At 34.3% G+C, this 72,089-nt stretch overlaps 4 protein-coding genes, 1 long non-coding RNA gene and 2 pseudogenes across 5 annotated transcripts; 3 read left to right on the top strand and 4 right to left on the bottom strand.

The window, feature by feature from the left end:
* Positions 1 to 23,521: 23,521 nt before the first annotated feature.
* LOC119639018 (pre-mRNA-splicing factor Slu7-like) lies at positions 23,522 to 24,412 on the bottom strand. The gene is made up of 4 exons (XM_038036192.1): positions 24,383 to 24,412; positions 24,043 to 24,288; positions 23,758 to 23,978; positions 23,522 to 23,672 (listed from the first exon to the last, which is right to left on the bottom strand). The coding sequence occupies exons 2-4, from the start codon at positions 24,043 to 24,045 to the stop codon at positions 23,522 to 23,524; spliced, it is 375 nt and encodes a 124-aa protein (XP_037892120.1). The 5' UTR covers positions 24,046 to 24,288; positions 24,383 to 24,412.
* A 5,154-nt stretch (positions 24,413 to 29,566) lies between these two features.
* Positions 29,567 to 30,326, top strand: LOC119639084. The gene is made up of 3 exons (XR_005247524.1): positions 29,567 to 29,800; positions 30,058 to 30,186; positions 30,265 to 30,326. It is a non-coding gene; the product is annotated as an uncharacterized LOC119639084 (long non-coding RNA).
* Positions 30,327 to 31,222: 896 nt separating this feature from the next.
* Positions 31,223 to 35,689, bottom strand: LOC119639065. Its single transcript, XM_038036249.1, has 9 exons — positions 35,578 to 35,689; positions 34,932 to 35,508; positions 33,859 to 34,860; positions 33,739 to 33,789; positions 32,884 to 33,685; positions 32,101 to 32,814; positions 31,876 to 32,018; positions 31,715 to 31,805; positions 31,223 to 31,353 (listed from the first exon to the last, which is right to left on the bottom strand). Coding segments are annotated over exons 1-9 (3,447 nt in total). The 5' UTR covers positions 35,580 to 35,689; the 3' UTR covers positions 31,223 to 31,288.
* A 2,233-nt stretch (positions 35,690 to 37,922) lies between these two features.
* Positions 37,923 to 39,615, top strand: LOC119639078. Its single transcript, XM_038036269.1, has 3 exons — positions 37,923 to 37,946; positions 38,007 to 38,738; positions 38,803 to 39,615. The coding sequence occupies exons 2-3, from the start codon at positions 38,431 to 38,433 to the stop codon at positions 38,870 to 38,872; spliced, it is 378 nt and encodes a 125-aa protein (XP_037892197.1). The 5' UTR covers positions 37,923 to 37,946; positions 38,007 to 38,430; the 3' UTR covers positions 38,873 to 39,615.
* Positions 39,616 to 39,816: 201 nt separating this feature from the next.
* On the top strand, positions 39,817 to 41,119 carry LOC119639076 (annotated as a pseudogene).
* A 9,378-nt stretch (positions 41,120 to 50,497) lies between these two features.
* On the bottom strand, positions 50,498 to 51,978 carry LOC119639017. The gene is made up of 4 exons (XM_038036191.1): positions 51,851 to 51,978; positions 51,181 to 51,574; positions 50,754 to 51,119; positions 50,498 to 50,691 (listed from the first exon to the last, which is right to left on the bottom strand). Exons 2-4 carry the CDS (start codon positions 51,383 to 51,385, stop codon positions 50,498 to 50,500), a joined length of 765 nt encoding a protein of 254 aa, XP_037892119.1. The 5' UTR covers positions 51,386 to 51,574; positions 51,851 to 51,978.
* Positions 51,979 to 51,985: 7 nt separating this feature from the next.
* Positions 51,986 to 52,667, bottom strand: LOC119639080 (annotated as a pseudogene).
* Positions 52,668 to 72,089: the final 19,422 nt, after the last annotated feature.

The following is a 72,089-nucleotide window of genomic DNA, read 5'->3' as shown; positions in this document are numbered from 1 at the left end:
AAAAAGTATTTACGAAATTAAAAGAACCGAATCTAAAAGTCTTAACGGATAAGTCAGAATTTCTGCACAAAGAATGCACATTTTTAGATCACTTTATCTCCACTGACAGAATAGTACCAAATCCGGAAAAAATTCACGCTATTAAATATTTCCTATTCCAATGACTCAAAAGAAATAATTTCATTTTGGGATTCTTAAGTTAGTACAGAAAAGTCATTAGAGGCTTTTCTAAAATATCGAAACTCACACGGAATATTTAAAAAACAGTACAAAAATAATTTTAAACGCCAGATGGTTAAAAACTTTTGAAAATTGTAAGAATTAATAATCTCACTATCCCGATTTCTCGAAATCATTCAATTTAGCCACAGATGCTACCGATTTCGCCGTAGGCGCTGCGCTATCATAAGGTCCAATTGGCGCCGATAAACCAGTATGCTATGCTAGCAGAACGCCAACAGAAACTGAGACTAGTTATTTAACCATTGAAAAAGAACTCTAAGCCATTATCTAGACGACAAAATATTTCAGTCCCTATCTTTTTGGCCACAAATTTAAAATCATAACCAATCCAATTGCCTCTCTTCCCCCCTATGAAAATAGATTGCTTTTGTTGTCCTTACCGTCTCTCGAAAAACGTAGATTTGTTCTTGGCGTTTACTTCGTAATCAAAATAATAAATGGTGCTATTGACTCGCCTGCATTACTTGGTGAAATAAGCTTTAAATTTCCCAACCACTTCTCTAGGCACTTTACCTTGGTTAAGCTTAGTCAATGTAAATATAATTATGAGCTGTTTAACCCGCTCAGAGTTGTTTGCAAGAACCTAAATGATGTCTTTTACTTATTTTCATTATCGGACTATTTAAAGTCCATTAAAGCAACATTGCTTAATGCACGTAATTTACCTGTGTCGTACTTAAACTAGCTCTTAACCGTAAAATGTCACGATGAGTCGAATATGAATTGTTGTTAACTATTATCGGTTGCCAAGCTTATGCAAGTTTGCGATGGCTTTGGGGGTTCATTTGCAATTTGGTCCTGTACTGGTTGTGGGTGTGGCTCTATGCTAGTAGTGTACATGCTTTTTTTCTTTTTTTTCCTTCTTATTTGTTTTATTGTACTTATACTAAGTTTTAATATTGATTAATTTAAGATTTACTTTAAGAGCAAATTAAACTCGACTGTCAAAATTGTTAGTTGAGTTTCTTGTATATAAATAAATAAGTTTCTTGTATTGTAAATAAATATATAACTGACCACAAACCACGCAATTGAATAATGAGTTTAAAAGAATCAAATTCAAAATTAAGCAGATGGAAACTCAAGTTGGGACAGTTCGATTACCAAATCTTTTGCAAAAAGGGGAAAGCTCAAGACCAATGCAGGTACGTTGGACAGAATAAAGATAAATGTCAACACAAATGACAGTCCTTCAACCCATGGAACAGCAGGGACCACAATCCTCTCTGCTGAAGAAAACAGCGACTATGAAATCCCAATTTCGGAAAGACCTGTTAACGGATTCAATCTTCATATCGTAGTGGAAAAAAGCAGCGAAGGCTCCCCAACGATTGTAGAAATCATATTCAGGAACAGACAAAGAACATAAAGAGGAATATAACGAAGTTGTAATGACCTACATTTTCAAAAAATATCTTAGCCCTAATAAATTATCCGATACCTTCAAAATAGTACAAAATACATATTCCAAACATTCCGCACAAAATAAACTATTCAAACTCATACGCTGCAAACCTTACTGCAAGATATCCAAAGCAACGATAACCAGGATGAATTTATCAGCAATTAGCACACCAAGCCTAATCACAAATGCATACAATAAACTTTGGAACATCTAAAACGCGAGTATTACTTCCCTAACGTAAAAAGTAAAATTACGCGATGCATAAATCGCTGCAATAGCTGTCAAACTCTAAAATACGACAGAAGACCACCCAAATCAATATTCGCGGAACCTGAGACACCGACACAACCATTTATATTGTGCACATACATGTACATTGAATTAACGAACGTAATATCATTACCCTAATTGATAAATTCTCAAAATTTCCAGTAATTTTTCTATTTGAATCAAGGAACAGGCTTCCCATTTTGAAAAACATCGAACATGGTATCGATACGGACAATTCATTTGAGGTAGGCGCAAGCAGAATCACTTTTCGAAAATTTTTTGAAAAGCTTGTTTTTCCTATTGTTGCAGTGTTTTGTTGTCTTATTAGACCGCAGGGGACACCTGCTTCGAGGACGGTACTGCTTGACCTGAACGGATGCAGCAATAAGTAGGTTTAATATATTGTAGAACGATGACAGTAAGCTATCAATGCTTCCAACTGAGAAATCAAGCTTAATATGTGAAAGATCTGATTTTAGCATTAAAATATTGATTCTATGAAAATCATAATATTTATTTGGAAAAATTGGATTTCTAGCATTAAAACAGTTCAACGAACCGTCATGCTTGTGACGAAAAGCATTGCTGGATGATAAGGATCCTCAGGTAAACTAAAAGATGGACAACAATTTGGTTGTATTGAACTAAATTATAATCAAATAATTCATTAAAGAACACAACAGCTCTATCAGATGTTGAAGTAGGAATCAAGCAGCCAGAATTATCACTGTTACAGCAAGTAAGATCAGACAAATTGAAGTCACCCAACACAATGACTAAATCGGTGGGTTTACATTGCTTGGCCACTTGACAAATGAGGTCAGTCTGTTTCTTATATATGGAGATATCCGAATTTGAGGGAATATGGTGCTTTTTAGGAAATTTCGCTCGAATGGCGATAAATTTAACGTCGGGAGTAGTGGAAAATTCAATTGAATAGGAGAGGACAGCCGCAATGAAAACACCACCACCATTGCGATACAATCGATCATATCTGAAAACCTGAAACTAATTATGGAAAAGTTCCCACGAATGTAGATAAGGCTTTAACTATGTTTCAGTGAAGGCCAGAAAGCAAAACTCCGTGCTCACTGAATTTAGGAAACTAGAACGAATTTTTTAATTTAGGCCCCTAACATTTTGATAAATGAGAGATAATGAGCCTGAAGAAACATTTAGTTTTTTGAAGGGGAAAGGGCTATTTCATTAGTATTACGGGATCGATCACGAGGGATAAATTCCTTAATTAAGCATCTAACTGGCCACGATGGTTTATTTAAGAACATATATATGTTTTCTGTCGGAACTAGCATTTTAAAAAACGAGATTGCTCTATTTGTGCCAACTTAAAAATGCTAACAAGCTTTGAATTGACTGATGGCACTTTCGCCGCCAGATAACTTTTTATGTTATCCACAGATGTATCAGGTGCCAGTCTTGACACAAATATTGCGTTTCTGGGGGAAACTGCCGTCAAGCAAATGTCATCTCTACTGGGAACGGGTGGGATCACAGATGAGGAGTTTTGAGTTGGGGAGCATATAGAAGCGGTAACCAAGCAGCTTGTGTGAGCTGCCCAGAATGATGACGATCACTCACACTCAAACAATCAGGGAGAGAGGTGGATTTATTATTTTCTTTATTAGTTTTAGGCGATGACCTGAGTAGTGTGAGCGGCGCCATGGGGAAGAGATACCCTTGCCTTTTCAGTATAGCTTAAACTAGAACGACTTCCCAGCATATTCGTAACTTTTTTATTAAACACTAAGACTCAACAATGGCAGAAACGCTAACGTTCATTGTAAACATTGTGGGAGCGCTAAATTGAATTAACGAAGCAAACTTCGGAGAGCTCGGAGGTGACGTACCACATGCCACGCTACGAATTTTAACTTTATCATGTGGGGAAGAAGATGAGTGCTCAATATAACGACACTCATCAAACTTATCACACAAGGATCCAAGATTTTTGCTCAAAACTGAGAAACTAATTCTCGTGTCCGTGAAGGGTTTATAGAAATCAATTTCCCGCTTCCTACAATCAGGACATGACCATCGTAATCCTTTAGAGGGATCCATGACTGCATCAGCAGCACGGACGATACTACCAGCACATTTTGGATGGCAAAAACGATCGCAGAGCCAACGCGGGATAAATCGTTCAGATTCTGGGCCTGTTTTCGCACGTCTTGCTGTAAATAAACAATCCTTGTCTAGTAAAACCCGACAGAAGGAGATTATGAAGAAAAAAAGAACAGAGAACTAAAAGATTCCACGACACAAACGTTGTTAGCAAATTAAACGAAACTTCTCACTTTCTTTGACACTGTAAATATAAAGCGAAAACAAACTCTAAACACAGATTAACAGAAAAAAGAGCGACTTTTATCAAGAGTTCTAATTGTTATTCCTTTAGAGATTTTTACGCTTTAGACCCGAATAAAGCAAAAAATGTAAGAGATACAATAAGAAATTAAAATATTTCCTGCAAGAAGTAAAACACGACTAATACGCGCGCAAAGTTGCCAAACTTGCCAATTTAATTATAAGAAACACACAAACAATGCAGTTAAATTGCCTACCTGCGTACCTACTTACCTACGTAATCGTCACATTTTCATACCTTAGCAAGGATATTCCAGTGCAGCCCCTTTTTTATACAATGCATTGAAACGTATATGTCATGCGAATGAACATGTTTGATAAAAATAGCAGAGGCTACTGTGCCCGTCTGTAAAAATGTAATTCGCATGACCGATTCCTAGCAATACCATAGATAAATGATCTATAGAGCAAATTTAAAAAAGTTAGGTATTTATTTGTTAACATTAACATACTTGGGGCGGCAAACAACAGAAATGCGTTTACCATCAATTATACCAGTCTAATGAACTAAATCACACATGTTATGGAAATCCTGAGCTAATTCCTTTCATCCAAGTTTCTTTGGGCAGGACATGCATGCAGCTGCTAAATTTTCCTAAAGAACTCGCAATTGAGAGAACTCGAATCGATTTGAATGTATTCTTCAAACAGCATTACAGAAGTACTTATAGGAGTGCAAAAGAAAGCTTACGTTTAGCTAAAATGGGCGAAAAAATTAAATTTTTATAAATCTGACCTTCAAGAAATTCATATAAAAAATCCAAACTGCGGTTTGCTCAAACGATGTCAACTTCAAATGTTTCATAAAGTGATCTTAGCCAACATCTTTCCGTTTGTTTAATTTTTTTTATCTACTTACTTACTACTCAGAGACTTTTGATTGCAAAAAAACCAAAACCAAATTGAATTCCACATAACAGATTAATATGTTTCATATAATATAAATTACACACTTTATTCTTTTCAAAATTTTTATACTATAGACTGGAATAAAGCCAAAACGCTAAGAGACACACTAAGAAATTGAAATATTTCTTGCAAAGAATTAAAATGCGACTACGGCACGCGCAGAGTTGCCGAACGACAAGGGACTCTATATTTCGCCTGACTTCTCAATGGAGGCGAATAAGTGAGGAAATATAAGCCGGCATATCTTCTGCACTTTCCAATTTAATTGTAGTGAAATAATAGATATAAAGACTAAACCCGTTTTAAGATAATTTGTGAAAATTAAAAAGACGGCATAAGTCTGGCAACTCTGTCGCGCGGTATAGTCGTATATATTTTGTTTCGGCAATTAATATTTTCATTTTTTTTGAATTTCGTGGCTATTCTGCCTTATAGTGTGTGAATTTATAATATACTTTGAGAAGAAAGTGAGTGAATTCAAAGTAAACGAAATATTTTTCCTTTACGCTTTGAATCATTTGATTTTTGCAAACAAAAATTTTGAGCTTTGATATAAATCTCTCTTTTTTTTCTTGTTTTCTCTCTTTTTCTCTGTTATTTTTTTGCTGTCTGGAGTTTGTGTTGCTATTGATCTCTCGTTACAGTGTCAACCTAACAGAGAAGTTTTGCACAAATTGGTTGATAAATTTTTATGTTCAGGATTTTTTTTAGTGATTTGTGTGTCTGTTCTTCATAATCCACAACTGTCTTTTTGACAGGACATGGAGTGTTTATATACACCTTGTCGGTCGAAATCAGGCCCGGATTCTGATAGATTCGTTTCTTGTTGGCTCTGCGAGCGCTTTGGTCATGCAAAGTGTGCCGGTGTTCTCGGCCGTGCTGCTGACGCAGTCGCTGATCCGTCTAAAGGCTTGAGATGGTTATGTCCTGACTGTAGGCAGCGGGACATTGACTTTTATAAACTTTTCACGGAGACCCGTTATGGTTTCTCAGAATTGAGTAGAAATCTCGGCTCCTTGTGGGAAAAATTTGAGCTTATTAAGTCTAGGTTTGATGAGCGTCGCTTTATTGGACACTCATCTTCTACTCGTAGTGTAGCGTGTGGGACGTCACCTCTGGCTTTCTCCAAATCTAATTCGTTGGTACAAGTTACCGCTCCCTCTAACTCTAAAATTAACAGTAATGTTTCCGATATTGCTGAGTCGGTTGGTAGCAAAACAGTTACAAACAAACCAGCAAGTCCATCGGTTTTAAGCTACGCTGAAGTGGCAAGGGTATCTCCGCCCAGAGCCGCCACTCACTCTAATCAAGCGCCATCCCCTAAAAGTAATGAAGAGAAAAATAAATCATCCTCTCCTCCTGGCTGTTCGCGTGTGAATGCTGGTCACCAGACTGGGCAAGTCTCACAAGCTGCCGGCACAAGGGCGATAACCCCATCTATATTTTCCCCAACTCGAAACTCTCCTACCGTGAACCCCCCTCCTGTTCCAAATAATGGCATTTGCTTGACGGCAGTTCCTCCTAGAAAAGCAATATTTGTATCAAGACTGCCACCTGAAACATCGGTGGATAACATAAAAGGTTACCTGGCGACGAAACTCCCATCAGTCACTTTAAAGCGTGTTAGCATCTTCAAAATGGCTCCTTCTCAAGCTAGAGCAAACTCCTCTTTTAAAATATTACTTCCGACTGAAAACAGTGACATGTTGTTAAACAAATCACTGTGGCTAGTAGGATCCTTAATTAAGGAATTTATCCCTCGAGATCGTCCCCGTAATACCAAGGCAATAGTTTTGTCGCCTTCAAAAAACTAACTGCTTCTTCAGGCCCACTATCTCTCATTTATCAAAATGTTAGGGGCCTAAATTCGAAAATTCGTTCCACTTTTCTAAATTCAGCGAGCACGGAATTTTTCTGTTTGGCCTTTACTGAAACTTGGCTAAACCCGATCTTCATTCGTCGGAACTTTTTCATAATTCTTTCCAAGTGTTTAGAAATGATCGAGTGAATCGCATTGGTGATGGTGTATTAATTGCCATATCTGCGTCAGTCCCGTCCAATTTAATTGAATTTCCCACTTCTCCTGACGTTGAATTTATCGCTATTCGTGCGAATATGCCTGATAATAACCTGCTCCTATATTCCCCTAAATTCCGATATCTCCATTTACAGGAAACACGCTTCCCTCATTTGTGAAGTGGCCAAGCGATCTAGAGCCACTGATTTGGTCGTTGCATTGGGTGACTTCAATTTGCCTCAAGTCACTTGGGGTAGCACTGATAATTCTGGCTGTTTGGTTCCTACTTCAACGTCTGATAGGGCTGTTGTGTTCTTTAGTGAATTGTTTGATCATAATTTGGGTCAATATAATCGTACCCCTACTTGTAATGGTAGACTGCTTGATCTCTGCTTTGCCAATTTTCCCGAGATTTACGTAAATCGTTGTCCACCTTTTAGTTTACCTGAGGATCCTTATCATCCATCAATATGCATTTCCTTTCATCATATTAATAATGGTTTGTTGAAATGCCTTAATGTGCCAAATAAAACTTTTTTAAATAATTATTATGATTTTCATAAAATCAATATTGTATTACTAAAACATCGTCTTTCACATCTGACGCTTGATTTTTCAACCGGTAGTATTGAAAGCTTATTGCCATCGTTCTACAATACATTAAATCTAGCTATTGCTGCATCTGTTCCGATCAAGCATTGTCGACCTCGAAGCAGGTGTCCCCCGTGGTTTAATAAGACAATTAAATATCACAAGAATAGAAAAAACCCGCTATCCAAAAAATATTCGAAAAGTGGCTCTGCGCTCGACTATGTCGCTTACTCGGTGGCGAGGCATAGATTTAACTCCCTCAACCATCATTATTACTGCAGATACCTTCAGTTCATTAAATCCTCTCTGTTTGCTAATCCTAAATACTTTTTTAAATATTTTAACTCTAAAAGAAAAATTTCCACATATCCCTCTCATGTTTCTTTTAATGGCTCTGATTCCTCGGATGATTTTGAAATCTCAAATCTATTTGCTGAGTATTTCCGACGAAACTTTTCGATTGCTAATTTCGATTTATCAGCAAACTACCCATGTCCTATAACTAACTCGGTTTCAATACCTAACTTGGTTATTTCGGAAGATGACGTTTTTAAAGGGTTGAGTTCTCTAAAATACAGTTGTCCGCCTGGACCTGATGGAATTCCATCATGTGTACTTAAATCTTGCGCTGTCGAGTTATGTGGTGTGATCTCAAAGATTTTTAACATGTCCTTGTATTTAGGTGTTTTCCCTTTGTGTTGGAAGAGTAGTTTCCTTATTCCTATCCACAAGAGTGGAAGTAGACAATTTGTTGAGAACTACAGAGGCATAGCCAAGTTGAGTGTCTTGCCCAAGTTGTTCGAGCGTATTGTAACTCAGCATTTGGCCTTTGGCATTAATTCGTATATTTCTCCGCACCAGCGCGGCTTTCGGAAAGGGCGATCTACAGTCACCAACTTGTTAGAGTTTACCTGTCATGTTTTCAAGGCTTTTTCTAGTGGCTCTCGCACAGATGTTATTTACACTGATTTAAGCAAAGCATTTGATATGGTTAACCATAGACTAAATATCTTTAAACTCCAAGTCTCTGGTTTCCCACCCTACTTAGTGAAATGGATAAGCTCTTATCTGCACAATAGATCCTTCAGGGTTTTTTTTAACTCCATCACCTCGGATGAATTCCCCGTTACGTCTGGCGTACCTCAAGGAAGTCACTTAGATCCTATTTTATTTAGTTTATACATTAATGATCTCCCATCTGTGGTTAATTCCAGCCAGATCTTAACGTATGCTGATGATGTGAAACTGTTTTCTTCCTTCTCTGTTGAATCGCAATCACATCAGCTTCAAGGTGATTTGGATAATTTTGTTGCATGGTGCTCCTTGAATCTTCTGAAACTAAGTCTGAGTAAATGTAAGAAGCTTCCGTTCTCAAGAAGAAAGTAATTCATTACTCAGTATTTCATAGATTCGCATAAGTTGGAGGACGTCGATTCGATTACAGATTTAGGCGTTCTATTTGACCATAGGTTACATTTCAACTTGCATATTGAGCTCTCGATTAGCAAAGCTAGGTCCGCGCTTGGTTTTATAAAAGGGTGGTCCAAAGAGCTTGATGATCCCTACATTGCGAAAAGGCTGTACATGTGTTTGGTTAGACCCATACTCGAGTATGCCTCAGTTGTGTGGTCTTCCCCATATAGGTGCTATGTAGATTCCATTGAATCTGTTCAAAAGCAATTCTTGCTGTTTGCCCTTAGAAATTTGGGTTGGGATCCGATTGCCACTCTTCTTCCGTATGAAAATAGGTTGCTTCTGCTGTCCCTACCGTCTCTTGAGAAACGTAGATTTGTTCTTGGCGTTTCCTTTCTAAGTAAAGTAATAAATGGTGCTATTGACTCGCCTTCATTACTTGGTGAAATAAGCTTTAATGTCCCTAACCGCTTCTCTAGGCACTTTATATTGGTTAAGCTTAATCAGTGTAAATTTAATTATGAGCTGTCAATCAGCTCAGAATCGTTTGCAAGAACCTAAATGACGTCTACCACTTATTCTCGTTATCGGACTCTTTAAAGTCCATTAAAGCAACATTGCTTAATACCCGCGATTTACCTATATTTAAACTAGCTTTTATCCTTAAAAAGTCGTTACGTTTCGAAAGTGAATTATTGTCAATTTATTATCGGTTGCCAGGCTTATGCATGTTTGCGATAGCTTAGGGGTTCATTTGCAATTTTATCCTGTACCGTGTGCTCCTATGCTGATAGTGTACATGCTTTTTTTTCTTTTTCTTTTTCTTCTTATTTGTTTTATTATGCTTATACTCAATTTTATTGTTAATTAATATAAGTTTTGCATTAAGAGCCAATTGAACTCGACTGTTATTTTTTTAGTTGAGTTTCTAGTATAAGTGGAATAAATAAAATAAATAAATAAATAAAAATAAATAAATTATATAAAAGAAAACTAAGATTGATCTGCAGTTTGTTTTAAAATATTATACAGTAAAAGCTCCTTATTCGCGCTTCCTTTATACGCGGTTTCACTGTTCGCGGATTGAAGAAATGCGACCCAGTTCCCATATTCGCGGTTACAAATTTCTTTATTCGCGAATTTTTTGTGACTGTTTGAAAAAAACAGAATTTAGACTTTGAAGCACTTCTAGTTTTGGACAATGCACCAGGTCATCCTCGCGAACTTGAAACTATGCGTCCTCTGTACTAGTTTAATTTTTTCAAGGGACATGGTTTGGCCACAGTAGCTCCGCAAACTTTCGCTTTATCAACCTAATTTATGGCATAGTGTAAAAGAGTTTTGGTTTCGAATATTAGTTAATTTACATAAAGTCATGTTTTGTTTATAATGTAGTGTGATCGCATACGGTCGTATGCATCCACTTTGAAGTGCGACAAAAAAAAGTAAAACAAAAACTTTGTCGCACTCTGGCTGGGTATTGCATTACGAAATGCAATACGATGCCAGGCGCCCTAGTTAAAATAATTGATAACGTAGCATAAAATCACGTATAGATTTAAGTATAAATAATGCACCTGGCAAATAAAGAATTTTAATTGCTATCAAACAATTCAATCAAAGCGTATCAACTCACTGTTTTAATAAAGGCGTTCTATCCGCCTCGTAACTTTAATTAGGGACCGTCTCTTGCCGTGTTCTTTTGGCACTACTTGAGACGGATAGACTTGGCGTTCTGCAGCCGAGCAGTTTAGGGCTCTAGCAGTAAAACTACCTAAACTTAGGGAAGGATTCATAGGGAATCCTCCCAAATACTGCAACGCATTTTTCTATCTCCACTACACATCGGCTGAGTATTAGCATTTATCTTTACATGGCGATCCTGCGACAGATCCTGCCGTCACAATAAATATCACCAAATTTTTATTACCTGCAATCGTCCCCGCAATCGTACCCGCCTATATTGTTGAGCCAAACAACCGTTTACAGTATGCCGTCGGAAGGTCCACAAAAAATTACAATAGAAAAAGACCTAAAAAGACAGCATTCTCGAAAAGAAGCACAATTAACTGAGATACCGCCCCAAAAAAAAGAGCGACAAAAATCAGTAGAATAATTCAAAAAGTTTATTACAAAAAATTTTTTTTCTCCTCTCAGCACACAAAAGGAAATTTTACATTAACACAATCCTACCAAGCTAAATTCAAAAACAATTTTATAAAAAAAATGTTAGAATAAGTAAGCATACATAAAATATAAGAAATCCAGAAAACGAAATGTAAAAAATAACAAAAATACATTGAAGTACAAATTAATACATACATTCAAATATAAATATATTTTAATGGAAAGAATAGATGAGATTGATATCTCTATAGATAGAATAATTTCCAACCTCAGAAAGTTAGGAAGTAAAACATATAAAAAGGAAACAATCGAAAGCAAACTAGAAGAGTTAGAGAATTATAGAACTAGGGTCCGTAACATATTAGAAGCTAACACTAAACCTGAGCAACCAAACCTATTGAGTAAAATAGAAACATTTAAAAAAATATATAACACAGCAAAAGAACTGTTAGAAATCGAAGCTACCAAAGAATCACAAGAAGACATAAACCCCAGCAAAACAGACAATATAATAGAGTCAAAAATGGATTTTAATTCAGAAATAGCCTCCAAATCCATACCCACTTTCACTGGCAATTACAAAGATATCAACTGCTTCTTAAAAGTTGTTGAAATAATAAACAGAACCCTATAAGAAGAAGCCAAACCACAATTAATAGAGTACACCTTTTATTGCAAACTATCCTCAAACGTCCAAACCGCTCTTGCAAATGATATCCCAACAACACTACAGCAACTAAAAAGTGTACTTGAAAATAAATTTAAAGCAAATCAAACAATACCACAACTACACTCACTTTTAAACCAAACAACACAAAAAGTCACTATCACAGGTTTCAAAGACAAAATTCTGAACATAATAGCAGCTCTAAATAACCTCCAAATTAAAGAACTAGGCCCCAACCCCACTAACGAACAAAAATCCACCATTACCAGTATCAACGATACATATGCATTAAACATATTCAAAAACGGTCTCGATGACTATAGTAAACCCAATATTTTTGCGGCCCAACCAAAAACCTTTTCGGAAGCAATTAATATCGCGCTACAATACGAGAGTGCGACCCAAATAAATTCACAGGTAATTAGAATAAATTACCAAAAGAAAAATTTACACAATCGCTACACCAACAACAGAAACTCATACATTACAACAACAGAAATCAATATCATAACAACAATCCTAATAGAAACAACCAAGGATATAATAACCAAAACAGGAATTATAATAATAACAACAATTCTAATATAACTAATAATAATAATCCCAATACCAATTACAATAACAACAATTTTAATAGAAACAATAACAACAATAGGAATTTCAACTAACGAAATCAAAATAATACCAGATTTCAAAGAAGCAAGAACCAAAACAACCGCGTACACGCAATAGAAGACCAGGGAAACGGATTTCACCCGGATTCCTTGACGATGCCCCTGAATTCGGGACAGAACACTTAAACCAGGCATCCACCGAGTACACAAAACAAACCAACTCCCATATCTTCTCCTTCTCAAAACTATCAAACTACATATTACTAGATATTAAAAATGCAACAACAACAGAACTATCATTTCTATTAGACACAGGCGCAGACATCAGCCTCTGCAAAGCACACCTTCTGGAAAATTACCCACTAAACAACGCAGAAAGTATCAACTTAACAGGAATAACCAGCGAACATATAGAAACATTGGGAACCACACACCTGAATATAAATCTAGGAAACGGAATCACTCAACATAAAATACAATTAGTAGACCAGAACTTCCCGATAAAAACCGATGGAATCATAAATTATGAAAATTTCTCTCTTACAGCTAATACACACGACGACCAAATTCAACTCCCCATATACGATGAAATACTTAATAAAAACAACATACTTCTTCCCCCAAGATGCGAAATTATAGTCCCCATAGATATCAAAATAGACAGCGATGCTTTAGTATTAAATAGAGAAATAGAAAAAGGAATATTTTTAGCCAATTCAATAATACCAAAAAACGGACAAAAACACATTAAAATATTAAATACACTAGATGAAGAAATCACAACACAACATCTACATATCAACACCGAACCACTCCATACCTACCAAATTATACAAAACACCAATATACACACTCAATATGATGAACAGCGATTCCAAAAAATATTACAATCCATAAAATTAGACACCGTCAACAACTCTCAAAAACAAGAACTCATAAAAATTTTCAAAAAATTTCAAACAGTATTCCACCTATTATTATTATTATTTTAATTTTAGACTAATGAATTGAATTCTTAGACTAAAAAAAGAGACATTGAGCACTAGCAACACAGGCTATCGGCTCTAATTTAAAAAAATGGATATTAGATAATAAGCTTAGTAGTATTAATAAAGTAAAACATTGAATTGATATTCTGTTCTGAAGTTGATTGTAGAATGTACAAAGGGTTAATCGTTCCAAATGCAATACTTCTAGCCAAGAAAAAGTTGAGGCAGTCGCAGAGAATGTGCTTTATAGTAAGAGTTTGTCCACAACAGCAGATTGGGGGAGAAGACTTCTCAGGATCCATTGGTGAGTTGCAATTGTATGACCAAGGCGAATTCTCGAAAATGTTTGGATCTTGGTTTTCTCAACATTTGTTGGATATAGAGGTGGAGTTAATTGAGGGTTAATGCAAGAGTAGTGTTGATGATGGTATTGTAAATTTCCTTCTGCAATTTTCTCTTTAACTTTTCTTCCAATGTATCTTTGAAGATCCAACTTTTCCATGACATCATCCATAATTAGAGGAGCAGAAGCAGCATACTTTGCCGCTCGATCAGCCTGCTCATTTCCCAGTAAACCGATGTGACTTGGTACCCATAACATTTTAATTTTTCCGTCGGGTGTAGTAATTATATTCCTTAATTTGTTGATGGTGCTCCATCTCGAAGTCGAAGGGTTCCGGGTAGCTTGTAATACACACAAACTGTCAGTAACAATGACGGTGTTGAGTTTGTTTTTATGAGCAAGGTTGGCAGCGTGAAGGATAGCTCTGGCTTCGGTTGTGAAAGTTGAAGTGCTTTCGTGAAATATGTGGTTGAGAAGAACCTGTCCTGTAGCATCTACCACCGCACAAGCAGGAGGCAGACCAGGAGATTTTGAGCCGTCTGTGTACAAAAGATTCCAACCAGTATTGTCCAATACTTGGGTTTTCTCAGCTATTAGATTCCTGAAGACGTAATTTGGAGTATCTTCTTTCTTGTGCATAGACAGTGAGATGTCAAAAGAGCAGTCTTTCAAAATCCAGGGAGGTTTAACACCAAAAGAGCGGGAAGTTTTTAAGGGAATGTTCAATTCCTTTGCGATGCACAAACAATGGTCAATTGCAGATGGTGACTTTGGAATTTTCTTCGCAATAATAATCTTTCTTACGTCATCAGCGAGAATGGATTTGTTTGAATTAAGAAGCTTAGGGACTATTTTAGCTTTTAACTCATACAGTCTATTTTCTAAGGTTGGGAGACCAGTTTCAATTATAATATTATTTATGGGCGTCGTCTGAAAAGCATAACAACTTGCTCTAACGGCTTGGTGATAGGCCGGTTTAAGGATGTTGATATTAGATTTCCAGCTATTGCCATAAATTATCAAAGCATTGTCAATCTTGCTTAACACAAGCATTTTGGTAAGATAAGCGATAGTGTTAATATGCGCATGGCTTCTCCAAGCAACGTACTGTATGAAATTTACCCTTGTTAAAAGGGAGTTTTTTAAAAGAAGGCAGTGTGCTTTCCAACGATAATTGTTTGAAAACGTGAGCCCGAGAACATGGAGCGTCTGCACATTTAGTACTGGTAAGCCGTTAATATGCATTAGTAGGTTTCCTGCATCGCACATTTGTTTTCGACAAATGTGCATTTTTTTTGATTTTTGTATAGAGATTATAGCTCCTGACGAGTTTGCCCATGTGGAGATCTCACATGCAATAGATTCGAGGATGTTGATTGCTTTCGTGTTGTCTTTTTCTTTTGTAAAAATGTATACATCGTCCGCGTAGAGACAATGTTCCACTCTTGGTACACGGCAAAGAATTTCGCTAATTTCGTTGAAAGCGAGAGGAGATCCTTGCGGAATGCCATTCTTTAGCGGAAAGGAATCAGAAAGATGATTGTTGATTCTAACTTTGAACCGCCGATGCGACATGAATGATTTGATGTAGTTGAAGAATTTGGGTCCAACATTCCATGATTTCAAGAGTCTTAAGATAACATGAAGACCAACTCTGTCAAATGCTTTTTCGAAATCAATTGAGAGAATTGTTACGTGATTTCGTTCGGAAATTGCTTTGCTTGTGAAATAATCAATATGTAACAGAGCGTCGATGCATCCTCTACCCCGCTTGAAACCAACTTGTTGCTTTGTTATCAGGTTCTTGGATTCAAGAAACCAAGATAATCTAGATGCCATAATCTTCTCTAAAACCTTAGAGAGGCAAGATAAAAGAGAAATTGGGCGATAATAAGATGCGATGGAGACATTTTTTGACTTTGGAATTGGAACAACTGTTGCCATTTTCCACATGTAGGGTATATGGCCAGTCATAAATACCGTATTATATAGGTCCAGTAATTTCCTTTTACTAGACTTAGACATAGCACTGATCATTTGGTATGAGATGCGGTCTAGACCAGGTGTCTTCCCCTTCAAATTGGAGAGACAACTTCCAAGTTCTGAGGTAGATACGCTATTTTCCAGGAACATGGCACATCTATCGATATTATTTGAAGAAGATATTGGAGTTCTTTTATTTTCAATGAAAGCACTGGAGAAGTTGCTGTCAGAGGAGTATTCGCACCACACTTTTCCAAAGTAATTAGAAATCTCATCTGCGTCAGTTAAAGTTCCATTGGAAGTGCAGATGGCAGAAATTTGATTCAGGTTTGAAGTCCCATTAAGTCTGTTGATTTTGTTCCAGACAACTTTCATTGATGTATTTCTGTGAATTCGTCTCGAGAAAAGTTCGAAACTAAGTGCCTTTGATCTCCGTAATTCCTTCCTGAATAGAGCATTGGCCTTTTTGTATAATAACAAGTGATTCTGATTAGGACATCTCTTAAAGCGGTGCCATAGATCCATTTTATTTTTCCTCAAAAACGAAAGCGTGTTGTTCCACCATGGAACCCTAGCTCGTTTAAAAGAGGTGTTGGATTGAGGAATAGAAAGATGAGCAGCCGTGCGAATCGATTTAGACATAATAGCACCATCATGGTTGCAGTTTCCGTTAAATGGCTTTGAGTTCAAAAATGACTCCACCTGTTTGGAGTAATTGATCCAATCCGCTTTATCTAGGAGGAATTTGGCCTGTTTTGCTGGAGTAGCAGAGGACGTTGAAAGTTTAAGATCGATTATGATTGGAAAGTGATCACTATTATGTAGATCATCAGAAATAGACCAGGGCACCAAAGGAAGAAGTGATGGAGAGCAACATAATAAATCAATATGTGAAAAAGTATGATGAGTTGAGAAGTGCGTTGGTTTTCCATCATTTAAAACGCAAAGGTTGCTTTGAAAAAAGGCCTTTTCTAAAACAGTACCGCGAGTGTTGTTCACTGTTGAGCCCCAGATGGTATTCCAGCTGTTGAAATCGCCGCATATAATTAATGGGGGGGAAAGTACGGAGAATAAACTGTAGAGTTCTTGCTGAGAAAACGATTGCGAAGGTGGAATATAGAGCGAAAGCACTGTAAATTTTATATTTAACATTATTTGTATCGCTACGGCTTGTGTATTTGAGCTTAAATTTATGCGTTTGTGAGGTATACTTGATTTTATAAAAACACCTACTCCTTGTTTGGAATATGAATTTTGATCAGCATTCGTGAAGTATCCAGTATATGATTTGGGTGGAATAGGATTAAAAGAGCTTCTACAATGGGTTTCTTGAAGCGATAAAAAGGTTGGATTAAAATCACTTATGAGTGTACGGAGTTCATCAAAACTATTAATAAGTCCCTTAATGTTCCATTGTAGAATTTTAAAAACTTTATTTAATTTTAATGACATGTAAGCAGAGTGGAGGGAGGGTTAAGTTGACATGTCAGCATCTCCGTCGAGAAGGTCACTGTAGGAATTTTTCGTGAATGATTTATTCTTACCAGCAGAATAATCTGTATTTAGGTGATTTGGTACATTTGAAGCGCAACGGGTTGGCGCACGTGAATAATTTGAAATTGAAGGTTGATTGAGGGATGAAAGAATGGATTCATTAACACTTGTGATTTGTTCAGTAAAGTTGAGAGCTGGAGATTCTGGAGAATTTGGTATATTAGATTTTAGCAAATGTGTTGTTGTTTTAATATTTTCAATATTTGCAGTTGCTTTGGTTTTCGAAGGTTGATTAATGGATGAAAGAATGGATTCATTACCACTTGTGATATGTTGAGTAAAGTTGAGAGCTGGAGATTCTGGAGAATTTGGTATATTAGATTTTAGCATATATGTTGTTGTTTAGATTTTTTCAATATTTGCAGTTGCTTTGGTTTTTTCAATATTATCTTTGGCAAGTGATGTAACTGGTTTCGCAATATAATTTTTGGTTAATGGTGGAACAGGTCTTTCATTGGAAGCAGTTGCAGTTAAAGTCTTACTAGGCTCGATTTGCGAGGCAACAGCAGCATAGGTATTACTTTTGCCAATTCCATGGGCTACAGATGGATTTCTTTCCCGGTATGTGCGTCGCGCTTCGCCCATGCTACAGTAATTTTCTGTTTTGATTTTTAATATTTCACGCATCTGTACAAAACGTGGGCATTGTTTGTCTAACGCTGAGTGTTGATCATTGCAATTTACGCAGAAACTACGGGTACAGCTTTCAGTTTGTGGAGGATGACCACAGTTAGCACAAGATGCAGCATTAGTGCATCTTTTTGCCGTATGACCCATACGTTGGCAATTTTTACACCTCATAGGATTTGGGATGTATAGTTCTACTTTACATTTATACCACGCCACATCAACTGTTCGCGGTAATCGATAGCGATCAAAGGTTAAAAAAATCCTTCCTGTAGGAGAGCGTGTTTTTCCGGCATCATTCAGTTTGGTTAATTTATATGCTTCAGTCACTCCTTGAATGCCCATTTCGCGAACAATTTCATCTTCCGGCACATGCTTTAAGCAAGGGACATAAATTACGCCTCGAACCGAGTTAAGTTTCTCATGTAGTTTAGCTGAAATAGCACATAGATTAGCTAAAGAATTGGCCTTTATTAGTTTTTCGGTTGCGCGCGGGTTCCCAGCGAGGACCAGTAAATTCCCATCGCGTAGAATCGAGATCGAGTCGATGTATGTTGTAATGCTATCTAGAGCTTTTTTTATAGCAAAAGGGCTAATTTGGGAAATTGTTATTCGAGCATCGGTTGAAGAAATAACAATGTATTTTTTATCAATAGGGATTATATCGCTGATCGGCAACACCGGAAAATCTGATTTTTTACTTTTTTTTCTTTGGGGGGATGTATCACTTAATAGATAAAATCTATTCGGGTTTTTGTCTGGCGGCCCCGGGGCCATTATGCCTTATTGTTGTCTATTTATTATTATTTTTGAAATAACCACTCACTTGAAAAGGTTTGGGAACTGTGCAAGAAGGTTGGGAACTACTAAAGAAAAGTGTCAAATGTTTTCAATTTTTTTTTTTTTTATTTTGTTTTCTATTTTTTATTATATATAGACGAAACAAAAGCACATACGCGATATCCGCGTTAACCAGTTTTAGCAATAACTCTGAAAAGACACAAGTTAAATACACAAAAACACCGAAAACACCGAAACAATTGAAAAAACGCAGACGAATAGAAAACACGCACTACACTGAACACAAGTCGACTCGTCTTTGAGTACTCCACCTAGAAAATGAACCACTCACAGCAAACAATTTTTATACACAAAATATAGAAACAAACGACAATACACCAGTATACATAAAAAACTACAAATTACCCCACACACAAACTGACACCATACATACTCAGGTAAAAGAACTATTACATCAAAACATTATAGAACCCTCAATTAGCCCCTACAACTCACCACTCTTACTGATACCCAAAAAAAATCAGACAGACATAAAAAAATGGCGACTAGTAGTTGACTACAGAAAATTAAACGAAAAAATAGTAAACGACAAATTCCCCCTTACAAGATTAGAAGACATCTTAGATAGACTAGGACGAGCAAAATATTTCTCCACTTTGGACATGAGAAACTCATTTCACCAAATAAAACTTAACAAAAACTCGCGACCTTTAACCGCCTTTTCAACACCAAACGGACATAATCAATACACGAGACTTCCATTTGGATTAAAAATTTCGTCCAACAGTTTCCAAAGAATGTTAACTATAGCTTTATCAGGACTAGACACCGAAGCATTTTTATTCGTAGACGACATAATAATACACGGATGTAGTTTCGAACATCACAACAGAAATTTAACAAAAGTACTAGAACGACTAGACAAATACAACCTAAAACTAAATCCATCCAAATCCATCCAATTACAACCATAAGTAACCTATTTAGGACACCTAATAACACCCGAAGGCATAAAACCAGATCCCGCTAAATACGAAACAATAAAAAGCTACCCCCAACCCAAAAATACAGACGAAGTAAGAAGATTTGTAGCATTTTGTAACTATTACAGGAAATTCATAAAAGACTTTGCTAACATAGCACAACCACTAAACGATCTTCTCAAAAAAGGAAAAGACTTCGACTGGACAAACCAATGTAATCAGGCATTCCTAGAAGTCAAAAATAAACTAATATCCCCACCCATATTACAATATCCAAATTTCGATAAACCCTTCATTTTAACAACTGATGCATCAAATTACGCCTTAGGAGCAGTACTATCACAAGGAGAAACAGGTCAAGACTTACCCATCGCATACGCAAGCAAATCCCTAAACAAACACGAAAAAAACAAACCAATAATAGAAAAAGAATTACTCACAATCCACTTTGGAATAACGCATTTCAGACCCTACTGATCACAGACCATTAGTAGCACTATTCTCTCACAAAAACCCCACCTCAAAATTAACCAGAATAAGAATAGAATTATCGGACTACGATTTCAACATAATTTACAAAAAAGGTTCAAACAACACCAACGCTGACGCCTTATCAAGGATAAATATAAACTCTGAGATATTAAAAGAAATGATTCCAACATCGAAAGAAGAAGACCAAGAACGGATAAAAAGGACACTAGTAATAACCAGAAACAAATCGGCAAAAGAAAACTCAAATGAACAACTAAACATGTGGGAATGCGCGTCAATAAATGATATCAAGAACACAAGAAAATTAGAATTCAAATTTGAAAGCGGTATAAAAGATATGATAATTGAAAATGTAAAAGAAATAAACTGCACACGTGTGAGATGCAATGAATATCCAGACCATTTCGATGCGCTCCTTGGAAAAATTGACATCAAAACTGAACAAGTTAAATTTCTTAGACTATGCATTAAGTCTACATGATGATATATTTAAATACATATCCAAAGAGATATTAAAAGAAAAATTCAACAATATTAAAAGAAACCGCATAAATATACTATTATACAAAGAGAGAAAGAATATATGATGATGAAGAAAAGTGCAAATTAATAGTAGAATACCACACTTGCCCACACTCAGGACATTTCAGAGTAAGAAAAACATTCCAAAAATTAAGCCAAAAATACATCTGGCGCAATATGTTCAAGATGATAAAAAATTATATAAAACAATGCCACATTTGCCAAACAAGCAAACAAACCAAACATACAAAAGAACCTCTCACAGTAACAGATACATCGTCCACATCTTTTGAAACACTAAGTATAGACACAGTAGGACCAATAAAACCTTCAAATAACTTCCGATATATATTAACAATCCAATGCGAATTAACAAAGTATATAATCGCACATACTATTATAGATAAAAGCGCAAAATCAATTGCCAAAATTCTAATAGAAGAGGTAATACTTAAATACGGCCAATTTAAAACATTAAAATTTGACAGAGGAACAGAGTTCAATCACGAACTAGTAAAAGAAATTTGTCTCTTACTTAATATCGAACAAAAGTTCTCAACCCCCTACCACCACGAAACCTTAGGTACAGTTGAAAGAAACCACAGAGTTCTTAACGAATACTTTTTAGCCTTTACAACAAAAAATGATTGGGATAAATGGATACCATACTACACTTTCGCATATAACACTACCCCCCACGTACAAATACAATATACACCTTTCGAACTAATATATGGAAAATTGCCATACATGCCCAACGAAAAAATACTAAATTCAAATCCTACATACAACCCAGAAAACTACATAAATGAGCTAAAAACAAAATTAAAATATTCTTTAGAAAAGGCTAAAAAATTTAAAAAAAAAGTAAAAGCAGCAAGAACACAACTATCAAAAGAACATTACACTAATCCAATCGATATAAACATAGGAGATCAAATCTTATTAAAGAAACACAACAGGAAAAGATTAGATAAACCCTATGAAGGACCCTATGAAGTAATAGATATCAAAGAACCCAATGTCACAATACAAATAAAAGATAAGCCAAAAACTATACATAAAAATTTAATTAAGAGATACAATACAGTAGATGTAAACTAAATTTATTAAAGAAAAATTATAGCCCAAATCTAATTAAAACTAGAAATACAAAAATTATAAAAATTCAACCAAACATAATTAAAACTAAGCATACAAAGTTGTAAATAAACCCTATATACTTAAGAATTTACTTATATTAAATGAAAAAACAAAAATTACCGTTTAAAAATTCTCTTCCATAACAGAAAATTGTTAACGTCTATAAAAATATTAACAATTTTCTCTCTAAAACGGTAAGGGTGTAGTGTGATCGCATATCGTCGTATCCATCCACTTTGAAGTGCGACAGAATTATGCCGAATTTGCATAATTCTGTAGCAAAAAAAAGTAAAACAAGAACTTTGTCGCACTTCAACTGGCTGGGTATTGCATTACAAAATGCAATACGATGCCAGGCGCCCCAATTAAAATAATTGACAACGTATCATAAAATCACCTATAGATTTAAGTATAAATAATGCACCTGGCAAATAAAGAATTTTAATTGCTATCAAACAATTCAATCAAAGCGTATCAACTCACTGTTTTAATAAAGGCGTTCTATCCGCCTCGTAACTTTAATTAGGGACCGTCTCTTGCCGAGTTCTTTTGGCACTACTTGAGACGGATAGACTTGGCGTTCTGCAGCCGAGCAGTTTAGGGCTCTAAAGCAGTAAAACTACCTACACTTAGGGAAGGAGTCATAGGGAATCCTCCCAAATACTGCAACGCATTTTTCTATCTCCACTACACATCGGCCGAGTATTAGCATTTATCTTTACAATAATAATTTGCAAAAAAATTCTCGAAAAGTTTTATTTTACTTACATTTTGAGTTAAATTCCTCCGAGACTTCATTTAACAGAATTCTGTTAACGGCTTTAGAGAGCTTTGTAAAAAATTTTAGTTGGTGTCTTTGCTAGTTATATTTAAATATAACTTCACACCCTTTTTTATGTGAACTTTTATATATACAAGATTATATATTATATTTCAAGCACTTGTATGAATATATGGAAAGAATTAATATCAAATTTTCATTTTTCCCAGATAATCCCAGTTTATATATTACTAAAATAAATATCCTCCTCATATATACTACGAGCTTTGGGTTTTTCCATTCCTTTAATGACTTTGCCGCTACGCGAATACTCTATATAATCTTCGGTTTGGGCCAATAGTAGCGATTTAGGTGGTGCTTGGTTCTTCCCCGCCATAATTTTCCACAATATGTTCCTTCGTCTGAAAAAAAATAATTGCATGGTAAAACAAAGCTGTACAACGATACAAACTTTTAAGATAAAAAGAATAAAGTCATATAGCACTAGTAGAGGCACTGTTTTTGAGAGAACATCCCAATGGCTAATATGTTCGTTATTATATTTTTTGGATCTCATAAGGTTAGTAGGAGATTTTCCAAAACAATCTCCAAAAGCCGCTACGCTGTGAATGAATAAACTAAATTGACCTTCGATTCTTACACTTGATTTGAATTGTTCCTTCTTATTCTCCTAACAGCTCCAGCTTAGTAGGCTCAGCCAATAAATGAACATCGACCCCCTTACCATGAGCCTCCCATGGGAACAATTGAGCACCAGCGTGTTTTGCGGTGTCTCCGGTAAAGCGAACAAAATTTTCACCGTCAAACTCTGACCTGGAATTGCGTTATATGCGTGTTTAAAGGCCATACTGCATTTATAATCATAATCATAATAATACTTTAATACTTTAATACTTACTCTTCTGCTGGTACTTGTGGATTTGGATTGCCCCGCATGGATCTGGTTTTGGGGTCATAATAGGCCGAATTAGGATCCAAGTTACTTGGCGGTATCTTCACGTATACGTAAGTTACGTACTGTAATACGTTGTTTTGAATCCACTTTAGTTCCTGGCATGTCCACTTCGTCAACATATTTATCATCGTTCCCATCATCATCAGATATTTCCGCACCAGGGTCTAATTTAATAAACAGTTTCTGGCAATGTATATAGGAATAAAATTTTCGGTGGTTTCTACTAACCATTCTTTAATTTTTCGGCTTTTAATTGCCGTTTAGCTTCTTCCACCTTCTCATATTCTTCTATAATTTCGCGATGATTGGCGGGATCGTAACTACTCCAACGATCTCTTTTCTCATCGCAATTTGCGGCTTCATCTTGCACAATATGTTCATCGTGAACGACTAAAGAATTCGCATATCTTGCAAGAACTTTACGTGGTCTCTCCAAGCAATCCTTACGTTTACGATATTTGCCACTGCATTGCTCTAATAGGTGACAATAAAAAGTAATCAAACGAAGGTAAACGTTTTGTCTTGTACTCTATAAAGACATTTCCCTTTCTTGGCAAATATTACTTACCGTATTATAGCGTAAAAGGAAAGTATTGTATACATAAGTCATATTTGACTGCATTTTAAAAAATATATATCTGGGCTTGGTTTATAGAAGGTTCGGCCATACCCGGACATAATGTTTATAATTGTAGATTAAAGGCAGCTTCAACGGACTTCGCATATTTAAAAATCTTGCAATGAGTCTACCTTCTACCTTGTCTAAATCTAGCTTATCCACTTATGTCTACACCGCTTTGTTTACCCATTTACAACAGAACTATAATTTACTGAAAAATCATCGTCCTAACATATTTATTAAAACGTCAGTTACGATTTATATAAAGTCTATAAAAAAAAGAGTAAAAATAACATGTTATTTCCAGCCAATATTCGTAGAAGTACTTTAAAGACCAGCACTTGCTCTACCTTCCTTTTTTTAATCAGTTTTCCTATGCGACTTGTCGCATTTTAATCCGTCGTAATTTAAAGATGTTGCATTTTTCGCCTTCGCTTTCTCTCGTTAGTGTTTCAGCGTACGTGTGTGTGTGTGTGTGTGTGATCTATGCATCACATATTATATTTACGGTTTGTATAATAATATATACAATTATATATTATATTTCAAGCACTTGTATGAATATATGGAAAGAATTATCATTTCATTTTTGAAAATAGGGTAAAATCGAATGCCACGCCTATAAAAATTGTATATGGAAAGAATTAACATCAAATTTTTCAATTTTTCAAAATAATTAACAATAGATTAATATGAGATTTTCATTTTTCCGAAATAATCCCAGTTTATATATTACTAAGATAATATCCTTAAATCCTACGAGCTTTTGGTTTTTCCATTCCTTTGCCGCTACACGAATATTCTATATAATCTTCGGTTTGGGCCAACAGTAGCGATTTAGCGATTTAGGTGGTGCTTGCAAATGTTCTTCAATGTTCTTCACCGCCATACTTTTCCACAATATGTTCCTTCGTCTGAAAAAAATAAAATATATTATTGCACGGTTGTAATTGAGATCTCTAAATACTTTACGAATTTTTATATCTTTAAACAATTTGATGCAAGGTTATAAATTCAGCGGCTAAAACATTCTACATATCGGGGGGGGCAGATCAATGTCCCAATTGTATTCCGCGGACCCAATGGGGCTGCTATGAGCGTGGCAGCTCAACATTCTTAATATATTGCGGCTTTGTATTTCCTTTTTTTTTTCATCAGCAGTTCCTAGAGGAATTGCAGTGTTCTTTAAGTCATCTTCTTATTTGATTTCCACAATTGAAACTGTGAGCCAATACAATGGGCAGTGCAAAAGAACTTAATACCATTCCCGAGGTTAGGAACAACGCGAAATAATATGTGAATGCACAGCAACTTTTTCTTTCAATTTGTACAGATATTTTAAAAAATATATCTATTGCGATCGTCTTAAAACCACAACATATTAGAAGAGTAATTGAAAAATATATAAAATCTTAAATACCACTTTCCCACCTCAAATCGGCCCAAATGATATCAATGAATGTTTGGCTAAATGAACGCTTGTCCAAGTTATATATATATTAATAAAACCATCTCGTAATCGATTTAACCGGTTTGCAGTAATGTATGGTTCTATTTTACTCTTTTTTTTTTGTGAACATATATACAGTCAAACCTGTTTTTGTGCGGTAGATAGTGACCGCAGAAAAAAAACCGCACAAAAAAAAATATTCAAAAACTTCATAAATAGCTATAAGAAATAATTTTTCACAGCCTATTAAAGAAAAATTTTTTTATGCGGTAGAGAGGGACCGTATAAAAAAGTCTCACTTAGAAAATATGTCAAAGCTTTACGAAATAGCAAGAAAGTGCTTTCCAAGCAAAATAAATAATTAAATTACACATTGAAACATTTAAAAAAATTTTAATTTCTAATTTTAAACAAGGAGAAATTTTCAAAATGTACATAATTCAATACTACTCGTCGTAGTTCAAAACGCGCATATTAATCCTGTCTTAATGGTTAAAAGGTCAGCAATTAACTAAAATGAAATGAACCTTACAAAATTTGGACCATCTACTCCTACTTTTGAATCCCGCCCCCATGTAAGGATTAAACTTGCACTGTGTTAGGTTGCGTTTTGGGCCAGCTTCCTTATAAACGTGCACATGAAAAATATACCTTTATATAGAAACAAAATATAATTTTTGTGTTCTATAATTTGTAAAAAAATAAAAACTTGTTACACTATGTGGTGAAGGATATTTAATCGCCGGCCTGAGCCGACTGTAATGTTCTTAGTTGTTTTTGTAGAACTATGTATTAGATAAATATGAAGTATATGAGAGTAACGTCAAAGCTGAAGACTTACAAGTGCAAATGAGCTGTCAAGTCGGTTTCAGTGTCTTGTGGCGCATCTATCTGTCTATCTATTTCTTTCGACGATTTGCAAATATTTAACTTTGTGTAAATGTCTGAAACTTTTAAGCAAGCCGAGTGAGATTTTGGATAACCTTCACTGAAGGATTAGGTCGGGCTCATTTCGTCAAAACGTTTGCAAAACTCAAAAGGAAGCTTCATAGACCTGATGCAATAGGTATGAAAATGGCTGTTGCAATGTGTATATACACACTGATAGCAAAAAAAGTGGTGCCAACACAGTTCAAATTGACTTAACCTCTCGGCGAAATTCAATGTGTCGATATGCATATACCGCACAAAAAAAAGAATCGCACAAAAAGAATCGCACAAAAAAGCGCATAAAAAAAGACCGCACAAAAACAGGTTTGACAGTACATATATTTCTAAGCGGAGGTAGTGTCTTTTTAATACAAATACAAAAAAAAAGATTGTCTGAAGTTCATTATTGAAGTATATGTAATATATACAACATGTGCATATGGATAAGTATGCACATAGAGTTTGAATAGTAATGGATTCAATAAGCTAAGAACTTTTATCAAAACATTTAAATGTAAATTAATTAAAATAATCAAAAAATGTTTCGTTTTTTTATTCGTCACAAATTTTGTATTTGCCTGTCCACATTATCTGTTTTATAGAAATTCTAATCACTTTGTGATTTATGAAAAGCATAGTAGTAGTAAGTGATTTTTCAAGCGTGTATTGAATTTATTTCAAAGGAAATATAATAGGAAACATAATAGAAAACTACAACATACAATTTAGGAATGTCTTTCTTTCATTCGATTTGATTTATTGTCCGAAAGATGTTCATTATAGTTTTTAAAATTGTTAAATGAAAACGAATATACATAAATAACATAATCTTATACAAACAACAAATCCAAACATATTTATTTTTTATTACAATTATACTTGCTACGATTTTTTCCACCACTTCGTCCCATTTAACAAGTGAGAGAGGTTTTTTATTCACCTTTTTCTTATTTATTTATTCATTACTTATTAAAAGCAACTCTGTGCTCTCTTCATTCTCCACACATAGTACTTTTCTTATAAACAAATTTGTGGCTTCCTTTAGAGCCAAGAAATACAGAAAAACAGCAAACGCAAACTGAAAAGCATGCCCGGTGGTTTAACAGCTTCTGAGAAAAACAGTTATAGAATATCAACAGATTGGAAGCGTCTGAGAGTAATTTATAATTACCATTTATTCCTATTCCAACCCATTGATATGTAAACATTCTACAGCTGTTTTTACTTCGACTTCCTATACTACCCATTGATATGTAAATATTCTACAGCTGTTTTGAAATTTGAAGAAATTTTCGTAGTACCGGTACGTGCACTTAAAATACAAAAATTGATCGAAAAGCAGATGATGGAATAGCCGGCAGCTATACCTTTACTACCGCCTACTTATATGACAGACCTTCGTGAAATAGCGATTTGGGTACATTGTTTCTTAATCGATCTTTAAAATCAGTTGTATATTTAAAACTTGTAATGTTTTCCCGATATTTTCCTAAATTGTAAAATTACATCCTTACATTCCCACTTTTTAATATTTACTTCAAATATCTATAGATTAAATGAAAACGGTCACCACACTTTCAAAATAGCACACATTCCAAAAACCAAATCATCAGCCTCCACTAGTGACTTTTTTAAGAATACAATGAATGAACAAAATAAATCTGATCTGCAATATTTATTCGCTCTGGCTCAAAATCAAATGTTAAATTATCGCAAATCCCTTCGGTACAGAATTTGTAGCAAGGGTTTAACGTGGGTTCCTGCATGAAAGGCTAAACCCCACGGTGGCCCAAGCCACTTTAAGCGTACTACGCCCCCTGGCTAGTTAGGCAATCCCCACAGAGTAGGGGCCTAAACAACACCATAGTCCAGAACGGTTTATTGTGTATGGAACAATAAACCTCACTCTGGTCAGTGGTGAGGCCTAGCTGCACTCAAATTGTTCCACTTTGGCTAGGAACTTGCCAACCACAACCACCACGAGTACTCCCCGAAGGGCCGCACCCAAGCAGCCAGGACTCACAAATTGATCAACGATATTGGTTCAAAAAGGGTAAAAATTGCGCTCGCTTCCGCCATAAGGCTTCCATGGCGCCGTTGATCAATTACCACCATTACCCGCAGGCATCCGTGACATATGTTCAAAAGTAAAAATAAGGCAAAAGGGGAAAAAGCCTTTCCGTCAAATCCCTTTTTTAATTTTTGCGTGTATTAATTCTCAAGAGAGTTTGTTAATTAATAGGCCAAAGGGAAGGCCATCCGTTAATTCCTTTTTGTATAATTAACTCTCTTGAGAAAATTTTAATTCCAACGACTTTATGAACAAAGTCCATCATACACCCGCAGGCATACATGGCTTTGTGAGGCGAGCCTCCTGACCCCCTTGGCTCCCAGTTTGTTTTACAAAGCCTTTGGCATACTTTGGGCGGATGTTAAAAACAACCGTACTTGCTTCGGATTCACCATACTTCCTTGGTTGCCAACACCATGAACTACTTTTCTTCGAGATATATAGGTCTCGGGTATTGCACTGACATGGCCAGGGGCGATCTACCATGCACTCGCTAGATTACTACCTTCAACGTACTTAAACCCATTCAGAAATTTCCTAGGTAGTAACCAGATATTGAGTGAAGAGCTCATCTTCCAGCCAACCCCTCCACCATCTCTCAGAACTCGTCGCCGAATTAGTAGCCCAAAACCTTAAAATCTTCTTAGCCGACCGAAGCCTTTGCCGGGGATCACCCTTCGGTACAAGAGGCTGAAGGCGTTAAAACTGCACAACTCATTAGTAGTACGAAGCGAAGGGACGAGATACGAAAAACGTTCGAAAATTTGAAAGCCACTTAGACACCCAAGGTATATACATGCAAACTTCTATTTGCAATGGCGAAAATCTCGCAAATTTGCCCTCTTCGCTACATTGCAACAAAAAGGAATTTTGAGTCGTCCAGAAGCTCAAACGCTGCTGATCGGTATATCAAAAGGTAAGCTAGGTGTGTAAGGAATGCGTCGATGAATAACCAAATAAATGTTTTTAATATAGGTGAAATTTCTAAACATAGCTTATTAGTACAATTAGCCAATCCCCGTCTGAGCCGATATTATCATATTATCATTTTTTAATTAAAATGGACAGTTTTAACTTCACTAACAAAGACGATCAAGTATACTGGAATATATTATCATATCTAATAGTATCCCTTAAATATACACTAAAGAATCGATAACTATATCATTTCAGATCAGGGAAAGATGCCAACTTGCATTTATTGTAACTTTCCCAATCGCAAAATTGAGAAAAATGATTAAAATTTGAGCAAGTTCGCCCCCAACAAGTCAAATACCCGAAAAGTGAAGCGAAGGTGCGAAGGTAATATTCTAGAGAATAATTTGTAAGCACTACTACATTCAAAAATATCAACTTTTTCTATACGTAATGCTAATATAGGAAATGTTGGAGCACTACGGCAAGTAAATATTCAAGGTGCATCTTATAATTTAACGAGCGGACATCGCTTAGAAACTTCGGAAAATCTTTTCTATGATGAATGAATGAATGGAATAAATCCTAAAACTAAAAATAAAACAAATTCAGCACTAGCAACAAAGGCCACAAGCTCTATTTTGGAAAGGAGAATTGGATACTGAGCCTAATAGCTGTGAATTGGGAGATATTGCGTTTTGCCGTTGATTTCAGGACGTCCATAGGATTAGTCGTACCAAACGCGCTTTATCTAAATTTGTAAATATACAAAAGAAAAAATAAAATAATATCGGAAATCCTAACTAGAAAACCGTTGGGGATATATATAATTAAATGAATAATGATTAGATTAAAACTAAAATGCTATAATTCTAATGTTATTTCGCCCGAATCGACCAAGTTACACGTGGACATTTAACAAAAAGCATTTTAGAATTTTGCGCTAAATCGAGATGGGCTACGTTGTAAGAATTTGGACCAATTAATATTCCATTGAAGCTTAACTAATAGTAATCTGAATTTCCATATGCTAGAAACACAAATTTCTTTGACGTCGGCATTTAAAATATCTTTCAGAATGAAGCTATTGTTCGCTAATCGAAGGAAAATCAGGTCGACCTTCGAAAAAATATACTCTCTGCTTGTAAAATAAATAAAAATTCAAGAAGCCCAAAACTCATACTTCTTTGTGAAAACACTATTAATAGGTGGGCTGCGTACATTTATTTTTTCTTTTAATTTAAGCATGAGTTTTATAAAAATATTGCTGAAATCTGGCACAACTTTGATGAAAAATTATTTAACTTGACACCAATGGCTTTGTTTTAATATTATTTATTTTTAAGTTCTTTCCGCTGCGAATTTAACTAGCAGCTTTTTTAAATCATTAGAAATACGTACAAATTTACAAAGAAAAAACTAATATTTCATTATTAATCTTACAAATGTTAAGCATATAAATTGAAAAAATCAAGAACTATAACAATCCTCATTTTTTAATGACCATTAAGATACCCTTTTCGTCGGTTAAATTTTCAATATCATAATGAGTTCCTGTAATGCATGAAAGTAGTTAAAATCGCAAAACATTTGGGCTTACACCGAATCTCTTCATATCCGCCACTTGCTTTTGTTTTAATACAAGTTTGTCCAAAACTAACTAATTATATGATATCGTAAAAAAGTTGAATAATTTATTTTACTTAATGAAACAAGAGATACTCATTTTGCATTGTACCAATTGAATTTACGTATCAAGTTTACTCGGAATTTATGGATAGTCTATAAATTAAAAATTCGTCACATCAGTCGCTCTGTCTCTAAATTTTCAGCTTATCAGATACGTCACTGTTTAACCGTTTCGTTAATGAATCCTTTGTGGCAGATATAAAAAAACAACGTCACAAAATCTTACCTTTCTCTATTGCTGCCATATCACCAGGTTTTAATAATATTTTTTCTGAATTGGTTGATATGCAAAAGTTGCTCTCCAAAACAATAAAATGCTGAAAACACACGAACAAAAGCCATATGAAATCCAAAACAATTGATTTTGGTTTTAAAATGTAAACTTACTAAATGATATCGTTTTGCACATTTTTTAGGTTTAATTTGCTTTGGTTTAAAACGTAAATAGCCTAACGAAGTTTTATCATCGGTATCATAGAAAGCATATTCTACACCTTGAATTTCGTTAAATGACAAACTTGATTTTTTGGCTTTTATGATTACATAGTATGAAAAAGAAGGGAAAAAGCATTGCAAATATATCGTAATCGTAATAATACTCCATGCACTTACAAATACGCATATCTCGAAAGATTTCACGGGATGGATTTCTAATCCCAGTAGCATTTTTCAACCACGATATCAATTCACTAGTGGCTAATGTAGTGGACGAGCTATTACTGTACGTTAACGACGGTGTTGAAGGAGGTGACAGCGGACTAGTAGTTGTTGTACAATTATTAACGCATCGATCTCTATTATTCCAATTTAATCTCCGCAAGCGGACCCGTAGTTTACGAGGTTCCCTGTTTTGTTCTTTTGGTTGATCGGGAAAGACATTAACTGTTGATGTTAATTGATTGCTTTCTGATAATCTGCTGTTATCACGCAATTGATCGAATATAAAATTAAGAGATTCGATAGGGGGCTTCTGTCTTAAATTTATATGGCTGACGTTCACACTGTTCTCATGACAGCTTTCCGGTATGGTAGATAGATTTGCTTCCTTCATTGCATCGACCAATTTGAGCTTCGTTTTTTTCGCTGCAGTCTTCTTTATAACCGGTTTTTCAACTGCTGCCTGTCGACTGCTATTGGTAGCGCCCGAACTATTACTGTCGTTAGAATTTTGAACAACATTTTTTATTTTCTCAGCTTTCAGAGAAGTATTTTCTTTTCTTTTCTGCATTCTTTTATAATTTCGCTCCATGACTTCGTTGTACATATTGGCGAAAAAATAAAGTTCTTTCGTTGGTACAGGTTGCCGTTTTGATCTACGCAAGCTGACTGCAAAGGGAAAATGCATGAACGATAACAAGAATTACAAAGCATTCTTATAATTAAAAGAGCCATTACCGCTATTGTTTGTTTGTTCCAGGTTGGTGGATAAGACCATTTTGGATTTTCTCGCTTTACTTGATCTCGGTGGTTTTTCCCGTGATTTCTTTAACACTGATTGTGTTTCCGCACTTACAACATTTTTATTGACACGTCCATTAGGTGGATGTGTCGGTTTTTTTGTTTCGTTGTCTTCTCTCCTCTCCTCTAATTGAATTGTCATATGTTTATCTTTTTCAACAAAAGCCGATGAAGTCACTTCATTACCCTTTGTTTTTGAGTTTTTCAATCGCGGCGCCCTTGCTTTGGGTTTTTTGAAAACGGTTTCGGAATCGTTTAGTGAGACTAACGGTTTTTCTTTATTAACGATCGTTGCGTTCTTTCCATCTTGGCTATTTCCTCGGTCTTTAACTTTTGTTATGATATTCAACTCATCTGGAAAGGCTGTATTATCTGTAACATTAGCAAAAGAATCGCTGACACGTGTATTTGTACCAAATTCTTGCGGCGGTTGTAATAATGGGGCCGTTTCAACTGAAGTAATGAAAAACCGATCGGACATATCTGCATGATGAGATGATACTACTCTGAGCGGTGGAATGTTCTCAGGTATGTCTGACCGAGACGGTACGGGAGGTAAATTGGTTGTAGGTTCTCTAATCACGCAGGCAATATCAGCGTGCTGTGACGTGTTAGTTGCCAACACTTCGTTTAAGTTGGGTTCGGTGTAGAGTGGTCGCGTTGATTGCCGCGAAGCATTTGCTTTTTTGCGGAGAGAAATTCTTCGAGGTAAATCTAGATACTTTTTCAGAAGATTAGGCTACAAAGTAAAGAAATTAAAAAAAGATATACATATTTACATTAATCTTTTACCGATCCTTTCGTAGATCTCGCACGTCTAGTCTGTTGTGTATTGGAATCCTTCTAAATTTTTGAATAGAAAAGTAGTATTTAATTACAATATTTAATTTTAATATAGTCATTTTCACTTACAAATGATACAAGATCGGCTGGAGTCTCGTCAACTAATAAATTGTTATTACCAATACCATTATTTTCACTATGTGTATTAACCGCAAAATCGCGAAAGGCATCTGGCACTGATAGAATATGCACGTCACCCATACTTATCTCTTCAACTTCTCCTTCCTGTTGCTGCTCTTGAACAGTGCCTACCTCAACATATCGATTTATCGTCGTCGCATGTTCTCCTTGTTGCTGCTCTTGGTCTGGAAGTTCAAGAATAATTCGATCAACAAGATTTCTTTTTCTACTACGACGATTATTCGATTTCCGTTTGCGAAGATCTAGAATTTCATTATTTCCGAAATCAGACAGTTCTTTGGCATAGATACAGCCATTCAAAGACTCCTCTTGAGGTTGTGTGTAGGATTGATTTTTGTTGCATGTGGTCGCTTCCTTTGATGGCTCGTTAAGAGTTTCCACCGATACAGGTCGGTCTTCTTCTATATTTGGCTCTGGCGGTAAATTGGCATCTGTCTGCATACACGACTTACGTTGGTTGGCTTTTGAGATAACTCCCTCCGATGGCGTAGACTTTGCCGAATTTTCCTTCTTTGACGACGCATTTTTTTTCTCCTTCCCGACCTCTTCTGAAACTTCCAATTCTTTGCCAGATTTTCTCGAATTGCTAACTTTATTGCAAATCTGATTCACACTATGTACCACATTGAAAACGTTTTCACTGTTATTTTCCGATTCGCCGAATTTCTTGTTGATTGGTAAGTTTTCATTTTGCTTATCATGTTCAGTTTCACCAGAGTTGGTTGTGCATGCCAAAACAGCCTTTAATTGTTCATCCATGCGTTCTATTGCAGACCAATCCAAATTTGTACTCTCGCGAATGGGTTTTTTAAAAAAGTCTGGTCCATCCTTGGCACGATTAGAAGATTCTGACAAATTATTTAAACTCAAACCATCTTCACAATCATTGATTGATTTTCTGGTTCTGGGGGTACTAAATATACGCGGGTTCTATTTAAAACATATAAAATCAAATTTTTTGAAAGCTGTGTGAAAACCAAAAAGTCAATTTAGAAACTTACAAAACTAACGTCTGGCACGGTGCTTTCAAATTCTTGCAATAAAGTCCGACGACTACTACTTATTTTAGATAAGCGTTTAAGACTTAGACGTCTCAAATGGTCAGCCGGAGGCACTTCAATACTTTTACGTGAAGCAGAAGTCCGAGGAGTAAAACATTTTGGATGATGTGGAAGTGACGACCCATCAGAGTCTCTGGAGTCAGTAATTGGAATCGGCGATTGATTTTCGACATTCTCTATGGGTGGGGCTCCATTATATATCTCCATATATATCTTTTGGCTGGCGCGTGTTTGATGCTTTTTTTGTTTTTTTAAATCATGACTTTTTCCTGCATTTTTGCTTTCTGTTCGCTGCAGAGGTTCCACAAAGACGTCAACGTCATTATTAGAAGGTCTGCCTAAAAGAATTTCCAAGCTACTCGTACTTAATCGTTCTCCCTCTAAGCTCGGAAACGCAATATATGGGCGTGATGCTACGCGTCCACAATCCTTTCGAAGATGTTCTGCCAACCGCACACCAACGCTGTTGTCATTATCAAAGAATCTAGTTAATTCCAAATTTTCATTGCAACGAGCCCTGAAATTTACAATTATAAATCACAGCATAATTTTTCTTATGTTCCACGGCACATGAATTCATACTTACATGTCTATAGGCTAAGGGCGAATAATTATTCCTTCCTAACCCAACATAAAATAAAAAAAAAACACTTTACTTGTGATTGGCGTCGAAAATTAATTGTTAATTTTGAAATTTTCTTGATACAAAAATTACTTCCAACTCTCAACTATATGTCGAAAATTAGGGGAAAAAAACACTAAGGAAGAACACAAAATGAACCATCACTTACATTCCCACAAAAAAGTAATTAAGTAATTGATAAAATAAAAGCCGCGTTTGCCTGCTTCACTGTATCGTACTATAAGGAAAAGTAAATAATTCTAGATATAAAGTAACAATTAATATATCGTAAGAGTAGGAAAAAAAAAGAAATGATGGAAATTTTTGTTTATAACTTGAATTTCTTTGATTGAATGATATATTGGAATTTCCGAATTTTGTTAAATTCCAGAATCCGCTTAAATTTTATGAAATCACCGAAAATTACTCTTTAGTATAACATGCTTTAATAAAACAATTTAACAAATGCAATAGAATAAATATAGATAGATAATAATAGAATTAAAATATAATAATAATAATATATATAATATAAAATAATATTATATAAAAATAGAGTTAAAAAAATAATGAAGTAAGAAACTAGATAAATAGCTCTTAATTTTAAAATAAGTCCTTTTTTATTTTTTCTTTTTGTTTTATTTGCGTTTATACACAGAAAATCTGTCAATTGCCACTCAAACTCGTGGAAAGTTGAACAGTTTTGCAGGGTGCAGAGTTCTATTAAGTTCTTTGCGTTATTTTCTAAATATTCAACTCTTACTCCCGCAGTCAAAATCGAAGCATTTGTGTCAGCTTCCTAAGACAAACCATATTGCGTTAAAATTATTCGACATGGAATACAATGATGCCTTAATTGTTTTAGGATAAATAAATCCCATTTGGGAATACAAGGGCTGTCATCACTAAGTAGATGATGATAATTCGTTATACCTTCTTTCGGATTAAAAATTTCCGACCAGCAAATATCATTAAACAGTTGTAAACAGTTGTAAACACTTTGAAAAAATAGCGAAATTCCGGATCGAAAGCATATAAAATGTCATTAAACAGTCTTAAACAATTGTAAACAGTTGTAAACACTTTGAAAAAAAATAGCGAAATTCCGGATCGAAAGTATATAAAATGTCATTAAACAGTCTTAATAGTCTTAAACAACTCCCGTGGTACTTTTCAGATGACGCCCATAAATAATATTATAATTGAAACTGGTCTCCCAACTTTAGAAAATAGACTGTATAAGTTAAAAGCTAAAATAGTCCCAAGCTTCGTAATTCAAACAAATCTGTTCTCGGTGATGACGTGAGAAAGATTATTATTGCGAAGAAAATTCCAAAGTCACCGTCTGCAATTGACCATTGTTTGTACGTCGCAAAGGAATTGAACATTCCCTTAAAAATTTCCCGCTCTTTTGGTGTTAAACCTCCCTGGTTTTTGTAAGACTGTTCTTTTGACATCTCGCTGTCTATGCACAAAAAAGAAGATACTCCAAATTACGTCTTCAGGAACCTAATAGCTGAAAAAACCCAAGTATTGGACAGTACTGGTTGAAATCTTCTGTACACAGACGGCTCAAAATCTTTTGGCCTGCCTCCTGCTTGTGCCGTGGTAAATGCTTCAGGACAGGTTCTTCTCAATCACATATTTCACGAAAGTACTTCAACGTTCACAACCGAAGCCAGAGCTATCCTTCACGCTGCGAACCTTGCCCATAAAAACAACTGACAATTTGTCTTTATATTAAAAGCTATACGGATTCCTTCGACTTTGAGATGGAGCACCATCAACAAATTATGGAATATAATTACAACACCCAACAAAAAATTAAAATGTTGTGGGTACCAAATCACATCGGTTTGTTGGGAAATGAGCAGGGTGATCGAGCGGCGAAGTATGCTGCTTCTGCAACTCTAATTATGGATGATGTCATGGAAAAGTTGGGTGTTCAAGGATACATTTTAAGAAAAACTAAAAAGAAAATTACAGAAGGAAATCTTCAATGCCATTATCAACACTACTCTTTTATTAACCCTCAATTAACTCCACCTCTATATCCAACAAATGTTAAGAAAATCAAGATCCAAACATTTTCGAGAATTCGCCTTCGGCATACAATTGCAACTCACCAATGGATCCTGAAGAAGTCCTTCTCCTCCCCAATCTGCAGTTGTGGACAATCAACATGCTCTACGTAGTACATTGCATTTGCACACTGGGGAGGAAATATACTCCGACGATTTTTACAACCATTTGCAAAGAGATGTGGTCTCTTTTTGTATATAATTTTTTTAGGTCAAATGATTACTTCGGGTTTGCAAATTATTTATACGCAGGTAAGTTAACATGAACAATACTTTTTACATTACATTAAAAATTAAATATTTTTCTTAAAGGATGAAGTGGCTTTTATCCAAAATTTGGTATGCTATGTCGAAAGAGTTTATCGTACACCAGATTAAAAGTAAGGTAACGTGTTATTTTGGGGCAGGGTATTACAAAAAAGGTAGCTGAATGGATGATAATAGAACTAGATCAAAATCAGTGTTTTGGTAATTGATTTAATGAAGCTAAGATTACTTCGATCGAAATTCTATTACTAAAACTTTTACTTTATTACGGAAATGTCACTAAAGTAAAATATAGAGAGTAATAAATTATTTTATGAGTAAATTAAGTTTTTGAAGTGTTTAATTGCATTTTCGAGCTTTTCATGAATTTGGGGCAAAAACCAGAATTGTAAAAGTTATATGAGAAAAAGGATGAGATAATGATTTTCTTCTAAGGAGTAGAGTGTTCCACACATAAGCTTCTCCGCACATGAATTCCTCCGTGCGTCAGAATCCTCCGCACATGAACTCCTCCGTGCGTCAGAGTCCTCCGCCGGTGTTCCTTTTAACTCGCTTCATTTGCATGATTGGTTGTATGGCAATGCCAGAAATGATATATCTTGACATTGATATTTACAATATCATGAAATACCGTCAAGAATCACCAGAATATAAATTAAAGAGAACGAAGGGCTATTTTACGAATTTTAATAAAAGCCGCATCAAAACGAGTAAATTAAATATGCCTGCCGCCGAAACGTTGAAGCGTTTAATAAACGCGGCAGCCAAAAGCAGAAGGTTTGTTTCCAAAAACAGTGAAATGAAAAGTAAGAATATTTATAACATGGTTCTTTTTTTACAGACTGATGAAGACTTTCAGTTATTGGAAATATCGTGGTATACTGTATGCGAAACCCAACTGCAGTTCATAATCATCTTCCAACATTCCGTCGTCATTTTGATTTTCTAACTAGAATAGTTTCAACGACGTTATATTAAAATCTAAGGAAATAGATTTCGTCATAACTATTTGGACTTGTTTTGTCCAAGTTGCGGTCTATGCATGAGCATGCAATATTGTCTGTCAAAGCTTTCTAAATTGAACAATATGTGCCATCAAAGTACCTACATATATTTTCTCCGACGAAGGCACTTTAGTTGTGGGTTAATTCATATTTTGTGGCATATGATTTTCATCACGAGTAAGTTATGAGAAAAAAAAAACATTTGGATATAGGAATGACTAAAATAATATCTTCACTCACTTTAATGTTATTTAAACGTTAAAATAGATACAGTAAAAATCTAAGAACGCAAATGGCAACGATCGAGTAGGCTTTGGTACTAAAATTTTGGGAACTTTATTTTACTCAACCAAATAAACAGGAAAAAATTAATTTGAAAATAAGAAGAAATTAAATTGAAAAATTAATTGATATTTGATATGGTCTTACTGCCCATCATAAATACGTCTATTTTTACAGTTACGTTGTGTAAATTAAAGTACAAGGGGGAAGTGTCTAATGTGCACAATAACTTGGTACCTTTGGATTTCATCCTATTACATCAGTCTATACCTAAGCCCAAATTTATCCTCAATGGCTCTAATGAAGATTATGGATCTAATTCCAATGTAACTGATCCAATCCACTTCCAAACAAACCAAAAAAAGAAAAAATAATAATAATAATAAAAATAATATTACGTTTTAAACCTCCTTTCAGATCATAAACAAGGACAAAGATAAATAATACATTTTTTCATCAATACATTTTTTCCATTGTGGAAGGAGATTACCATTACTATCTTGTACATGTTTGAGGTATAAAATGCATTGCTGTAAGCTTAAAGTACATAGATCACTTTTTGCATAACTTTCCGCGCACATAAATATTTTCGTAAAAACTAAGCCTTCACCTAGAAACAATATTTGTGCGCGCGTTACGTTTTTTTGACATACCAGTTACCCCAAAAACTATTTTGGAAATTCGTCAATAAATCATTTATCTGCAGTTGCGGCGGCCGAGTCTACGAAAAAGCAAGAAATGCTTCTTTTGAAAACCTCAGAGAGGCCACGCCCATTATCATTTCAATAACAGAGCTGTAGACAACGTCATGCAACCGCAGACAGCCAACGTAAATCCATTTACACCGGATAGTAAGTTTGTCGCCTTTATTGTAAAACTTTAATATGTAAAATAGTAACGCACGTTGTCTCTTAGGTTTGATGGCTCACAGTAAGAAACGCTACCGAAGGTATTGAGAATCTCAATAACCTATCTTTGCAATTATTTCTCACTACTAACGACGATGTGTTGAATGATGCAGAAGGGAAAATACCCCTGAAATAAATCATGCTCCTAAAAGATTGACTCTACAGGATACCAACGTAAGTCGTTGTAAAAAGGAATTTATAGAATTAGCTGTTATAGGCGTTGGGCAGTTCGGGAAAGTCTATCAGTATCTAAATCGTTTAGATGGCTGCATTTACGCAATTAAGAAAACTATTAAACCGGTAGTGGACAGTTCGTTCGAGTAAGTATGAGCAATGAAAGAAAAAATATCCGTTTTTAAACGGTGTCCTTATTACTTTTCAGAAAACGTGCTTTGAATGGGCCCACGCTGTGTTGGGAAAACATGACAACGTCGTCCGGTATTATTCAAAATGAGTACTGCAATGGCGATAGCTTGCAATCTCTCCTGCAGGAACGTCGCTGGTAGAATCTTAACTGAAACTATTACTATTACATATAGCCGAGGGACTACGTTATATACATCCCAATAATTTAGTTGACATGAATTTAAAATCAAAAAATATCTTCTTTACAAAAATTCCTTCAGCGCATAAATCGCCAATGCCACCAAGTGGTTCGAGACAACCGGACCCATATTCCTTGGACGACTCTACATTACTTTTACCGGTATTTATAGCTATTTGAGCATTTGTTCCGTTAATGTTTTGTTTGCCTAAATTTTAATTTCAGGACACGTTAAATTCCTAGTAACAAATTGCTGCGCTCACTGCATTTGTGCTATACTATCTCTTAATTATTTTCATATATCGAAATTGTCTTTCCTTGTTTTTTCTTTTCTTGTTAGATTAACTGTACATTAAATATTAAACATGCCCAAGAATAGTGTTAGTGTTATGCACTGAACATGCATAAGAGTAGTGTTAAGTTTTGAGCCTTTTTTTGGTTTTTTATTTCTTTTTTGAACTTTGTTTTCATGTACTCAGCGCAGAGTAGGAAAACATAGAAAATAATAATTGTAATACTTTTCTATTCATTGGAATTTGAATTTACCTATCTTATGAACTAAATTCTTTTTTTTGTTATAAAGCATCACTCTTTTTACAATGAAATGCGAAGAATATCGAAATGTGCACAGGATTTTTTTTTTTTTTGCGCTAAGAATTTATGAGTTAATGACAATTGACGGTTACAGTGATTATTAATTTAGTTTATAAATAAGCATTGTTCTTTGACAATTAAGAAATTTATTTTCCAATTTATTTTCTTCTAACAAAACCATGTAAGAGTTTTTATTATTAAATTAAAAGTATTTGTGTATTAATTATTATATTTTGAATAACTATTTATAGTATTAAAACAGAGAAAAAAAAGTAAAAAAAATGTTTAAATTCGAAGTCTTCATAAGGTTTGCGAAGCAGTCGTAATCATTTTATACTTTACTCGGCAAAATGTGGACGTTCTCAAAGTGATTTATAATTGGCTAATGGTCTGAAAGTTTTCGAACACTATGCTAATAACGTATGGGATTTTGATAATACCGAAGCGCTACGAATGAGAGAACTTATGAATGAACGAGAGCGCCGCACGTACATAATAGAGAAAGTCGATCTAGACTTGGTGGACTATTTTACCAATTGTACTAATTGCGCTAGGCGTTTAATATTAAAGGAAACGGAGGATACAATCCCAACGGCCCGTCATCATATGAAAGTGTAAATCATTTAACATATTATTTTCTATAAACAAATATATTAAGAACGTGCCTTCCTCCAAATTTTAGGATGTGGTGCGTGGATCAGTTTTTCAAAGCTTTATTTCTCTTTGGATTATTATATTATTTATATAATTATTTCGTTGATAGATTAAGTAGTGGCGAAACGGTGATTCAAAAGCCATTAGAATAGTTTACTTACATAAGCTCTTATCATATTTTGAATCTTGACGTTTGTAAATCAAAAACCAAATATTTATCATATTTTTTAACTTATTATTACAAAATTTCAAATAATTGTTTCATTCTTTGGTGTTAAATAAATTTTCGTCATTGTTACTTACACAATAAATGTAAACAATAAGTTTCTATTGCAGGAATAAAAGGAAACGGCAAAGAGATCAAACATAGTCGCATAAAACTTTCATAATTCTTGTAAATTTTTGCGTTCACATCTTCTAACATAAATTCTTTTGCTTCACGAACCTGAAAAGCAAAAATGACAATGATAAATATAATGTATTCTGTTGAAATAGCTTCACAGAATCGAAAGTTTTATATAAAAATAAGAGAAAAGAGGCGATGCATTTTTTTGGCATGTGGGAACGTGGCTCAAAGCCCCCGAAATCCATGCTTCTTCAATAGGTTGGTTCGTTTGGTCGTTTCCTCGTGTGATTTACCCGATGGGAGAGGAAAGATAGCGGCAAATTATTTTTGTAAGTTGACTGTTATGTCTGCACCAATTCTGAAAATAAAAGAATTTGTAATGCAATGTAAACTATTATTATCATTTTCTCTATTTTATTCACGATATTTAATAATGTAATGTAATTTTTTTTTTTTTTTTATCCGCCTGAGTAGCCGAAGGCGACGAATCTCGACTAGCAAGTCAATGGTCGTGGCTTCGAATCTCAAGTGCGGTAGAGTTTTTAATAAAAGCCGATAGCTTTAGATGCTAGTGCTTTTAAGAGTTTACTGTTTGAATTTATTTCTCTGGCGAAATTAATAATAATAATAATATATTCTTTTTTTTTTTGATAACTTTATTAAATTCTAGCGCGCTTACGAAATTTGAGTATGTACTCCCCAGAGCTTGAAGCTTTATTTTGCGATGAATTAGCTAGCTTGCTCTTGGAAAAGAATTTTCTTTTGTGGGCTTTTGCACTTATGACATGTTTCCAAAATTGGTTTATTGTTGAAGAACATTCCGAGAAAATAGAGTGAGGGTTTTTGAAATAAAATTTTCTGTTTTCTTATCAAGTGTAATAAGCGGTATAATCTTTATTTATATGAAGTGCATAAAAGCGCAGATAGCGAACTCTATGAATTACCAAACATTGCCATAAATATGAGAGAACTGATTTTGTAACCTAGGCACCAGTAAGTACACGGATACTCGTTTCTATTCTATTTAACTACGTAAGCGGTAAAATTTTTATTTAATTTAAAAAACGTAGATCTATCTCAGCGTTAGCACCGTTATTTTTATATAGACATCATTTTCGAAGATTTATGAAAGTACATGTCTTCGTGTTCAGAAAAAGGCAAAGGGCCAAGCCTAAAAGCAATCAGCAGAAGCCGAAATTGCTCCCGTAAAAATAGTACACATAATTGAATTATAGACGTGTACAATATGTACAACTTTTTGCTCATAATACTCAAGAAAACAAAGATTCTTCACATAACGATTTATCAAGAATATTTTTTATTTATGCTTAACATTGTTTACCAATGCTTAATAATGCTTAACATAGCTTAATTGTGAGATGGTTAAGAATGGTTAAGAATGATTAAGAATGGTTAACTTCGACGTGCTTGATGAAACAACAAAATATAAAGGGATAGAAGAATAACACAATTCATAGAAGAACGAAATAACAGAACACGTGAATAATATAATTATAGCTTATAATAATAAGATAGTACAATAATTGAATTCGTTAGTAAATCCAAAGTTAATACCAGAAGTAATTTCGAAAGCTTATATGGAGCTAAAGAGATCTGCAGGTGAAATATTGTTGCAATTACTTAAGATGCAAATATTATACAAATTTCTTTCAAAGGCTTTTTGATAGTAATATTATTTATATTTTAAAGGAAAACCTTATTTTGAACCAACCATTGTCGGCACTCTACTCCTATAGATAGGTTTACTAGAATTACGATTCATCTTAGCGGATATCGTTAGTGAAGTAGAATTAGTTGTCGATATACAAAAATTTCAAATTAAAATCAAATTACAATATATAATCCATCCCGACTACTTCGTTTATGATCTTTCTTTCTTTATGAGGATTATAAAGGAAAATATGGAAAAGGTAAGTCTGACTATTAATTAAGTCTAACGTTTATGTTAAATATATTAAATTTATTACAATTGTCACAGATTTAAGATGCACTTATCAGTAAATTCGATCACGTGCAAAGTATCTACACTGACGTTCATCTATTTCAGGTAAACTATGCCAAATTTTTTTGTGGCGAAACTGGTACAACTTAAACGCCTTGTCGCGAGCCGTTGACCATCGCTGAAGGCATTTTTAATTAAAGCGCTGAATTTCTTCAACAACTCTAATAAAGGTTCCACATATTTTTCCGAGTCTTGCGTTATAATTTCAGAGGCCAACAGCATGTCAGCTAAACCTGCGGAAACAATATGATTTTCCACGTCTCTTAGCATGGGATAAATACCGTTGGGTACTCGATCCAATAGCACACTCGGCGATAATAGTATTCGCTTGATCGCCCACCAATACTTTGATACATGTGTGAGTCAAAACACGGTAACTGCTGTAATTATATAATAGTTGTATTATTATAAACCATCTATTAGAAATTTTTGCTAATTGAAATATGCTATGAAAAACATTGTTTTTTTATATAACATCTGCTTTAATAATTTTAAAGATATCCTCAAAGGATCTTTGCCCTTTACCGTCTTTGACCAGAACAAAAGCGCAAAAGCATTTATAGTAGACGAAGTTTTTTTTAAAACGGTAAACCGCTCTCATTCTCATCGCAAGTTTTTTCTGTTATTGTTATTGTTTTCAATGAATTTAAATTGTCTCATTTTCCCTCCACCATATGTTCATCGTAGAGTTGTTTTCAATGAAAGCAAATCTTCTACGATGAAAAAAGGTCTTTATCATAAAAGTTAAGCTCAAATGTCTCTCTAAATTAACAAAAACCAGACTGCAGGTCTCTCCGAATTAACAGAAACCAGGGTGAAGGTCTCTCAAAATAAGCAGTTTGTATGAAAATTACCAAAATCAATCCACTCTAGTCTGAAAAGGAGCAAAATACATATATTTGAAAGGGAACAAAAACGTTGAAATATTCTCCCTCAAAATTTTTATTTTGTTTTTACTCAAAACACCTGTAGCATAATTCTCTGTTCAAATCAAGTTTCTTTATTTTTTCCAAAAACAAAATAAGAATAAAATTTGCAAATTTAACAAATATCAATTTATTCATATTTATTTTACTTGGAAAATTTTCAAAGTTTACAACCAGTCTGACCGCTTTGACCATTGACGACCTTAAAAAGGTAAACCGCTCATAAATTTTACATATTTTAACCTTTTGAGCAATTGCGAGATCACGGTAACCAACCATACGATTGAGAACGTTTGTAGATTACTGTGCACACCTACAATCGTTACAAATATCTTTATGAGTACGCAAGTGAAATAAATTGAGATAATCATTTATTAATTTTTGTATAAAAGGGCTAAATGCCGTTATTTGGTTTTTACCTTTTCACCGTTTATTAAAAAAAATAAGATAGAGTTGCTTTCATTAAATGCAAATTCAAACATACCTTACCGGGAAAAATATGCCACACCAAAAACCTCCCCGACCATGGAAAATATCCCAGACCATAAATTTCTATTAAACAAGCCAAAACAAAAAAAAAATTGTTGTTATTAAATGATCACGTATATATATATATACATATACGTGAGGCGGAATAGCTCCTTTGCTCATGTTATGTTATTTCCATTGTCATATATTGTGTATTACGTTCATTTTTCAAAAATTTAAAATAAGCTTATTCATTTTCAATTCAATATTCACATACGATTCAACGAAATTTCGCATATGCTTTCGGAGCCCTTCGCAACGTTTGAGTGAACTATAAAGTGCGATATTCCGGAATTCAGGATTTAGTTTCTTCAGCACCCGCATCTTATTTTAATGACGATGTCGACGTTTCGCCAGAAATAAGAATCAGCATATCACCTGCGCTTTCAAATTGAATGATACTGAAGTGAAAGATATAAGGAATAATTTAAAAACTTTTCGTTCGTTTATATAACACGGGAGTAAATTGCAATTCATTTTAAACCACTATACTTTCTTTGTAGGTAAATTCATAGATCTTGTTGATCATTATTTTTTCGTTTATTTACAAAAAGATGTATAGGGTTAACGTCTCAGCAATCGAAAAACTGTACTCCTCCTTCGCGAGTAAACCTTATTCTGCTCAAGACACAACTTCCACTTTTTTTATATTTGCCGTAACAAAAAGGTTAACCTCACGGCTTGTTGCGGCGCTAACTAACAAAAAAGTGGAAAACATTACCCATTTCTAATTAAAATTGCCTGCACTCTATTACTTATTACTCGGAGAGCAATGTAACTTATAATTGCAATTTTTTTTTTTAAATGTGTACAAGGCATCTTTGTATTTTAGGATATGGAGTGCATTTGGTTTGTGTTATTTCACTTCATTTTACTTTATAAACAATTTATATAATTTGGTTTGCATTGCTTTAGTTCAATAGGAGCTTAGAAGTTTGTTGTTTTGATGTAAAGTAAAAAATGATTCTCAATAATTCCAAACATGTGAGAATAAGCGTTCACATTTGTTTACAATTTTTAATAATTGTCCAAGTATTTGTATAAAAATTGCCTACATGTGAGAATAAGCGTCCACAATTGTGTACAATTCGTAAAGGATCAACAAATGGTAAAAAGTCATCAGTCTTCTGGATGTGTTGCTTTGATCACCGACAAGCCTAATCCTCCCATTCTTATCGCAAGGTTTTTCTAATAAAGTACGAACGCGAACTTCTTTTTATCTACTAATTGATACAAAGTAACAATCTTGCAAACTTTGCGGGCGAAGTGAGAAAATTCTTCGGTGAGATTTAAGCCCATCCATTTTTTTTAAAGTTTGATGGAAATATGTCTCATCATCTTCCGGTAATTCTTCGTTAGTATGATACAAAGCCAACCCTCTTAAGTCGACTTCATTAACACGATCACTCTTGAACTATAAGGGAAGACCATCCCACATTTTTCAATGTTCGTATCTGTACTTATATTGTAATTATATTGTAATGTACTTACCCGAAAAGTATTGGAATCGTTTGATTTATTTTTTGAAAACCACTTGCTATTAATAAAATTTTACACCAAATGATTTTCCTTTTGAAAAAACAACTAAATATTTCGCAGACGTAAACAATTAATTTACAACTAAAGCTTGCGTAAAATGCGTATATAAAAAGATTTTAAAATAGCCAGTAGTAAGCAATATTTTTTACTTTTTTCTATATAAAAAGTATATAATATAAAATAATAATAATAATTTTATAAAAAAAAGAAAAATTTTAAATTTCGAAAATGTTTGAGATATAAGAAATAAATTCAGTTAAACTGATTCAAATAAAATAGGGATTATTGAGTTTGCTGTACATTCCTCTGTTTTCGCGCAAATTTAAAATGCCGAAATACTTCTACTTAGCCACTTTTGCCGAGAAATCTTGAACATTGCTATTTTTGCCATATAAGAACTTTAATGAACAGGGTGTTGTATGGGGATTCTTCGAAAAAGTGGACCGATCCCAACCATTTTTAATAGCGTTTGACCTTGGTTCAAAACAAGACACTGTACTTTCATCACTTTCATCAAAATATCTTAAAAATTGCGACCTATAGCTTGAATACAAATTTACATGGACAAATGGACAAACAGGCTTAGATCAATTCCATACACTGTAACACAAGTAGTGTAGGGTACAGGAATAAAGCGGTAATGGAAAGCTAAAAAGAATAAATAAATAACTCAGCGGTACAAAAAATAAATAATAGAAGTAAATCCGAAGGTCAATATAGAAATGGAATTGCAATGTTTTTTTACGTAACAACAATAGCAACGAAAAATATGCCAATTATATATAGTGCAGGCTTTGAATCAATTGATTCGATATAAGTAGATAGATGCGAGACAGAAACCTCTTTCTAACTTGGAAAACTAATGATAACAACAATTACTCATTTGCAGTTTTTCTCTTTGTGTCCATTCTGCTGATGTCTGCCTTGCTGATTATTTTCCTTTTGCTGACTTCTTTTCTGTTGGCTCTTCCGTCGGTATGCATTCATTTCCCGTGGCTGCTTGACCGTTAACATATGTGTTTTTACCGATCTTGACTATTTGTAAATAGTAGCCTCCTTTGTTTTATTGTTGAAATCGTTTTCTTCTATTATGCCCTGAGCTGAAAGGGCAAAGGGCAAAGGGCAAAAACTCTGCAAAGCTAATGAGGAAATCTTCATTTCATTTTTTAAATATTTTGAATTGTACCCACATGACCGTAAGAGTCAATTTCATCATCGTCCCTTAATTGGGGTACAAAAAATGCGATATGTGGCATTTTTGCTAAAGTATCGCAGTCCTCGCATTTTAGCGTTATCTGCGCCTGCTCATAATAATTCCGAAAGTAAAAATTTTGAAAAAGAAACGTATCATCATACACTCGATTTGTGTGTTACGTACGGAAAAATAGAATCAAAAAACAAGTAAAGAATTAAATTCGGTCGGGACGGAATCTTTTACATCCATCATCGTCTACCCCAAAAAATTCTCATGCTGTGTGATATGGAGTGGGCGTAGTTGATTTTTTCTATTTTCAAAATGAAAGTTTTTGTCGTAGAGGTCTAGAGGGTTTGAAAAGTTTAGGCGATATTTTCACTTTCGCTAACGAGAGAATGTTTGCCACAAACACTACCAAGTTCCGCAAGCAGACAGATGAACAGCGGAACAGACGGACATGTTTATGTGTATTGCAAACTTGAACTTGGGCAAGAATTTATATACTTTATATGGTTTCTGAAACTTGCCTCTTCGTGTTCTAAAGGTATTGAAAAAACAATTAAATTTTGATACACTAGAATATTGGTTAGGCGTGCATATAGCTTCCATATAGGTATACGTTAGCTATAGTTAACTGTAAGCAGTATTACCCAATATATATATATATATATATGTATATTTATGTTACAATACACTCATGGGATAATGTGCGTGCCAGCTTGTAACACGCACGAGTATAGCAATATAGCATTGCAATGGAACAGTGACGATGACGGCAGCTAAAAAAGTGCTTAGTATAACACACTCGGCTTCTCAACTGTATTATGGCATCCCACAAGGTAAGTGTTTATCGAAAAAACAATTCATTTTATTTTGACTTTACTGATAGGGGATGGCAGGCTTAGCGTAGCCGCTGTCTTTGAACAACGGAGAGGACTACCTGGCTTTACCGATAAGGGATGGCAAGCTTAGCGTTGCCGCTGCTATCCCTGAATGACTCTTTGAATCGTTAGGAACAATAAAATCGACCAAGGAGACATGTAGAAAGGAGTAACTGACCCTAATGGTCTGTAAGATTGGCTGCCGTAATTGTGGGTTTTGCACACAGACCTTCCAACGTACATTATAGTTGGTAATAAATTTACAATATTTTATATTTACATTATTTTAGTACCAAATATTTTTACTTATGAGATTTTTTTGCTCACCATTTTTTGAATTTATCGAAATGTCTTAAAACTTTGCTAAAATTCATTAAAATAAAAATTGTCGGATTGTATGTAGATTTTATTAGCCTACTGTAAATACATATGTATTTATAAACAATGTATCTATAAACAATGATAACAATTGAATAAGCCTAGCCGTGTTGATAACATTCTTTAATTCGTTTCGTTTAGTTTCGCGTTCAAATGCACGTATACATTTTTGTTTAAAATCATTTTTAAAGAAGCCGTCACAAGATTAATTCAAATATTTGATTCAGAGCCCATACCCATCTTATTTCAAAAATTCAATTTCAAGATTTTAGACTTAAGCAGAAAGAAGGAAATGTCGTTAAAAAATTAATTATAAAAGCATTTTTTAACCTTTCAATGGATGAAGAAACCTCTTTCGTCAAATCAAATGAAGGTTACAATCTCATTAAAAGTGATAAATTTATCTCATGTATTAGTGACATTTTAAAAAAATATTTAAAATTTATCGCTATTTTCAAGAAGCCATAGTTTAAATTCCACAAAAATTATCTATATATTAAAGCTAAAGTATTCTATTGTAGTCTCTTTTTTTCCACTTCATTGCTGTTATTGTTGTCATTTTTACCGGTCGCTTAGCTGCTGTGACATTTGCTGATTAGTTGTCATCTATCATCAACGAAATTGTCTTTCCCTCCAGAACCAGTCAGAACTGTGTTTGCATTCACGGCTACATATAAGTGTTGCTTGCTTCCATGACCAAACACTCATTCAAACATTTCTGTAGTCTTGCTATGTTAGAACGCTAGTCCTTGATCACGATATGCATCAGCCAATGCTAAGCCTTTATTACTATTTTCTTCTTTTTCAATTTTTTTATTATTCAACATAACACAGTCTCGCATCTTCAATATAAGAATAAAAGCATGTAAAGTATACACTAAACGAACTTCTTCTCCGCTCGTTAAAGTACGATGAGGACAATAAAGATCTTTATACACGTTGACAATGGAAAATGATTCGTTTTGCAATTCGCTAGTGAAAGTTGCACACCAACAGCCTCTAGATCAGTAGCTGTCTCCAGTGTTTTAGGTAGATTTTCATCGATGTAAATTATTTGATCGTTGTCTTTACTTTTAGGTATAAGCGCGTGAAAGCATTCTAACTGAGGCCATCTCATGGTTTTGTTAAATTTCTCTCTAGACCCCACCATTAATTTTTCTACATATTCCGCATCCAATTCATGATTATGCTCTTTAAAACGGTTAGAAGGCGGTAATAATCTTTTCAAATGTGCGTGCTCTTTGCCCGAAATGTTACTCTGATTTAGTTTAGATTGTTGTTTGCTTAATGCACGATCCTGCGACTTCGAAGCTAACAAGGTTGGCAGAGCTTCTTTAAAAGATGGCCGTTTTTTAGCTAAAAGGATAACAAGTTCATTTAAGGCAGTTCACTCAAGTTCACTTTCATGTTGGCTTACTTGCTACACCCAATTCATTGACTAAACTTTGGAAATGATCTCCTTGCTCCTCCTGTTCAGCGATTTCCTCTGGAATCTGGCTTAAATTGTGGTACTTTAAGGTACTCTTTTCTAAGTCAATTTGTTTCTTTAGTACTTCAACTGCAGAACTACTCCGATGCTGGAATTTACTATTTAAATGTCTTTTACCAAACGTTTCCTCCATAGTTTTATTTCGTATTAGTTGAAGCAATTTTTTAATGTTGATTTCCAATGACTAAACCAACAACTATTTGTTTAATTTTTTTGTTTTGGGTTGTTTAGCGAAGATGGACTAACATTTTATAACCAAGTATTTTAGTCGGAATATATCGTCGTTTTTAAAATTTTTGAGAGTAAGAGAATAAAATCTGCTCTGCTTTGGGAGAAAAAGCCGTTTAAAAAAAATGTAAAAGAAAATTTTATAAGAACACAAAGCAAAGTAAGTTTTACTCTCAAAAAGGAAAATTGGTAAATAACGAAACAAACTACACATATTTTGAATAATTAAAAAGAAGTTTTTTAAATATAGGGAAAAAAATACATTCAATAAGTAAATGACTTTGTATTTAGTTAATATTTAACAATTGTATATAGTTTTAGAGTATATTTTCAATTTCTAATCATAATAATTCAAACAATTCAATCTTACATCAATCTTAGCTTTTATACTTTTTTTTTTCTTGATGTTAATAACACTTCGCTAAAAGACGATTTAATAAAGTTTGCCTCGATTTATTAGTGGTATTAGTTACAAACCTTATTGCCACTCCCGGATCGCGTAATCTGAGGGAATAAAAAGCAAGTAAAGTCGGCATTTTTATGCGAATTGTTTACAACACTATACCTTTTTAGAGCCTCTACTGCATTTGGTGTGGGTTGATCTTCTACGTGCAAAGAGCTTTTATTGTATATAGCGTTGGCGTTCCTCTCTTTATCTCTAAATAAGATTTTCGCTTTACTAGCTATTTCCACTTCGTTATTATATTATAGATTGGCCAACAATTTTGGGGATATGCATTAAAAATTCGCACAGGCCCGATTACATGTTGAATTTGAATGGAATGTTCCGGCGTTAATATGCACTCAGAATTATCGAATGGAGAACGAAAATTAACACCGTTTTCATCGATTTCAGCCAATTTCAAAAGTGAAACCATTTGAAAGCCTCCAGAATCCGTAGAGCTTTAGACCAAGCCATAAACTTATGTAAGTCGCCTGCCTTTCCAATATATCAATACCAGGACGCAAGCCCAAATGATAAGTATTACTTAGCAATATTTTACAGTCTAAATCTTCTAGCTGATCAGGCAAGACACCTTTCAAAGTCCTAGTGGTGCCAACGGGCATGAAACTGGTGTTTCAACATCACTATGACACAAAGACATTATAGCACCTCTGGCTTTTGAAACAGAGCAATCGGCTATAATTTTATACGTCAGCGGCGGTACTTTTGTGCACTCATTGCATTTCCGACAGTTTTACTTATACAGTTTTGTTTTTTACTGTTCACTTTGCTGGATCAATGTAAAGATCTCATTAATAAAAGAAACCAGAGCGTACACTTATTCCCGACACTATTTAATTGCAACTGTTTTTCATTTGAATTCGCTATACCACCCATTGATTTGTAAACAATTGCATCTATTTTTCATTTGAATTCGCTATACCACACATTGATTCAAAAATTTTTTAAATTCTATCCAGTACACATTGATGTGAAAATCAAGTCAGTGAAAATAAGAAAATATTTTATTTGTATATAGCAATATTAAAAGTTTGCTTATAATCGGAGCTATAACTTTCTAAACTTGGACATAAGCAATGGCTGAGTCCTTGAGTAAAATATATGGAATACATTTTAAGCAACATTTGCTAATGTAATGCCTTTTCAGTAATTATTCAATTATTCTAGCTCAGAGCGACAAGCCCGGCTCTCCTGAACCAGCTGGCTACGGTCCAAGCAATATTTCTTTGATAAGACGGAGCAGCCCTCAATCCAGCTTGTTATCGCGAAATGGCCCACGTTGGAATAAATCATGGGTGCCACCTTCGAACCATTACAATTGCTTGAATTATCAACCTGGAAAGAAAGCTCCTTCTTACTCATTTGGACAACGAATTTCATCACGTTCCTCCCCTCTAACCATTTCTGCTTAAATTCAATGTTTACGTATTTTTTAAAGTTATCAATATTAAAAAAAAAACCCGTTAGTTAAAACCCAAGGCATAAGTTAACACGAATTCATCGAGCGCGCAAGTTGCAATTGTATTGTTATGGCTTTCTCTCCGTCTTCCATGTACTAATTTCACACGCAAGAAGCAAGGAGTATACGAAATTAGTTACCTATTTTAAATACAAGTGCCTGCCACTGTCTAAGATTAAGGAAAGTCCACATTTGGGAAAGATCGGCTAAAACCGAAGGGGGCTTTGTGGAAGCTATAGATAACTGATTAAAAGTAATTCATGAATGTAGGATTCTGTGTAGATGTAGCAAATATAATATGGTGCTTAAGAACGCTCCTTAGCTTAGTTTTTAACCGCTGACCACCAAGTTTCAAGTAGAACGCTGTCGCGTTTAACACACCTTAACGAATAGATTAATTTGAAGATGAGGTCATGGTAATCAATTCGACTTTGAAATGTTAACAAAATCACTCTATGCATGCACTCTATCTTTGTACGCAAGGACTGCTCCTTCGCTAAATTTAACACCTAATTAGGCAATTGTCCCGCTTTTCCGACATATTTAGCAAAAAAATTGTACTTTGTTACATATAAATTCACATATTAAGCAGTTTGACCAGTTCGTGCATGGCGAATATATGCGTCATGGTACGCCCATTGGTCCTTGCCGGACTTCGGAATGTGCATTTGCTATAAATAATATTGTATTTATGAAAGTGTTTTTGTCATTTTGTCGAGTCATTTCATGACAACTTAGTTTCATGTTACACATGCTCCGTGCGTGGCGCGAGAGGGAGGAGACCATCGTATAAGAAACCAAAAGAACTCCTAATATCATCAAGCCTGTGACATCTAAAAATTAGATGCTCAGCAGACTCGCTAATATTACAAACTTCAAAAATATCACATGGTATAGCGCGAATTATTTTTAAATACACTTTATCGTAAGTGTGACCATCAATTCATCACTCACTACTAAACTTTGGTTTGCAATTGGGGCGAACATTTATTTTGCCCAGATGTTTTTTGTTTGCAAAACGTGGTCAATAAAATACATAGTTCGCCGTTTTTGCAGAAACATTGGGAACAATAAATATACAGACCCTCGTCTTTGCGGAAACAAAAACAAATGTTTTTTTATTTCAAGGTCATGTTTTGTATTGGTATTGGTTTGTTTATATTTTTTTTTGTATATAAAAGAGGAAAGCCACATCTCTATTGGCTTAGTCCATCTCCATTCAACATACAAAAAAAAAAAAAAGAAGAGGAATGCCTGTGCAATTAATCTCAGTATTTAATTAGATCTTAACGAATTAATATATCTTCGTTATTAAATACAATCAATTCAAATTAAAAGACGCAAGAGCAGGTTGATGCAAATTTGGCAAAATTTCGCTTATGATCCCATAGATTGGGATTATTTGACATCAGCAGAAGCTTCAAATTTTTTGTGGATCTTTTACAAATTCCTAATGAGAACCTGCGATTATACTGTACAGCCGGGTTGTGTAACATATGTTTTTACTAAGGGATGGAAACCGCAAACTGTAATGTTATTGCTGACGCCGGCCAGCGATTCTTCGGCTTATAGACTTATAGACCTATCTGCAATGGATAAAGTCTGCGAAAAAATAATTTGTAATCCCATAGAAGAATGGTTAAATAACAATGAGGGGGCGTCTAAATATCAATTTGGACTCGGAAACAGAAAATGCACGTCAGATACTATTCAGACAGTGGCTTCTGCATCGGCCGCAGCTGTATAAAGAGGACGCTGGAAGGGCGCGAACTCCCTTGTGGTAGTGCTGCATGTCAAAAATGCCTTCGATTTCGCCAAATCACTACATATAATAGTGGTATAGGAAGAGCGGTATTTGAAGGGCCCTAAAACTCCCTTTAGTAATAATGTATTAGCGGATAGTAAGTAATAACAATATTTGAAAGTTTACAGAAGCACCATGTGAATTAGAAATATACGAAATATCTTCCGTCATACAAATCGTACCAGAAATGATCAAATTTTCAAATTCTAATAATTGCAAGAATGTAGATATAAGCTCAAAAGAAACATTTCTTATAAGAGGTAAGGAAAGGTAATATTAAAATTTATGACACATTTGTTTTGACTACATGCTTACAAAAATTAAACGACCAAACAATGTAACGAAATTGCATATAAAGCTTGAGAATTTAAATGTGAAACATTTACAACATGAAAATAACATTAAATTACTATTAGACGAAAATAAAAATACACGTAATAAGCCTAGTTAAATACAAGAATTATATTATTTTCATTATTACATTTATTCTTATCTCCATCACCAAGTATAAGGTCAACAATTTCCACAAATTTTAACAGCATCCACGGCTAACGAAATTGATTTGGGACAATCGACTTGCGAGTTAACTCAAATTTAGTCAACGGGCCAAACTGGGCAAACAAAATAGAAAAGTAGACATGAAAAACAACAACTTCGCACCTTTCCGATTAATGCACAAAAATGAGGACCAGTGTCTGGGATGGAAGAAGTAAATGTTAGGGAAAAGTGATAGCAAATGGAAACATATGATAGAAAATTCTCATTAACATAAATTAAGCAACAAAAACAAATTAACTTTTAAATAGAAACTCTAGTACATGATGCCTTCTCAATCTTCTTCTCTCATCTGGGGGAGATGTTGTTAAAGGTCTAAATAGATGTTTTCACGAAAGTCATTGAATTGGATTTTTAATAAATGAAAAATCCAATCCATTATGAATAGTTTTGTTTAGTTTAACAATAGGACGCAGAATTTTAGGTTAAGTTTTAAGTTTTGGAGTGTTTGGACATTGGCTTTACTGCTACCGCCCCACAATTATATGCGTTTGGTCCAAACAGGTTGGAGCATAAATACATTTATTTCTTAGGTTAAGTTGAGTTTCAGGATGACCTTCTGATTTTTAAGCCAAGTTGCTGACGTTTAATTTTTAAATAATTCTTCATTCTGAATCTTGGCCAATATGTAATCCAAGATTCATTCATTCATTTCACACAGCTGTTGACAACGGCTTTATTTCTATTTAAAAATAATTAAGGATAAGAAGTTTTATTTAACGTGAGCATTAAACGAACACATTTTTCAGTATTTTATTTAATATTTCATTTGTTCAGCTGAAGCGAAAGTTTCTTGATTTGAATTTGTAGTTCTCAGTAGGAAGTATTCATGGGGTAACTAGATAAAAATAGGGTTGTGGCGTCATCTGCGTGCATCTGTCGCAGTTAAAATATTTTCAGCAAATACGAAATCTGAAGTGAAAATTGTATAGATTATTGAACTTAAACCGGTTTCCCCGAATACCACGCCTAGAATTTTGTATATATTAGATCTTCTATATTCCTTTTAACATAGAAATGTCTATTTTGCAAATAGAACTTGAGCTGCAAATACATAGTAGTTGATAGAAATTTTTTAAGTAACTTTATGGAACTTTTTTATGGGTGGAAACAGTAACCCATCTTGGCAGATTTTATCAAAAGTCTTTTCCACATCTATGAGTCCAACACCGCAGTAATTTTTGTTTTCAATTTCTTCTTTGTTACACAAAATGGATTGCTGAAGCAGATCGGTGAACAAGATTATCAATCTCAGAAGAGCTTCGCAAACTCTGATTAAAGTATAAAATGTTATCGGTAAAGTGCTAACGTCAATTTTACGATTGATGACATTATTTTTAACTAAGAGGTTGGAAAGAGTGGAGTTAGAGCTTATAATCAAAGAAGAATTTTCAGAGATGACGCAATCATTGTAATAAATGTTAAGTAACTTAGTGGGAATAGCAGAGAAGATGCCGAAATCCACCAAATCAGAGATTTCAGACAGACAATTGGTCGGTCCCCCCAGTCGACAAAACAGAGCAGTCGTTAATGCGAATGGATTTGTAAAACTCCCTTCCGATTCGGTGGTCTAGATCCTCTGCCATGACTTTTGAAATTAAAATCAACCGAAGAGAAAAATAAACTGCGAAAATTGAAATATCTGAAACTTTACTATTCAGTTTATCGCGAGAAGTTTTTAACAATGACAACAATTAGAAAATGATGTGTAAATGATCGCAAGTTCTTACTTTACATTATGCATTCAATCTAAGTTTTTCATTTCTATTTCATATTTCATATATATTTTGTTTTAATGCATTAACTTATATTTAGCAAAAAAAAAATGGACAAAAGAGGAAGTTTTAGGGCGCTTGCCTTGTCATCCGGGAAGTAAAGACGAATTTCGACTTTCAAGAAGAAAAAAGTCGCCTTCGCAAACGTGTTGGAAGACATGGCGCAAAACCTAACTTTTATAATTAAAATATGCTGCAGAATAGAATGAAGGTCCTCTTAAAAACATATAAAGTAGCCAACGACGCTGACGGGACTTCGCCATTCAGAACAGCTTTCCAAATCAATATACGAAAATTTTACTCACCAACCAACCATCGCCAAAATACATTCTATAAATATCGGATTGTTCGAAGGTAGCAATAACCTAAAACTGCCTAAAACCCACACCAAAAAACTAAAGTGGAACAAAAAACTTACACCAAAAAGCTTAAATCGAAGAAGAAACTTACATCAAAAAACTTAAATCGAGAAAGAAACTTACGCCAAAAAACTAAAAAAAACAAAAACTATATAAAGCATATATTACAACAGACAGTCGGACTGTTACATTTACTAGCACTACTACCATTACCCACCCAGTCATCTTCTCTCTATTCCGTTTTGTGCTTTTATTTGCCTTACCAAGAAGGCAGAAGAGAGTTTTACTAAGCATGCGGTAGCAAAATTTACAAATGAATGGTTTCTTGAACAATTTTTGGCATTTATTTTAGATACACTCAGCTTTTGATTTGCATTTCATGCTTTCCTTTTATGTAATTTTTTAAATAAAATCTATTCTATTTTTTAAACAAGTTTCGCAACTATCGATATGCAAAACTGCAATAGCCCAGTTTGCTAAAGAAGGTTAAGGAATATCCTTTAATTTGGCTAAGGAAAGGGAATGGAAATATTCAGAGCCGTTTGAGAAATATAGCAATTGGCGTGCCTCAGTCAGTTTGTGTTTTTACATCCAACACTCCTTGTGATGTAAGCATACATTAAGTTGTACCGTTGTATGCAAAACCCAGAAGAACTTGAGATAGATATACTTTTTACTATATCCATCGATTCAAAATTATTTTGCGAATCGTTCTAAATTTGTCTATTCGTTTGCTTGTCTTTGTTTCTGATGTTCATTCTGCAGGTTGCAATTCTTGGGATATTCTGAGCTTATGAGTGACTGGTGTAGGGTATTTAATGACGAGTTCTGATCCACTATAGTGCTTTTACTTATTTCGCTAGGAGTAAATATGTTTAAGAAGGAATATAGGCCTTTCGAATACGATTTCGTAGGAGAAATCGTTGAAAATTTCGGTTGTAAGTCACTAAGAAATAATCGTTAAAGTGATCAAAGACTTGCCTTGCTTTAATCTAATGTGAAAAATATTAAGAAAATCCATATCGCATAATCATCTTGAAACCAATAGAGGGCAGGCAGCTGAAGAATCTATACTCGCACTGGCAATTTGAGGCCTCGATCATCGCCATTATTAGATGTAAAAAATATTGAATATTGAAAAATATTGATATCGATGTTAGAAAATTGCTTTCAAAAGCTTGACGAAGAGATCGCTCACGAAGGAATCAAAAAGGATAATTAAGCTGTTAAAGATAGTGTAAAAGGTACTGTAGTGGGGAGTGAAAAAAAAGAAAAGAAAAAGAAAAGGTTTGGCAACCTCGGAAAAAAGCGGCAAGCGGCGCGTAGGAATAAAAAAAAAAAAAAAACTTGGAGGACCCAGAAAAAATGGAGAAAAAGGAAAAAAAGGTTCTGGATAATGGCGTAGAATGGTTTTGTTTGATTTTACTTTTTGTGGATTTTTAGCATAATTTTCAAAGGAAGTCTTTGAGAGTGTTCTTAAGATATTATCAAAATATTGAAAGGGAGAAATTTCACTTTCGTGCCATCTATATAACGATGGAATTATTCCAATCAATCTGATGAATTCTTGCCAAAAATGGCATGTGATAAAACCTTGTGACTTTAGTGCATAACAACAACAAAACCTACAAATAATTTTTGGTCGCCTTTTACTTTCGATATTATAAAAATATATAAAGGGAGAAACTCCACTTCCTTGCAATCCATATATCAATGGAATCATTCCAAATATTTTAATGAATTCTTGCCGAAAGTGGCATGTGTTTAAAAACTTGTGACTATAAGCAAAATTTTTAAAAGCCATCTTTAACCGTGATATTAAGAAATTATAATAAAATTTAAAAGAACAAATTTCACTTCCATGCGATCCATATATCGATGGAATTAATCCGATTGATTTAATGTAATCTTGCCGTAAGTGGCTCGTGCATAAAGACTCGTGATTCTGTGGTAAAACAACAACAAAATTTGCAAATCATTTGTGGTTGCGACATGATCGTTTTGGTTCTACCTTGACAGGTTTTTTTGAGAAGAAGAAAAAAGAAGGCGCTACGCGGATTCTTCTAGCGTGTCGTTTCTTTGTTCGTTGGGAGAGTTTAAAATAAACCTAGTTTTGGGGTGCCATCGTGTTTTAACGATAGGATAGCTATTGTGTTGAGTCGTTCAAGGAAACGATAACCGGATTTTCCACATCTTTAATAACGAAAAAAGGCCCGAAGCAAAAAGGGAAAAAAATATAAGAAGGAAGTAAGTTAAATCGTCTAGCGTAGCGCCCGGAGCGCGTCTCTATGAGGGAAGCAAACCTTGGCTTATCGTACGTGCATTAGTACCTTATTATTAATTCTACTTTTTTTACGATAATTCCAGCACTTATAATTACTTAAAGCTACAGCGATGCGCATCGGCGTCGTTGGCGGTTTCAGTAAGTCGTTTATTAAAATTAATTATTAACCCCGAGCGTAAATTTTATATCGTTAAGGTTATACTAATTCGTATTAAGATAGTGATAAGCTTGGATACTAACTATTCTTCCTTTTTTTTGAAATTTGTGAATTATACATATGGAATTAAAACTGTGGATTACATTCAGGGAAAGGGAGAGTAAAGAAATGCGTTGTTATTAAAGGTAACAGTACTGGTAAGACTTCCGGCAGGAGGCGGAGAGGTGAGGTAGAGGCTAGGTGGTCAGGGCATGGGTTGGATTGGTTTAAAGCTTTTTTTTCCAGATTTCACAATAAGCATGTTTTTATTCTAAAATAAGGAAATATCGTAGCGAGGCAAGTGCCTAACACGTGTCTGTATATCCGATATTTGGACACCCCCCATTCGACGAGCCAGGCCGGAAAACATGCGGAAAATGATGAGAATCAGACGACAACATCCGTGTTTAGGTAGAGTTTGCGAAACGTTACAATAGGCTTCGCTCTAGTTCAGACTATCGACCATTATACTATCACTAAAAATCAATATTAGAAAACAGTTCGAAGGGGATAACTCTAGAATTTGATATACCTCGTAAATCTGTGCCCGGAATTCCGCTGAATGTTTTAAGTACGAAATGTGCTGTAATTCATTTTGCTTTTAGGAAAAACTGGAGCCGACATCGAATAATCTCTCGAGTAACTCCACACCAATTTCGCAATCGAAAGATTTTTGATTCGATAGTAAGAAAAATGCTTCGCTGTAAACTCTCTAGTCGGCACCAAAAGCACAAACCGACCCCCATTTTCGTGATTTTTTTTGCCAAAGCAACGAATATCGCTGAGTGCAGAGACATGGTGCTCTTTGATTTGCTCTTTTTCATAAAAATTTATTTTACAGTTCTGTAGAGAATGCTCCGGCCTGACTATTGTGGTAAAAAGACCCGATAATACCAAACAAAACTTGCAGCCTCCATGGCTTCCGTTAAAACAATTTTTCTAAAATCGCCTTTTCTCGTAAATGAAACCTTGGATGTATATTAATTACGCTTGTTGCTCTCCCTTGCTATGAATGTAATAAGATTTTGTAAAAAAATGGAATAAATTTTCTTTTAGCAAATACCATACGATTTACTAACTTAAATATTGATTGTATAAATTGAGAATGTTTCGTTGACAATTAGTAAAACAATTTAATTTTTCGAAGACTGTTGTATTAATATATATGTCGTAGTGAACAGGGAAAGATGATAAGTACGGTAGTATATTACTAAACTTGTCGTCAAAAATATGCAACAGAGAGCCAGCAAATAATGCATCATCTTGACTAGCTAGGTCTTTCTGTTCTTCTGTCATCTGAATTCTCTTTCTATATTTCCGTTTATGGGAAAGCCTACGATTGCAAACCCTATAGGGAAAGTGGTGTGTATAGCACTTATGTACTTGTATTTCGAAATGCAATGTTTCTTTCGCTGCATGGAAAAACTGAAATGTACATTTAGTGATCAAACTTGTTTTTGGTTAAATGAGTAAGTGTCAATGAGCATAATTTCTGCATATGGTGCAAGGCAACTTTTCCGGGAATTCATGAAGCTCGTTTACGATCCGAACAATTTTCATTAGCGTTCATCACCGAAATATATCAAAAATTACGGCCTGTACGCTTAACCCGAGAAAACAAGACAGCCAGAGGGAAATATTTTGAATCAATTAGTGTACTAAAAAATTGGTCTATCTCAAGTTCTTCTGAGTGTTGCATACATCCACACAAACTTAATATGCCATTGTACTACAAGATATAAAGGATATAAAAATTGAAGTAACCTGTCTTACTCATGCTTGGCACAATATCTTAGTTTACTACTTATAAAAAACATTGTGTTGGAACTTGGTGCAAGCATTTTATAAATCTGCCTAGAAAACTAGAGCGGAAAGAAGTAAGTTACTCGAAAAGTCTCACGTTCATCATTTACAAAATCCTTTTCAATTTTTATATTCGATAAAAAAATGACGTCTTAAAGGAAACATAATTTTCCTATTGTCAACACATAAGCGTCTTAAGTAATTTTATCAAAAATCTGAAAAACAAGACTCTCACTAATTTGCTACTATTCTTCTCTATCCGGCCGTCAGTCGGTCTCCAAATAGTGCTGGTAATATTCATTTGAATTATATATCCTCGCATTTTGATTAAATAACGCTAGAAAAAGGAAAAATTAACTAAATCAACTCGCTATTAACACTTTACTGACCAATAATCTGTGAACAGCGTCCGACCGATAGACTACTGTTTCAGCTACAACTACAACTAGTTACATTGCTCTGCAATCCCCCTTATTTATACCATACATCACCTGTGGTACAGGGTATATTAATTTAGTACGCTCTTATGTGACCCATACACTTAAGATAGGGCTAAAAGATAGACTTACCTTTTATTATACCGATCGGTTCATAATAATAATCTGGATTGATCTAAGCCTGTTTGCCCGCCTGTCCGTCTGATGTCTATTCACGTCCACGTGAATTTGTATTCAAGCTTGTGTCTTACCCCAAGGACGCTATGGCATATGGTACGGTTCCCTATATAACGCCTTATTCCGTAGAGTCATCATAGACGTCGCTCGACAAACATGGCTAAGTAGTAGTATGTCGATATTCTAAACTAGGGCAGCAATATTTGAACGCCCTCCTATAACGAAAACTGAAGTTCATGCGACGAGAAGGAATAATTTTCAATGCTTCATAACGAAAATGATATCATAATAATAGTTTAATATAAAGAACTTAGTTGTACCAAATTTGGACCATCTCGCTCTATGTTTCAGATCCTACCCTAATAAGAATTTTCACGAGAACTGATTCTTTGTAGAACGGAAAAGTATAAGTTTTAAGACGTGGTGATGGAAATTGATCCATAATATAACAATTTCATAAAAAACTGAACTCGGCAAAATTTGAACCATTTACGCAGCTATCTACCGATGTGGGTGTAATTGTAACAGGCACTGTAGTGGGGAGAGAGAAAAAAAAGGAAAGAAAAAGGAAAACCTTGGCAACCTTGAAAAATCGACAAGCAGCGCGTAGGAATAAAGGAAAAAAAAAACTTGGGGAACTCTGGGGAAAAAAATGTTTTTTTTGGCTGGATAATGGCGTAGAGTCGGCTGCTTTTTTTTGCTTTCGGTGTCTTTTTCAGCAAAATTTTTTAAAGACATCTCTAACAGTGTTATTAAGAAATTATATTAATATTTAAAGGGAGAAACTTCACTTCCATGCAATTCATATATCGATGGAATTATTCCAATTAATCTAATGAATTCTTGCCGAAAATGGCATGTGCATAAAAACTTGTGACTTTGGTGTAAAACAACAACAAAATCTACAAATCATTTTTGGGTGCTATATGATCGTTTTGGCTCTACATGACACGTTTTTGAGAAGAAGAAAAAAAAAGATGGCGCTACGCGGATTGTTTTAGCGTGCAAATACCTTTTTGTGGGGAGTAATTAAAATAATCCTTGTTTTGCTGTGCCATCGCGACTGGTAACGAAAGGATAGCGATTTTGTTTTGTCGTTCAAAGAAACGATGAAAGGATTTTCCAAATCTTTTGATGACGAGAAAAAAGGGGCCTGAAGCAAAAAGGAAAAGAAAAAATATAAGAAGTAAAAATAGGAATGAAGGAAGTTAAATCGTCCGGCGTAACGTCCGGAGCACACCGTCTCTATGAGGGAACCAATCCTTGGCTTATCTTTCGAGTATTAATACCTTAATATTAATCCTAGTCTTTTTTTGCGATAATTCTAGCACTTATAAGTAATTAGAGCACCTTTCAGTTATGGCGATGCGCATCGGCGTGGTTGGCGGTTATGAAATTAATTATTAAGACAGAGCGTAAATTTTGTATCGGTAATATTATACTAATTCGTATTAAGTTAGTGATAAGATTGGATACTAACTATTCTTCCTTTTTTTTTGGAAAATTGTGATTTGTACATATGGAATTAAAACATTGGAATACATTCATTGAAAAGGAGAGTAAAGAAATGTGTTCTTATTAGGAGGTAACATACTGGTAAGACTTCCGGTGGGTGGCGGAGAGGCGAGGTAGAAGCAACGTGGTCAGGGCATGGGTTAGATTAGTCAAAAGCTTTTCTTTCAGATTTCATAGTAAGCATGTTTTATTTTAAAATAATGGAATATCGTAGCGAGACCTATCACGTGTCTGTATATTCTATACTTGGACACCCCCCATCCGACGAGCCAGGCCGGAAAGCATGCGAAAAATGATAAGAATTAGACGACAACATCCGTGTATAGGTAGAGTTTCCAAAACGTTACATAATGTCTCAAGCTACAGCATTCAAGAATCATCAACTTTATCGGTAGAGAAAAAGAAAGTGGAAAAGATAAATTTGGCTTGTGTTTCATTAGTATAAGTTACCTATAAACCTTTTTGAAAACTTTAAAAATTTTATCTCATTATGGCCCATTTTCCCCATTCTAAGCTCAGTACACTGCTTCTTTTGCGTTTTTTTTTTTTGCTTGAGGGACCGAAAAGGCAAATCAACTCGACTAACAACTCAATAGTCGTGATTTCACATGTCGAGTGCGGTAAAGTTTTCAATAAAGCCGATACCTTTAGATACTGGTGCGTTAAGACTTCTTTAGCTAAATTAATTAATATAATAATATTAAAAATATTGAAGAAATTGCCCTATTCTTTAATATGTTTTTTGATTTAAATTAAAGAAGTCATAAGTTTTATTAAAGTTAGGTCAACTTACAAATTCCAGTTTTCTAAGAATTCTAGATGAGGATTATCTATCTGTTGCTAATTTTCGCTTCAACGATGAAGGAAAAATAAATCTTTTTCTTGGGAGTTAGGTAAGCTGGACGTTTGTTTGTTTATGAATAGCCAACATTATGTATACAAAGACAATATCATATAGAATATATGAACGTAAAAGTATATACAACTTGGAGATAATAAAATGAAATAAAGTGAAATTGTAACAATTTCAACGATCCAACATGATATAAACCCATAAATAAACCAAAACGGTCTAGAAGATAGTATCAGCACATCGCCTTAAAAGGTATTAAAAATAATCCATCGGCATCAATTAAAATCACAGGACTCACATTCTTACTCTCAAAAAAAACTAAAACTAAATCCTTACCAAATTTTACGTTTATATGCATTTGAGGCTCAGCTACCACAACTGCATTCCTTATATCTGTATATGTTAGCACAATCTTTTCTATCCATACTTAACATTTCTTTTCAAAAATTTAAGATTAAATTATTTACTGTGTGCCTATGTCTATCATTTATTTAATATATATATTATATAGTTACATAGTCTCATGGAATAAAATAGAAGGCGCAAGTAAAAGTCACCAACTATTTGTCATTTTATGTATTCCCTTCAAAGGATTTAAATTTATTCATTGATATGCAAATCATAAGTAAACTAATTTTGGATTTTTTGCAATTACTCGGTGTGGCTATTAAAGCAGTTAAACGGTTCAGCTAGCAGGCGTACGTGGGTAAAAAGTATTCACCAAACATCCACAAACATGTATAAATGGTCTTACTTGTTTACATAGAGGCAAACTCACAATGGGAAACGATAAATGATTAGGAAGTCATTGTTACCTCTCCGACACAGCGAACTTACAAAGTGAGTAAAGAATTTATGTATGTTGTTAAAAAACAAATGTAAGTTTTTCACATTTTGTGTAAGCCAACGCAGCTGCTTTTGCAATGAATATAATTGGACTCGTTTTTCTGACAAACCGGACAAAGTGACCACACGAGGTATACCGCCTAAAATTTATATATTGAAGAACACTACTTTATTATTTATTAATATTATTTAAAAATATTTTACTCACCTTTCACAAGTTGCAGCTTTTTTATGTTGCTTCTGTTTATACATTAATGTATAATAAATTTCTTTAGATTTTGTTTTGTTTCTCTTTTAGAGTTGTTTTTTCTTATAAATTAAACCCCAATATTCAATTCTAAAAAAATGTGGCTCATTTCATAGATATGAAAGAGCGTAATTCACTGTTGCGCATACATAATAAATACAAAAGCTAATGAAAATTATGAATGACGATGTTATACATAATGCAAAATCATCCGAAAGGCGACAACCTTAGTTCAATTTTTCCTATGTAATTACCTTCTGCATCGTTCGTATTGAACTCTTTATCCGAAGTCCAGGATAGATAGAGCGCGACCAAAACAACACTATTACGAAAGCCATACTTTGTAAACGCGCTACTTTGTCAACGAGTTATTTAACTTTTGATAAAGTGTCCGGTTTTGAAACAATCGTAATATGTACGGCTTCAACACTTTTTTGACAAAATTACCCGCATTCAAGTATGAAATTTCATTCATAAGAATCGTAAAATCTTCTAAATATTCTGTTGCAAACGTTCGCTTTGAAAAAGAATATTGATAAATCGTGTGCAAAATCCTTTTGTCTACCTCTATTACAACTATTATTATGTTATTATAACTATTTTGATATATATATATATATGTGTATACGGCATAGATGGGCCCTTTTCGTTTCTGGGTGCTTGAATATCTGCCAAACAGAAAATATTAATTAATATATTTGAGCGTGTTGCTATTTAGTATGCGGCAAAGACACCTACTACTTGTTGTATTTACCGGTGAGAAATCTGCGCTACATTTGATAGACGTAAAAGACCTTCACAATCAATATGTTTATGAAATGCTTATCTCCTCCCTTTCCCTTCTCATAAAAAGATATTTGGTTTGGACGCCAGGCCACTGCGGTTTCATTTTAAACGAAAACGCCAAAATACATGCGCGTGAAGCACAACGCAACGGTAATATATTGTTAACTGAATATACTCCCAAAAAAGCAATTCGTATTACCAACAATAAGATGAATGAGGAAATGAATAAATGAGAAGTGATCGCATTTCACCAAAAAAGATTTCTACAAAATCCACGCAGTATCGAAATTAGTATTCAGAATTTTTAAATACCAAAGATTTGAAAATACCAGAAGATCTTTTAACGTATTTAACGTACATATTTCACTTATTAAATATGGTCTACCCTTTCAACATGTCCAGAGCTTTGCTTTATCCGCAGATTATTCTGTTGTTTTGAGCGACATTTTGTAGTTTGAGTTGCTCGTTGTTGGAATTATTGTGAAAAAATTGTGTTTATTTATATAAAATAATGATAAAAAAATAGCCAGGAATTAGTGTTACCCTGTTGCTATAGCTACCTCTTTGGGCCGTTTATCTCTAACTTTTTTTATTTTGATCTTTTTACTTGGTTGGAAAGCCAATTTGTATATGGTTTTTTTTTATATATTATATTTATATTGTAATTTGCGCTACAGTTTTGTGCTGCATATATAGTAATAAATAAATAATAACCTAAACGACTTTTTTATTTTCACAACGCTGCTCGCCTCAAGAAATTAACTTGTTTCGTTTAAATATGCAAATATATCAAACATATATATGAAATCTAAAATTTTTCAATTTTTTTACACCATTGTTACTTTGAATACATGTTTTACTAATTGTTTCTTTTTTTCCTCCTTAAAACGGAAAAGCAATGCTTGTGTTATGCTTCATGTGTGGTCACTATGCACCAAGCATACGTGGCACATAGCTTGTTGCGTTGCTCACGCAAAATTATATGATTAAAGTTTGTTTACGTAAACGCTAACTAAGTGCAAAATTAATTAAGAGAAAAATTTGTTTGAAAAATGTTATTTTTGAAATAGAATACAATGATTAAGGCGCAAAAAATGTTTTTTCTTATAGAAATAGATAGCAATGTATTTTAGGTTAATTTTTTTTTTTAATAAATATGTAAATGATCACTTTAAATTCATATTGATACATGAACATATGACTTTGTTTTGTGTGTCATAAACAAAGCAAGGAAAAAATTTTAATTTTAAAGTTTTCCCAAAATTTGCGTTCACGCACAACGCATAACCCTTGGATTGCGTTTTCTGTTTTATAAAGCATTTGCAAAATTTCTTTTAACAAAGCTAAGGCTACAAAACTGCTAATGGTTTTAACTTAAATTTAAAGTTATGCTTGTTAACCTGACGGTGTACAACCATCAAGTTCGTTAATCTAGGGGATAATCACGTGTTAAAAATTTTGCTTTTGTATTGAACTGATGGACAAAAAAGGCTGAATACCAAAGCAAAACTTAACTCTCAGTTGCGTGATTATACCCTGGATATGTAAGTCATGTAAGTCATATTTCATTGGTCTACTCCTTACCTATTCCATATCCAAAAAGAAAAAAAAAACAAATACACATGTATATGGCTATATAAAGCAATAAAATTGTAAGTTTGGACAAAGTATCTTTCACTTTAGCATTTATTAAAGAAGCCGTAAGATTAAGACAAGTGATAAAACCACAATATATAAGGTCAAACTAAAGCAGACTTTTAATAAATTTAATTCTTCTGTTCAAAATATGCGTGATCCTAAAGAAGTACAATTTTATCCGATCCGTTGATAAGAATGACTAAAACTCGAAAAAATATAATAGATTTAAAAAACCGAGTTGTAGTGGAATGAGGGTTTAAAACTTCTTGATTTGTCTTTCACTTCATACTATTATTACCCATATATACATGGGTAACGCGGCTTAAGTATTTATTTACACGGATTTTGGCGCTTCGACTGCCGAAAAATGACGTTGTCAATTCTTACACCCATCATATTTGGTATGACTCCTCCTTTTTTTTTTTGAAAATAGGATAAAATCGAATGCCACGCCTATAAAAATTGTATAAAACTATTCAGGAGACGTACAAGGGGAGATAAATTTATATTTTTGATACATTTATATAAAAAAGATTATATATTACATTTCAACCAAACCATTTCTGTGAATATATATGGAAAGAGAATATTCTTTTTTTTTTTGAAAATAGGATAAAATCGAATGCCACGCCTATAAAAATTGTATAAAACTATTCAGGAGACGTACAAGGGGAGATAAATAGCTATAGCTACACGTAGAAGGTCATCGTAAATAATTGTCTAGCATGTCGCATTCCACTCCCCAAGTTCTTTGATTTGATACTTATACGGGTGGTGGTGTTAGGAAAAAATGAATTCACCAACTTGTGGTACCCACTATGTTTATTTTAGAATTAACGCATCTTTAGGGCGACAAAATCTTCATTTGAGGTATGTACGAAATAGTTTTAAATATTCTGCCTTGTTTACCTTATGATTAATAAGCATAAGCTCCTAAAAAAGTGAAAAAAAGGTAATTTAATGTAACTTTGTGTGAGCATGACCATTTTTTTTTCATTTTCACATATAAATAGTAGAGTTTTTCGCAAAGTAAATATGGAAAATGTCAGCCTTCTAACTTTCATAGTTTGCAAGGAATGAGAAAAAACCCATAAATTTTAGCTTGAGAAAAATGGACCTGCTGCGAGCGTGTGCTCTGACAAGTTCGATCCATTTTTAGCACTAACCAATGTTTCTATCAAACTTGAAGACGATGTCATCATTTTGACGTGCAGGAGAGTTTTAACGACGCACATCACATAGACGCACAGACGGGCAGACCTTGCTTAGTCAAGTCTAAATTTAATGCTGATCAAGAATATATGTACTTTATCTGAAGCTTCCTTCTAGATGTCCCAAACATTGAGACAAAATTAGCGTCCCTTCAGTGGTGGGTATACGTACATAGCACATTAATTTTCCTTTATATTACCGTTGATATGGGTATCACATAAAAGGACTTGAGGCATAGATTGCGACAAACTCAGTGTGTTAATTCTAAATTAATTATGATAGACGTCATGACATGTATTAATAGTTTTTAACAATGACTTTCAGTGCAGTAAAAAGAGAAAGATAAATTTTATCTCATTCGCTTTTTTATGACAATAAACAATAGCAATGGGGCGCCAAACATTTTAATCGTGGTGGGTATGCGCGATTCGCCCCTAGACGAATATAATCTGCTTAGTTGCTTATTCTTACTTACGGACTTGTTAGACCGCACGGAGAAGTCAGGCCGTTAGATCTTACCCAATATATAAGAAATATTTTGAACGAATAAAAAACGGAAGGAATTTGCGAGAGTAATCACAGGCACACTGTTGGCTAACTTTCGGTCTCTCGGTGATATGTGAAATATGTCACTGTAATTACATTGAATGTAATATTTACTACTTTTTTTCTACAACTTTGTTACTTTAAATACATGTTTCCATTAATTTTTTAATTTAATTTTTTTCTTTTGCCTTAGTCATATTCAAAAAGCGACGAAAAAAAGGAAAGAAAATACAATGTGCTCATCAGCAATCCTACCGAAGCCGCCTTTAGACGCTATACGTATCCTTATCCGAATATATTTTAAAAAGAGAGATTGGTAACTATTTTTTAAAGGTCTCGTTCAAATACTTTTTCGATTTTTAAATTCATGCAAGATTTCTTATCCAGAAGAAATGTAAATCTCAAATGCTGCAAATGGTCTGTGCAGCTGCGGAAAGTAAACTGAGCCATTCACAAGTCAACTGTTTCACATCCGGGGAGCTACAATCCTTCAATGGTCCAGTCGTAATGATGAACACGAATGTTACTTAAGCTAAATTTCTAAGTTCTCTCTTTAAAGACACCAATTTTCCAGAAACAAAGAAAGAAAAATCCATTTGCAAATGTTTGTGTTAAATAAAGAAAAAAAGTCGCCCAATAATTTAATATAATTATTAAAGAAATATAAAAACAATAAAATAGCAAATAGGAGACACCTTAATATTTTCTTATTCCACAAGTTGACCGCCCAGATTCCACAATATAACAAGAGACGAAGTTTGATCAAACAAGTCGTCGTTTACATAGGTACTTTCTTTCCTAATTTCTCCTTTCACTTTCGTTTAGTAAATATTTTTGTTTCATTTTTATTACTCATCTCATTTTCTATTGCATTTGCTTCATTTCTGATTTGGTGTCAATTTGCGAAAATGTTTGTTAGCAAACATTTAAGTGATGAAGAATATGCTGAAATTTATGGTAAATGTAACAATCCGAATGGGCATGGACATAACTACACAGGTAATTAATTTTATATATTATTAAGTATAATTATGCAGGTAGTTAAAACTTCCTTTAGCTAACAATTGCTTGCTCTAGAAACTGGTATAATTTCTTATGAGCTTAGTATAGATTTTTCTGAGAGTAAAGTTTATTTCTGAGAGTAAGATTTACTTCACATACTGTTGTTGGTTTTGCTTGACTTAAAAAGAAGAAGAAAGAAAAATTTGCTTCTCTGACGTTGTGTGTCGTGATAAAACAGCAATAATTACGTACGCTCGCTCGTGTAATTAAAAATGCTGGCAATTATCCGAAATTAACTTTGTTGGCTTGTGATCATCTTTAGTCGCAAGCTCTATTATGTTTGTCGTAAGCTCTATTATTTTTATCGTAAGCTCTATTATTTTTGTAGTGTGCGTGTTATTAATTTATAAACAAACAACCATTTGATTGCGCCCCGGTTTATATTCAATTTATAAACAACCATTTGGTTGCGCCTCGTTCCATATTCAATTTCACGCTCCAATAGAGGTAAATATTTGTTTCGACTTTCTTATGTTATTAAAGCGGCCATATTTCCACTATGATGTTTTATCTACAAATTGTCTTAGCAAAGGAACATACTATATATAATTCTCTTCGCGCACGTCTACCAGTAATGCTAATGTTAAGA

Source organism: Glossina fuscipes, unplaced genomic scaffold (genome assembly GCF_014805625.2).
Source record: "Glossina fuscipes isolate IAEA_lab_2018 unplaced genomic scaffold, Yale_Gfus_2 111, whole genome shotgun sequence".
NCBI lineage: Eukaryota > Metazoa > Arthropoda > Insecta > Diptera > Glossinidae > Glossina > Glossina fuscipes.
The sequence above is the reverse complement of the archived record's forward strand: the minus strand, read 5'-3'. Positions and strand labels throughout refer to the sequence as shown.

Bases quoted from the DNA above. Each gene is read 5' to 3' on its own strand.
- LOC119639078 (XM_038036269.1), top strand. From the start codon at position 38,431: ATGAATTCCTCCGTGCGTCAGAATCCTCCGCACATGAACTCCTCCGTG. The intron at 38,739-38,802 runs GTTTGTTTCCAA...CTTTTTTTACAG, and splicing joins GCGGCAGCCAAAAGCAGAAG to ACTGATGAAGACTTTCAGTT.
- LOC119639017 (XM_038036191.1), bottom strand. From the start codon at position 51,385: ATGGAGGAAACGTTTGGTAAAAGACATTTAAATAGTAAATTCCAGCAT. The intron at 51,120-51,180 runs GTAAGCCAACAT...TTATCCTTTTAG, and splicing joins CAATGAATTGGGTGTAGCAA to CTAAAAAACGGCCATCTTTT. The intron at 50,692-50,753 runs GTGTGCAACTTT...ACGTGTATAAAG, and splicing joins TACTGATCTAGAGGCTGTTG to ATCTTTATTGTCCTCATCGT.
- LOC119639018 (XM_038036192.1), bottom strand. The intron at 23,673-23,757 runs GTAAGTATTAAA...ACGCAATTCCAG, and splicing joins CCACAAGTACCAGCAGAAGA to GTCAGAGTTTGACGGTGAAA.
- LOC119639065 (XM_038036249.1), bottom strand. The intron at 33,790-33,858 runs GTAAGTGAAAAT...TCAAAAATTTAG, and splicing joins CAGCCGATCTTGTATCATTT to AAGGATTCCAATACACAACA. The intron at 32,815-32,883 runs GTAATGGCTCTT...TTCCCTTTGCAG, and splicing joins GGAACAAACAAACAATAGCG to TCAGCTTGCGTAGATCAAAA.